A 72,089-nucleotide genomic window follows, 5' to 3' on the forward strand; every position below is an offset into this window, starting at 1 on the left:
TGAGTGAAGATATACTTCAAGCTCTTATGATACGTATAAATGTTACAAGAGACTCCATACAATTAGTGTCGCCACAACTTAAGTGCAAATACCACTGCTGCTAACTCAAGATCGTGAGTCGGATAGTTCGTCTCGTGAACTTTCAACTGACGGGAAGCATAAGCCACCACTTTACCCCCTTGCATCAAGACACAACCCAACCCAAACTTTGACGCATCGCAGAAAACATCGAACTCAACGCCCTCTTCTGGTAGAGTCAACACAGGAGCGGTAGTCAACCTTTTCTTCAACTCCTGAAAGGCAGATTCACAGGCCTCAGTCCAAATGAACTTGGATTCCGTCTTCATTAACTGAGTCATCGGTCTCACGATCTTAGAGAAGTCATGAATAAAAGGACGATAGTACCCAGCTAGTCCAAGAAAACTCCGAACCTCGTTTACATTTTTTGGACTCTCCTAATCGACCACGGCTCGAATCTTCAACGGATCAACCATAACTCCATCGCCAGATATCACACGACCCAAGAAGGTAACTTCCTTTAACCAAAACTCGCACTTTGAGAACTTAGCATACCATTTCTGCTTACGCAGAGTCTTCAATATAACATGAAGATGATTCTCGTGCTCAGCCTCATCTCTCGAGTAAATCAGTATGTCGTCTATGAACACCACGACACACTTATCCAAATACTCGCTGAAAGTGCGGTTCATCTGATCCATGAAAACGGCAGGTGCATTCGTCAACCCGAACGGCATCACCACGAACTCCTAGTGGCCATACCTCGAATGAAAAGCAGTCTTAGGAATATCCTCATTCCTAACTGGTATCTTATAGTAACCTAACCTCAGGTCGATCTTAGAGAACACACTTACACCACGGAGCTGATCAAACAAATCCTCGATCCTCGGCAAATGATACTTATTCTTGATAGTAACCTTGTTCAGCTCACGGTAGTCAATGCACAACCGCATACTACCATCTTTCTTCTTGACGAACAAAACAGGAGCACCCCACGGTGACGCACTCGGTTGGATAAAACCCTTATCGATCATCTCCTCAAGTTGCTTCTTAAGTTCCTGTCACTCAGTTGGTGCCATACGATAAGGAGCTTTCGAAATGGTACCAGTTCCAGGTAGCAACTCAATCAAGAACTCTACATCTCGCTCAGGAGGAATACCAGGTAGATCCTCAGGAAAGACATCGGGAAACTCCCTAACCACAGGGATATCCTCTAACTTAGGCTTAACTGAAACACCCTAAGCACAGCACAGATAGATCTGATAACCCTTTCTACCCAAGCTAACCATCTTCATCGCAGAAACCCACTTAACCGTAGGTGTAACCCTAACACCTTGATAAGAAACCTTTGAACCTGTAGGACTCTTAATAACGATCTTCTGATCTTGACACAGGAACCTGGCGTCATAGCGAGATAACCAATCCATACCCAAAATCAGATCAAACTCTCCTAGTTTGAATTGGACGAGATCGGCAGGAAGGATCGCCCCTGCGATACTGACAGGTACGTCTTTGAAAAGAACGGAGCAAGAAATAATCTCACCCGTAGGGAGGGATATAGAGGTATGAACGGATGATGAGGAAGAGAGTCTGGCATGGACGGAAAAGGATTCGGATACAAAAGACATTGATGCACCCGTATCAAAAGGAACAAAAGCAGATAAAGAGTGAACGAGAAAGGTACCCGTAACCATATCTGGATTAGCATCTGCCTCAGCACGGCTCATAACGAACACACGACCAGTCTTCGGAGCATCAACCCTTGGCTTCTGAGGACAATCAACAGCCTTGTGTCCCGGGGCTCTGCATGTGTAACATGTGATCGAAGTATCAGGAGCACAACTCTTTCCCGGATGGTAAGGCTTCCGGCATTTGTAGCAAGTCATACCCTCCTTCGCTTGACTCTGATCACGCGGTGTATACGGACGAACCTCGAACTTCTGCTTCTTTTGGGAAGCAGTGGGAGCAACATAAGGTCTCTTCACGAACTTACTCTTCGCACTCTCCTCAGCCTCGGTACCAAGACCTGAATCATAAATGCTAAGAGAACGATCATAAGCCTGCTGGAAAGAAGTTGAAGGAATACCAGACATATCAGTCCGGACTTTAGGAGCTAGATTCTTCTCATAGCGACGAGTCCTCGAAACCTCGTCCATAGCCATAGAAGTAACGAAACGTGACAGCTTCACGAACTTGTTGGTGTACTCCTCAACGGTCATGGAACCTTGCTGTAGACGAAGGAACTCGTGCTCCTTCTGCCAACGCATCTCCTCGGGATAGAACCTCTTCTTCAGCGCTTCATAGAAAACAGCTCAACCATATCCTAATGGAACTTCCAGACCAGCTCTAGCAAGAGCCCACCAGTTGTCGGCCTCGTCCTTCAGATAATAGGTGGCGATATCCACCTTCTGATCCTCAGGACAACCAGTAGCAAGGAACAGCTTCTCGATCTCTCGAATCCAAGCCTCCAAAGCAGTAGGATCATTCGCACTATCATAAGTCGGAGGACGGTGACGAGCAAAGTGATCAAACACTGTCGGTTGCGGATGGTTGTTGTTGTTGTTGTTGTTGTTGTTGTTGTTGTTGTTGTTATTGTTGTTGTTGTTGTTGAGGTGATTAGTGAAACCTTCGGCCATAGATGCTGATACGTGCATAATATATAGTCTTTTTAGCCTATTTTAGCACGTATTTCTATGCATTTACATACTATTTTTATGGTATTTTGCCCCGAATTGGCTACTTTGGTTCGTTTTGTCTATTTTGTAGAAATGAACGCGAAAGTAGTGGAATCGTACTCTTTTTCGTCCTTTTTGCATGCATTTAGAGGAGACGGGATTTTCCAGAGTGAGATACTGCATTTGGACGCGTCATGGCACGGATTACGAGGCATTCAGGTGAGGACTTGAGCTGATTTGAAGACAAAGTCCTCGATCGAGCAGTTCTACCACTCGATCGAGTGGTTTTTACGTCCTCTGATGGTCGATCGAGTGGTTTTCCACTCGATCCTTAGCTTGCAGAAAGATGGGTTACTCGATCGAGTAACTTTCTACTCGATCGAGTAGATTTGCTGAGGTGTTTGCTCGATCGAGTGGTTTTAATCCACTCGATCGAGTGGTTTCGCTATTATGGGCTTCTAAACAGCCCGTGTGTTGATTTATTTCGCAAAACTTAAGTACTTTGCTATTTAAACCTACGTGAACTAGGTTATTAGGATCATCTTTTATCTATCTTTCCACAATCTAAACTTTCTACTGTAAACTTTACTGCGTTGCTTATTTCCCTTCACTGTAACTTTGTTCTTGGGATTATTTCACTCGGATTTTGTGTTCTTTACGCCGGATTCGCTTGGATTGTAATTCCTTTCTCTTTCCTTATTAATAATTAATCATTGTTTGCTTTAATTTCTTGTTTACTCTATTTATTTCTTCTGCCCTAATTTACTTTTATGCAATTTATTATTTATTTCATAATGTTTACTGCTGGAAATCTATCTGTTGTTAGTTTAATTAGCGACATGAGTAGCTAAACCCCTTTCATGTTGGGATTAGGGGATCTGCGGTAGGATTGTGACGATGTAGTAAATGAAACAGATGAATTAATTACAAGACTCTGTCACCATAGCAATTTAATTGTATTTATTCGACTTAGTTGAGTGCACGCTTCTGAGTTAACCTTTAATCTGGCTAAAATTAATCCTAGATCGAAAGATTGGACTAAATAGGCCTGCTATGAACAGTAGACTACCCTGACGAGAATGAAAGTTAAGTTAGTGGTATTTTAGGATAGAAAGTGGACCGAAAGGACCTTTCAACATCCGTCTTACATTAATTCGTCTGAGTCATTTACAGCTGAGTCACTGGACTACCGTAGTGAACCGAAATCCTGACATGTCCCTCTCTTTCTGATAGTTTAATTCTATTTTCTTGCCTTACTGCTCTTGCCCTTTATTTCTCTTTTCTTTAAACCTCGTAGTTTAGATAACAATTCAAACAACCCCCCCCCCCCCCCCCCATTTGTGACCAAATAGACGGGCTTCTACAAATATCTTGCCTCCCTGTGGAGATCGACCTGACTTCCCTAGCTATATAGTTAGTTTAGTTAGTTTATTTTTGACAGGTACAAGACAGACGTGTCAAATTTTGGCGCCGTTGCCGGGGAGGCAATTGCCCTATTTGTTTTTGTTCCGTTTATTTTATCCGTCTCAGGGAATTTTTATTCCTTGAGGCAGTTCTTATTCATTTCCTTTCAGTGTTGTTTATGCCCAGGTCAGACAGGTGTGAATTAGTTTCAGCTGATTCAGAGCCGGAAAGATTATTCAGGCATAGACTCCGTCTGCAGAGGAAATCACGAAAGGAAGACTTGAGTACTTTCGAGCCAGAGCTACATCACTCTCTTTTCGAGGAAGATAGTCCGATTTCTACAGTAAAGATGCCTAAACTTTCTAGTCATTCAGTGCCTAAAGCCTCCTCTATTCCAAAAGGTTTCAATCTCCAGACTGAGGATGGGAATACATTCGACATCCGTCCTTCTTATATCAATCTGGTGGAGCGAAATATCTATAGAGGTGTGGCTGGTGAAGACCCGAGGAAGCACATGGAGGTCTTTACAGATTACTGTTCTACTATCCCCGCCACTAAGGGGGTAACTCAAGATAAGATTAAGGAGGTTTTATTTCCTTTCTCTTTAGCTGATTCAGCCAGGGAGTGGTGGATCGACTTGACCGCACAAACCTGGGGTTCTGATTGGGAGTCTCTTGCCCTTGCATTTTACAAAAGATATTTCCCTCCACAGCGCACCAATCTACTGAGGGCCAAGATTACAAGTTTCAGACAGGCTCCCGACGAAAGTTTCTATGAGGCATGGTCGCGATTCAAGAAGTTGGTGAGGTCTATTCCTCACCATGGTTTTGACCCATGGTTTCTAGCTAATCAGTTCTACAATGGGCTGTATGATGACCAAAGGGCTATACTTGATGCGGCATCCAGTGGAAGATTCCAGGAGAATACAGATGATGATAAGGGATGGTCCCTTATTGAAGAGATGGCAAACCATAGTGCTGAGTATGGAAACCCGAGGGATGGGATTAGAACAGTTCATGCAGTCGATAAGCAGGTTTTGGCTCAGCTGGAGACCATGAATGCTAGGTTCGACAAGTTGGAATTACAAGCTGCTGGGGAGCCTCAGACGGTCCATGTTCTTACTAGGGGAGAGACCGTTTCATGTGAGAGATGTGGAGATAATGATGGCCACTCTGCTGTTGGCTGTCTTGTGGAGAAGGAACAAGTCCTTGCCTTTCAGCAATATAGGCAAGGAGGGGGTTCCTATTACAATAATCAAGGGGCAGTCCATCCTAATCTGAGGTGGACTAGTCAAAATGTGCTCAATCCTACTCCTCCTCCGCACCAGCAGCAGCCTTATGTCCCTCCACACAAGAATCAACAAGGCTTTAAAAAGCCTCCTTCCTTTACTCCTCCTAACCATGGTGCATCATCTTCCGGTGGGTGAGTGAAATTGGTGAGCTTAAGTCTATGTTGCAAGCCTTCACGAAGCAGTGGCAATTGAGTGATCAACACAAAGATGCGTCCATAAAGGCACTTGAAACTCAAGTTGCCCAATTAGCCACTAATCAGTCCACAAGAAAGCAGGGTCAATTACCGACTCAAAATGAGAAGAATCCACACGAGACGGTAAATTTCATCAATCTGAGAAGCGGTCGTTCATATGAGGGACCGGAAATAGAAAAATCAAACCTAAGGAGAGATATAACTGATGGTGAACAGTACTCTGGCGAAGAAAACGAGCTGACAGCGAAGAAAGTGCTCGATCGACTGGTTTCAGGTGGTCGATCGAGCAGAATTGGTCAAGAAAGTGGTCGATCGAGTAGTTTTTCTACTCGATCGAGTGAAGAGCAAAATGGAGTTGCTCGATCGAGTGAAAATTTCACTCGATCGAGTGATATTGATGAAGAATCTACTCGATCGAATGGGTATATTGGTCGATCGAGTAGTTTTGATGACGGGAAGCTTATTCGAGAGCCTGCTAGTGCTCGATTAAGCGATAAATCACCGGAAAGACCTCGTTCGAGAGGTAAGAAGCGTCCAAAGGATACAGAACTTGCACCGGAAGATACATTGGAAGAGAGAAACAAGGGACTTGAGATACCTATTATAGTTCCCTTCCCGAGACGTCTGCAGAATACTAAAGCCAATAAACAATTCAGCAAATTTGTCGAACTTCTGAAAAGCTTGGAAGTCACTATGCCATTCACCGAGTTGCTGACAAAGGTACCCTCTTATCTTAAGTTTATAAAAGAAATTTTATCGCGTAAGAGGAATATTAGTGATAGTGAGACCGTAGCTTTGACTGAGGTGGGGTCAGCCCTATTTCAAAATAAGTTACCTCCTAAGCAGTCAGACCCGGGTAGTTTTTCAATTCCGTGTCATATCGGTACCTATTTGATTGATAACGCGCTATGCGATTTAGGCGCAACTGTGAGTGTCTTACCGTTGTCTCTTGCTAAAAGACTTGGTTTGACAAAGCTGAGTTGCACCAACATGACAGTCCAGATGGCCGACCGTAGTGTATCACAGCCACTAGGTATAGTATAAGACGTACTGTCGGATCGGAGATTCTTTATTCCCGTTGATTTCGTTGTCTTAGACATCCCCGAAGATGCACACACCCCTATTATTTTAGGGAGACCATTTTTGTCTCACCGCCCGTGCGAATAGACGTCGGGGAAGACTTTGACCTTTCGGGTAGGGGACGAGGAGCTGATTTTTCATCAGTCTAAGTTCCGGAGGGCTCCCATGCAAGCTCAGCCTTGCAATGCCCTCTCTTCTATTGATCCTATTATTGACACTCCAGATGAAAATTTGGAGTATTGTGCTGCAATTGTTACCCCTCCGCCTCAGACTGAGAGCAAAAAAGAGGAAAGTTCGTCTGTTTTCCTTGCTGCAGGTACAGATGAAAGCAATGAAGGAGCTGTCAAAGGACATGGTGCAATTGCTGTCAATCAAATTGGAAGTAAGGATGCTAAAGATGGTGATAGAGGAGCAAGGACGAAGAAGGTTCGCGCTTATGTGGATGTGAACTACTCCCCTCCTACCGTTTCAAATGATAATTCATGCTCATGGAAGTTGAAGAGGACAATCAACGTTGCTGAGATGACGTCCTCCAGTCAGGAGCCCTTCAAGGGGCTACTGAATTGCATTGGGAATTAAATGGGGAAATGCCCCGTGTAACACTTTGTAATAGATAATTTTTGAACTTTCCGTTGAATTTGTTTTAATGCTTTTTATTAGGACAATTAGTTTATAGACTGTTTTTAGCGTAGATTTAAGACTATAGACTGTTTATATGCGTATTTGGTATGTTGGGATATTTTTGCACGTGTTTTTATGCAGGTTTAGGGAAGTTTTACGCATTCCAAGGGAAGAATTGACGAAATTCAAGAGCTTACGCGAGAAAAGAGCTCGATCGAGTACTTTATGTACTCGATCGAGTGAAAAAATGGTCGATCGAGTGTTTCCTTTAGTCGATCGAGTAAAGCAATAAGTGGGACTTCTCGATCGAGTAGAACTCTACTCGATCGAGCAATCAAGTCATCAAAGTCCTCGATCGAGTGGTTTAAAACCACTCGATCGAGTGAAAATGCACAGGACGCAGGGAGTTTTACTTTAAACTCTATTCTTTTGCTTTCTATTTCATTTTCTCCTAATTTTCGACTAACCCCTTCCCTATTTGCGACAAAAACTCCCCCAAATCCCTTTTTTTCTTGCTCAATCACCAAATCCGCCTCCTACAATCTATTGCTTGCGAATTAATCTTTCAAAACCCCTTAATTTCCCCCTTGATTGTGCTCGTTTTCACGGTTTTAAGGAAGGGCTAGGGTTTGCGATTTTTTCGAACAAAAATCGCCTCTTTTGCTTGTTTATTTGAAGATTATTTGCAATTTGTAGGTTGTATTCATCAAGTAAGTGATTCCTCTACCTTCATTGCATTTTTATTTCATTATTTTTTGCAATTTTTTGAGGAAAATTGGAATTAGGGTTTCGAATTTGTTGGGACAGTCGAATTTTTTTCGACTTTAGTTGTCTTTATTGGCCCTTATTTATCTTGCTTGATGATATAGCCCCTTTCCTCGCCGAATGTAGCATGTTTATTTCGACTATTACACGATTTTCGCGATTAGGCCTGTTTCAGTCGAAATTTTCGACTGTCAGACGGGTTCTTATGCTGCCAAGATTTAATCAACCTCAGCTGTTGTTAATTGCTACTGTTGTTAACTGGTATCCCCGTTCCCTATCGTTGTTTGCCTACTGTAACTCGAAATTTTGGAGGATTGTTGGGAATTATGTGCTGAAAGTCGAAATTTTCGACTGGTAGGGGATTTACATGATGTTTTCTGCTGGTTTTTCCTTCTGTCTAAGCCACTTTTGGACGCTATTTTTCTTATCATGCCCCTTACCCTTGTTACAGGATGGAGTCTAGTTCGTTACCTTCTACCAGCTCCACCTCTAGTCCGTCTCTGTCTGAGACAGTGGCCCCTGCTGCTGCCACTATCTCCACTTTAGTGACTACCGCAGCCCCAGTGTTCCTAGTTTCAGCTGCGGGTACAGTTTTTGCTCCAGCTAGCTCTGCTGCTAGCTTAGTTCAGGCTGCCACTTCCTCTACGGTCACCACCACTGCTAGCACTACTGCTAGTTCCTCTTCAGTGGTGGCCATAGCAGCCACTACTCCTACACCAGCCACTACTTTTACTCCTGTGGTGGACTCGCCAGCAGCCGCAGCTGCTTTTAGAGCAGCCCTGGTCCCTCACACCGTCTCCGGACGGGCTACTACTCGGGTTCCGAGGCCGGGTCGTAGATGGGCCTCGTTCTGTGCCGGCCCCACCACCTCTACTTCTACCGTCGCTTCACTCTCTGCTTCTACTTCGCACATCCACAAATCCGAGGGGACACTTCCCTCGACTCTCACCCAGATTATCCGCATGTTCATTTTGTTAACGCTTTACATCGTACGAAATTTTATAACCTGCTAGGCTGTGTGCATGTTCCTTCCCGTTTTCTAGAGAAAACGGCACTTGTGAGACTCGGCATTTACGAGTCGGTTTGTGACTTACTACGGGCCACGGGGATGGTCGGGCTCATCACTATGAGCGGCCGCACTTTTCTGGAGCTGAGCCTCGAGTTTCTCAGCTCCTTTACCTTCTCCTCAGGGGCACACGATGCTGACCCCGATAGTTCTTCAGTGTCCTTCTGGTTGTTTAACCGGACTTTTCCGATGACCTTAGGGGAGTTTGGTAGGTTACTTGGCCTTACCTCTACGGGCGCGATTGCCGCCCCTAGGAGGGTCTTCCGTCAGCTTTGGAGGGCCCTGGCCCACACCACTTTTCAGGAGCGAAAGCTCCAACAGGTCCACCTCCCCGCTGTCCGTTGTTTTCTTAAATTGATGGGGAGCACTATTTTCGGCCGAAAGAAGCCGAACAACATGATAAACACCGAGCTCTCCATCCTGGGCGGTTACCTGAACATCGACTGTGAGGGTCCCTTTACCCTCAACATAGCTTATTTGACCGCCCAGTACCTTCAGAGCCAGGGGAAGAAGGAGACGGGAACCATTGCCTGCGGTGGCATAGCCACCATTCTTGCCCGTTCCCTCATCCCCGTTTGGCCTCGTGACTTGCAGTACCTCCAAGGAGGGAGGCTACTGAGTCTGGATGCCATGCTTTCTCACCATTGGCTTACCCTAGACTACCAGACATGGAAGATTGACGGCTCCTTGCCTGTTGACTTACCTTGTGAGACTCTCCCCCGTCTAGAGCCCCTTCCTACTGTTGCTAAGGGCGCCCGCCTGCCACCACTGCCTGACCTTCACCTTCCACGCCGACCACCTCCTGATGCACCCGCTGCCAAGAAGCGGCGTCTTGAGACCGGAGAGGGGTCTACACCTTCAGGGAGTGACCAGCCTTCCACGGCTACTCCCATACCGACCCCTACTCCCACTACTACTACCACTCCTACTTCCACTGCCACTGACCAGACACAGACTCAGCCGGACCTACCGGCTACTTTCGTACCACCTCCTCCCTTTGTGGCGCCCGCGGTCCTGGACCAAGGGGGCGCCGTTTACGGTTTGTTGCTTGAGGTTGCAGAGCGTCAGGCTCGTATGGAGAGGGATTTGGCTCTTGCTTTACACCCTCTGTACGAGTACCACTTGCGGCGACACCGTCCGATTCCAGAGGGTTGGCCACACCCTTCCTTCTACAGGTACCCACCTGAGGGGTACCCGGAGTCTGCTGACGAGGAGGAGGACGAGGACCCAGAGGTGGCTGTGGAGAGAGCTCGTACTGAGGAGCAGAGGAGGAGAGAGATCCGGAGTTCGGGGTAGAGGACGTCCGTGACAGCGACGGCGACGACGACGACGAGTAGCTACTGGTCTACTCACTTCCCCAGTTTTCTGGCTGGTTTGGGGAAGCTCTTATTTTGTATGTATCTCTTACTCTTTTATTTTGTCTCCTTTATATTTATTGTTTTTATTTATTATCGGTTGTATATTCTCGTTCCCCTGTATATATCTGCTGGTGTATGCTGGAGGACAACGAGGGCGTTGTCCGTTTTGGTTTGGGGAGGGTATTGCATCCTTTTGAGTCTGCATCTGCATTTGTTTTGCATTCACGTTTATTTATTTCAGCTTGCATTGTTGTTTTATTTTCATTAAAAAAATCAAAAATCCAAAAAATTAGAAAATTTTCGAAAATTCAAAAATTTCACGTTTACTTTTGCATATAGGTTGAGTCGAAACGGTAGATTTTTATGATGACAATGCACTATAACTTGTCATTTTGCTTGAGCCTTGTACTTTTTTTGATAGTTATTAGCTTTGTCATACGCATAATCTACGAGTTTCTGTTCAAATATAGCTGACTGTTTAGACTTGACCTGATAAATTGGCAAACTACTTGATAAATTCTGAGTTTTAGAGCCTTATAGCTGGTGACATTCATGACCAGTTCATTAGGAATTGAGAGTAGTACTCCTTGCATAGCATGTTCATCATTTTTGCACATTCATGACATTCAATTTCTTGTCAAATGCACATATTCGGGTTTGTGGTTGGTGTCACATGCAGGGAGGTGCTTGCAAATTTCCCTTTCCTTATATTTTTCACCCATTTAGCTCCACATAAGCCAAAACTTGCCTTTTTGACCCATTAGCTACATCCCAAACTAAGCCTGCCTAGTCAAGCTAGTTAGTATGTCTTTTGTGGTATGTTTTTCCGGCTGCATTTTGGCCCGTATTTCTTGTTTTGGAGTTGGTGTTGGTATAGAGGAAGGAGGAAAAAGAAAGAAAAGAAAAAAAATTGAAAAAGAAAAAAAAAGGAAAACGTGAAAGTGAAAGAAAAAAAAGAAAAAAAATGAAAAAAATGAAAAAAGAAGGAAGCTGGAAACGTGAGAAAAAAAAAAGTTTGAAAAAAAAAAGTTGATTTGTTTCAGTTAGTTCATTCAGACGGTATTAAAAAGGGAATTTTGTGACCGTCTGACTCCTCCATTCTTATTCCATATTATTGAGGAGATTATGTTTGAGTTTAGTGAGCTTTGTGCCAAATGAAGGGCACTTGTACTTAGTCTTTCAGTCAGTTGAGATTCGGATGGTTTCATTATGGTCCTGTTAGGAACTAGCTTGACGCTTTTACCTCCACATTACCATAACATGTTTTGCCTTTTCTCACCTGAACCTCACTAGTCCCAAATTATTTGTAAGCCCTCGGCTGTGACGGACATTATTGGTTGGAGTGTGTGCATTAGTACTTGAATTGTCTTTCATTTTTGTTGCATGCATGCTATGTAGGTCGCAGTTAGGTGAGTGATTGTCTTTCCTTCTCTCTTTTACATATAACATTCACCCTTTGCTTCATGAGAGAAGAGTGACCACGAGAAAGTCCGATTTTGTTGGTCTTGCAAGGTCGATAGGTTGGCTATATTTCTGAACATCTTATAATTCGTTTGCGTATTCACTACTTAGCTTTAACTGTTAGTTTTTATTGCATTAAATTGGTTCAAGTAGACAAGTTAAGCTAGCTCTGAGTTATCATTTCCGTTCCATTAGTTTAGTTTTGAGTTTACTCGAGGGCGAGTAAAGGTTCGGTTTGGGGAGATTTGATACGTGCATAATATATAGTCTTTTTAGCTTATTTCAGCACGTATTTCTATGCATTTATATACTGTTTTTATGGTATTTTGCCCCGAATTGGCTACTTTGGTTCGTTTTGTCTATTTTGTAGAAATGAAAGTGAAAGTAGTGGAATCGTACTCTTTTTCGTCCTTTTTGCATGCATTTAGAGGAGACGGGATTTTCCAGAGTGAGATACTGCATTTGGAAGCGTCATGGCACGGATTACGAGGCATTCAGGCGAGGACTTGAGCTGATTTGAAGACAAAGTCCTCGATCGAGTAACTTTCTACTCGATCGAGTAGATTTGCTGAGGTGTTTGCTCGATCGAGTGGTTTTAATCCACTCGATCGAGTGGTTTCGCTATTATGGGCTTCTAAACAGCCCGTGTGTTGATTTATTTCACAAAACTTAAGTACTTTGCTATTTAAACCTACGTGAACTAGGTTATTAGGATCATCTTTTATCTATCTTTCCACAATCTAAACTTTCTACTGTAAACTTTACTGTGTTGCTTATTCCCCTTCACTGTAACTTTGTTCTTGGGATTATTTCACTCGGATTTTGTGTTCTTTACGCCGGATTCGCTTGGATTGTAATTCCTTTCTCTTTCCTTATTAATAATTAATCATTGTTTGCTTTAATTTCTTGTTTACTCTATTTATTTCTTCTGCCCTAATTTACTTTTATGCAATTTATTGTTTATTTCATAATGTTTACTGCTGGAAATCTACCTGCTGTTAGTTTAATTAGCGACATGAGTAGCTAAACCCCTTTCGTGTTGGGATTAGGGGATCTGCGGTAGGATTGTGTCGATGTAGTAAATGAAACAGATGAATTAATTACAAGACTCTGTCACCATAGCAATTTAATTGTATTAATTCGACTTAGTTGAGTGCACGCTTCTGAGTTAACCTTTAATCTGGCTAAAATTAATCCTAGATCGAAAGATTGGACTAAATAGGCTTGCTATGAACAGTAGACTAACCTGACGAGAATGAAAGTTAAGTTAGTGGTATCTTAGGATAGAAAGTGGACCGAAAGGACCTTTCAACATCCGTCTTACATTAATTCGTCTGAGTCATTTACAGCTGAGTCACTGGACTACCGTAGTGAACCGAAATCCTGACATGTCCCTCTCTTTCTGATAGTTTAATTCTATTTTCTTGCCTTACTGCTCTTGCCCTTTATTTCTCTTTTCTTTAAACCTCGTAGTTTAGATAACAATTCAAACACCCCCCCCCCCATTTGTGACCAAATAGACGGACTTCTACAAATATCTTTCCTCCCTGTGGAGATCGACCTGACTTCCCTAGCTATATAGTTAGTTTAGTTAGTTTATTTTTGACAGGTACACGACAGACGTGTCAGATGCCTAGGCAGCCTCAAGTCTCCTGATGCGATCAGCATCTGTCTCGCCATTCGCGTGACGCACCATCTGCAAGAACAAAATCTCGTTATAAGTGATAGAACCTAAGTACCACTCCAAACAACTACTCATACACTTTACAAACATAAGAAAACCAACAAATCCTATTGGTTTCTACCCCATTTACTCTCACTCATTAACTAGGTCATTTATTTTAGTCATCAACTAAGCGAGAGTTGGGAGCGTGTTCGCTCTGATACCAACTGTAACAACACGGATTATAAAACAAAGGAAACACATACTATATAAAAGAATTATCAGAGTATAACAATGATAAAAGGGTCAAGGTGGCGGAAACACCTGACCAATCCGGTTCGCTACTAAATCCAAAACCAAACCAATACATTATTCAAAGGTTCTTAAAACATGGAAACAAAGTCCTAATTTATTATTCATCTTGCCTCTTGGTGCATCCCAAACCACATCTTCCAAATAGCGACGAGCATTCAACCTGAGAATGGGGGTCGACAATCAGTCGGGAGTAACTAGATGCTCTCCCAGTCATGTTTACAACAATTGAATATAATTAACAATCATTAACAATTGAAATGTAAAACCAGTAAAAACATGTGAGACCATCTATACTCATGAAAACATAATACAGCTTACCATGACTTAATCAATCTTAAACGGACGAAATCATGTAAACCTAGATCATATGCAACCACTAGACCATGTATACTTACAACCAAGGTTACACACGACCCATAATAACTTAAGGCACAATGCTGGCATTAAAGCATAGCGAACATGGTAACACACAATCCACAGCAACAGAAGGCACAAAGCTAGCAATCAAGCGTAGCGAATAGAGCGAACGCCCGTTAGAGCGTATAACCACTGCCTCTAACTTGCCAGAGGTTGGGACGATAAAGATTAAAGTAGATGATATCTCCTGGTGTTTGTTGATCAGTTACAAATTAGGCATGTCTGATTTGTCTAGTTGTTCATGTTTTGTTTTTTTATTTCGGGCTTGACTTGTGGGCCTCTTATAGTCTGGTTCAAGTAGTTCGGGTTGGCTCCTATGACCACCGCTCTCCTTGATGTATGGTGACGTCTTTTCGATTAATATACTTACATTTTACTGGGAAAAAAAAAAAAAAAAAAAAAAAAAAAAAAAAACTTGCCAGGGCGTATAACCACTGCCTCTAGCTGACGGAGCGTATAACCACTGCCTCCACGGTACTATGTATAGCGTATAACCACTGCCTATATGTCTAAGACCTGGCCAGACTCTCGGTAAACCGAACGACACACGGGACCCAGAGCGTATAACCACTGCCTCTGGCCACCCCCGAACACAGACCAAAATAAATCCTGCATCAACGGGTGGTATTGGTTCATTCCGATAGTATATAACTGATACTACCGTCACCTATTCAACCAGCTAACAAACAAATGCACAGTATAACTGACTACACCAACACGCGTGAACAACATCACAACTCAACTCATAGGATAGTATAACTGACCATCCTACTTATTATATGAACACGAGTAACCAAAGATATATGCAAACACAAGGACATAATACGTTGAACACAACATGTGAAACAAGTATCAACCATTCAACGTTATAGTACTCCAGCTATAACTTTAACATTAACCATTCAATGTTATAGTAACCCTAACCCTAACCATAACATGAACTCTATATGCGAGGTTATAGTAACCTCGACTATAACTTCAACATATATAACATGAAGTTATACTTACCTCAACCATAACCTTGGCACGTAACTCAAAGTTATACTAGTTCCAACTATAACCTTGAGCCATAAATCTCAGGGTATGTTAGTTTCTGCTATAACCTTAACTCGTATCCAATGTTATCAGCTATAACCTGGATTCATATTTCCAAGGTTATACCCGTTTCAGCCATAACTAGAGTAACTATCCAAAGTTGTATTAACTTTAGCTATAACACTTGAATCATCATCAAGGTTATACTAGCTTTAGCTATAACTTTAGAGAGAACTCTTGGCCGCCTATCATGCCGCCACTAGGGTTTGATTCGTAAATCCTAATTGCGCTCATGACACCTATAATAAACATGTAAACAATATACGAGACATAATTAAAACATTAAATCATATACAAACATGCGAAATATAATTAACATGATAATAAACAATCAAAACATGTACTAATCATACAAATCAATCATTAAATCACATTAATTACATCAATTGGCAAAAACACAATTAAAGAAAAACACCAAGTTACCTTATTAAGCAATTAAACCCTAGAGATCATCTTCCACGATATAGATGTCTTCTCCAGGTGCAATTTCCACGCCTTTATTGAAATCATCCACGTGCCAAAGATAACGAATTTAATAAATATACTAATATATATATATATATATATATATATATATATATATATATATATATTTAAACTATAGACTATAAAAACTACGCCAAAAACATAAAACTTACGAAGAAGATAGATAGATCCAAGAAGTAGGATCGATCTAAGCACGAAAGATGATGAAGGAAGGAGGAAAGAGGCGCGGCACAAAACCCTAGAGAGGGTGGAGGCTCACAGCACAAGGGGAGAGAAGAGAGGAAAGAATTAGGTTTAGGGTTTGAGAGAAAAGAAAAGCAAGGGTTTGGCTTCCCTTCTTATTTATAGAAAAGCTCATGGGTTTATATCAAGTCTGAGCCCAAAACCACCCATCCTTCTCCAAACCACACGTGAAAACCCAAGGGGGAGCGGGTCTTCATAGAAATTCGAGCCCAACGAGCCAAATATGCAAAAGACGGATATTTTCCCGAAAATAAAATAAGAAATATGGGAAAATAAAATTATAGAATTATATTACGGAAATTAGGGGTGTTACAATGCTGACATGGGTTTTGGCTTAAAAGGGTGGGTTACACACCAAACGATCAACCCCCGATTTTCGAGAGGGATACCAATCCAAACAAAATGTGTAATGAGGGTGCCCTAGCCTCGTGCTCGAAGGAAATGAAAGCTCTTTGACGAAACAGAGATGTGTAACGTCAACGGTATGCTTGACTCAATCGGGATTCGAAACGCGGGGATGGGAAAACTCACGCCGACGGAACGAGCCAACTGGTCGAAAAAGGTTAGGTTGTGGGCCCCGACAAGGAACCCGACTGATGACCGTAATATCAATTAATGCATTTCAACCAAGACCTCGTTCGAGTCTTACCATCTAGGGATCACAAAGACACAAGTGTCCTAGTTTTCCCCAGCGGAGTCGCCAATCTGTGGACATGCCACCTACACGCCAAGCTAATCTATGGACGTATAGCGGCCTTTTGAAAGACACGCTCGGCGGCGTAAAAATGCTTTTGACCGGATCATTTTAGATCGGTCGGTTTCGTCTCGGCAAGAGTCTCGAAACGATGCAAGAGATGTTCGGAGTCGCCACCAAACATTTGTGGGATGCTTGGAACCCATTCGAATCCACTTTATACCTTGGTCAACTAAGGTAAAAAGCGGTGTTTGACATAGGTACTAAAGATAAGGAGTCAACCTTCTTTAGCATCCTATCTCTAGAATGATTCTCGTTCGCCCTGGATAAGGTCGTCCACTATCCAAAGTTTCTGAGTAAGAGGTGAAGGTACGTATTGGGAAACCCTTTAATTGGACACCCAATCCCGTCTGCGGTAGTGGTCTCTACTGATCGATCTTGGTTGGTTAAATGCAATGGTTGATAAAACGGGTAAATGCATGAATGCGCATCCACAAGTTTAAACCTAACATGTGAGCTTTCTATGTCGGTTGTTTATCTAAATATCAAGTAATTGATGTCAAGTTGGATTTATTGTTGATTTGCATGCAAGACGGAAATTAAACACCAATTTACCGAGTTAGGTTCATGGTGCATAACATGATCCATTTGTCTTAAAAAGGCGTTTTGCAAATACAATGTAAAAGGGGCAGGCTTGCCATCTGATCCGTCCTGTATTCGGGTTAACCGAAGTCGGGATCATCCTAAACAAGTGCTGGAGAAGAAGCACGATCTGCCTCAGGCAGCCTATTGAGGCGCGAGCCATCAAGCGATACAAGTAGGCATGTTCTGGTTTGAAAATTGGAAAACAATTGGCCTGTTTAGGCGCGGGGCAGCTAAAAAAAATTAGTATAAAAATGAAGATAAATATGAGGTGCCATTTTTAATGTTTTTCTACAAACGATCAATAAGTATGAGTTTCATGTGAGTGAGAGTAATACGACGAAAATAAGAGCATGTCAATAAGATGATTAGAATAAGAGCATGCCTCATTTTATAGAGGATGAAGTATGAGTTTCCTATGAGTGAGCTGTTAGATCGAGAGAGCGGCGGGTTAAGGGTCTAAGATTGTGAATGAGTTGTGGATTTTGTATGGAGGCTTAGCTTGTAACACCCCCATACACCAAGGTGCCTTACCAAGACCACCCTAGCACATGGAGATGCTACCATCTCGGTTACCCGAGGTATAGTAATCAAAGGAGACCATAAATAAACATACTTTAAGTTTAAAAGTTAAATGTGCGGACAACTTAAACCAAAACTAGAAATATAAAATAAAACCGTCTCAAACTGGAATCCAAAACTGAAATAAAAATGTCATAAACTATCAGCGGAAGACTAAAAGACTCGGACTAGTGATGACTCCATCCCCAGCTAGATCCCGCGTATACTCCAGATAAATACCTGCTAATCAACTGCTCACCATCCCCGAATGGATCACCACAATTTTCAAAACATTTAAACGAGGTCAGTTAATGAATAATCAAATTAAGCAATACAACAACATCCAAGTACATAAAAACATTCCTCCAATTCTAGTTCATCACCAACCACCTGTCTACACATTAAAGTGCGTAGACCTGCTAGAATACTCATCGCAATAGATATTCCACTCCACCAGTGGGGACCGCAGCCTTGTCACCTAAGCCCCACTTAAACCCGTAGAGCGAATAACCCATGTCCATTAATGTGCACATCCCCCTTGTGACGGGAACCACAAGGGGCGAATCAAGGGCGTGAAGCCATTCCCAAAAATGACTCCACTCAGCCGAGGGCGCACCTCGCGAACAACATAAAATTACAACCAAAAACCACAATATCGATAATCATGCCAATACCAAGGAATACAATTATAATAACAATGATAACCATGTAATTCATCCATCACATTAACTCAAATCAATTATACAGTAACCGAGTATGGAAAACCCTACCTGAGATGGAATCACCAACAACAATAGCAGCAGATCAAAAAGCTTCCTCTACGAAATCACCCCCTATAACAATAATCATATAACTATAATCTACTACAACAATTACTCCCAAAAACCCCCAAATCACCCAATTAGGGTTGAACCAAAATTAACAAATTGACATAAAAACAACACAAGTGACTTACCCAAACGATGACGATCAAAAGGGTATAATGATCTCAGAAATTCGACAACCCTAGCCTTGATTTGATTGCAAAAAGAGGAGAGAATTGAACGTCGTAGAGTTTTCGTGTGAAAAGTTTAGAAAATAAAGGTAACAGTGACAAAGACTGTCGGTTAGAACTTTAAATACCTTTCCACGTTTTACTATCAAACCCGGCCGAAAAGTCCGTAAAACCCGAGCTACTTGATCGAGTAACTAACGTACTCGATCGAGTACCTCCTACTCGATCGAGTACATTCAAAGCAGAATGTACATTAGAATCTGTAAATGACTTACTCGACAGAGTAAATCCTACTCGATAGAGTACCCAACAACTCAAATATTTGAGGTATTACAGTCTTCTCTCTGTATGGGTAAAAATACCTCTCATTCTCATCATGACGTGGCAACTCGCAATTGGGTAAAATGGAGGCACACAGATCAATGACAAGGCAGCAGGCTGCTAGACGCAAGGAAGAATAAGGGGGGATGAACCTAGACATTCTAGTGATACAAAGGCCACGTTTGAATGAGCCACATCAGACAACAGTAATCAACACAATCCCTAAAATGAGCCACATCAGACAACCTGCCATCTCTCCCAATTCTTTCATTAAAATGCAAAACATTATTAAAGTCCCCACAAATGCCCCAAGGACCCTGATAATTATCATGAATAAACTGAAGATGAGCCCATAATTCCTTTCTCTCATCATCATCATTATATCCATAAACCACAGAAAAAAGGAAAACCTCTCCAGTGCCAACCTCAGTAACTTTAGCAGAGATCACCTGAGCATTCTTATGAAGAAGAGTTACCACAAAACTCTGAGCATCCCAAATAAGCCAAACTCTCCCCCCAGGATGATAGTCATTATTATTAATACCCTTCCAATGATGTCCTAGATTATTCAAAACCTTACCAAAATCTTGTTCTTTTATTTTTGTCTCAACTAATCCATACAGACCAATATTATTCTGATAAAGAAATTTTTTGACATCTAATTGTTTATTGGCCCCATTTATTCCCCTAACATTCCAGCAACCTAAATTATCCATTTAAATTGTTACCTGGTGGTTCCTCCAGTCTCCCTTCCTCTTTACCCTCACTAGAAGGACTAGCAGTGAGAGCCTCCACATATGATTTGACAGGAGAAACAGGACTAGGCACAACATGTTCTTGCCTTGAGAGTTGCTGGATCACAGTAATAGGTATTATCAGAGAGGAGTTGTGATAAGTAGGACCACCAAAAGGTATTTCAGTTGAAGTAGCCTGAGTAACCACAGTAGCCTTCTTGATTGGTCTCCAAACCTGTTGGACTTTTGGGGCAGGCTTTGCCACAGGAGCAGACTGTTTTTTCTTGCACATATCATTAGTATGGCCTATACCCCTGCAAGTTCTACATACAGATGGTTTCCATTCATACTCAACCAATATACTCACTTCCTGACCCTTCTCATCTAGGAAAACCAGTTTATCAGGGAAGGTTTGGCCAATTTCAACCTCAACCAGTAACCTAGCATATCCCAACCTAGTTTTATCTTCTGTAGCAGCATCTCTTTTAACAAGTTTACCCACTAGTCCAGCTAACTTACTCAGACTAGATTTACTCCAAAATTTAAGAGGTACACCACACATACGCAACCAGATTGGGACAAATTTGACTCTCTCTTTATGCAGACTGCAGGTTTCAGTCCATTGTTTGACAACAAGTGGTTTATTGTCAAACATGGGGAAACCCTGTTGAAGGACAAGAGACTGACACTCCTTAGTCATGAACCTAACCAGAAAAACTCCATTTGGAAGAAAGGATATCTTATCTATCTTATAGGCAGACCATAACTTTCTAACAAAGCCTTCCAACAATTCCCAAGGCGGATTCCCACCCAGGACATAACACACAACCGCAGTATCCCAAAATTCAAGCTCAGGCTCAATATCTTCCTTAGTAAGTTGTAACATATTCTTAGAACTAGAAGTAATAGGCGAATTCGGAGGAGTTTTGTTGTTCTTACCTCTTACTTCCGTCCACTAAGTTGGATCCTCATCAGAGTGTTGCGACACCACTTCATCATCCTCATGTTGTGACACCACTTCATCGTCCACAATAGTACCCAGTTGAATCACTAGAATCCCCACTAACTCACTGACTTCTCTTGTTTTACGGGCATCAGCAGTAAGCAGAATTCCAGTTGTGACATGACACGAAGAAGGGGTATCCATATCAAGTCGTAAATCCGAACAATTATTAAAAGACAATCGAATTTTAGCTTTAGATCGTAATTTTTTAGTGGAATTAGATTTTTTTTTTATGATTCTCCTTGCCATATGTGCAAGGTAAACCCTAATTTTTTAGAGGAATTAGATTTTTATTATTATTATTATTATTATTATTATTATTATTATTATTATTATTATTATTATTATTATTATTATTATTATTACTATTATTATTACTATTATTATTATTACTATTATTATTATTATTATTATTATTATTATTATTAGGGTAGAGTTCCGGTGAGAACGGGGCTTATCGTGAGAACCGTGAGAACAGCTCTCAACCGTCCATCAAACTATCTGACGGCTGAGATTAGACGCGCGCTTCTTTTATAGTTTCTCGAAAAACAAAAAAATAAGACTGTACATGTGAGCAATATCAAGCCTACGTAACAAAATCAAACCACACGAAACAAAATCAATCGATTTCATCATTAATCCTTCCTTTATTTGTAAATTTTTGTTTTTCAACATCAAATTTAGTGATCTAAAATCGGTTATTCATCATCAATTGCTGTGTTCGAAGCGCAAATCAGAGTCAATTTGTTCAAACTTTTGCATTCATCAGCTATTCAGTTATTTCAAGATCAAAACTTTGTAAGGAAAATCGGAATTGATTTCGTCATTCATCTGGAATTATTGTTTTCTACAGTCAATATTGAGGTATGTTCATTCAATGTTATTTAATTCCTTTCTGAATCGTTGTTGAATTGATTTTATGATGATGTTAAAGTTGAATTTAATCAAATTCAACTTAATTTCGGATTTGATTAAATTTAGTTAACTAGATTTAATGTCCATAACCACAAAAACATTAATTTTATAATGAAAAGTGTTAAATTAGGGTTTATAGTTTGTTCGTTTGATTTTAGGAGGATGATAAATGCAAATGTACTTTGTGGTGAGAAAAAATGTAAAAATAATGAGAAAGGAAAAGTGTGCAATTTGAAGTAACTGAAAAGAAATTTTGCATGTAAAAATAATGTGTTGTGTTGTGCTGTGTTGTACACGTTTCATAAGGAAATGTCCAATCAGTCTTAGTGAAATGTGCATTATATATAATAAGGATGTGCAAGTAATTATTACCTTTTGCAAGTGGTCTTGCAACTGTTCACAATAAGTCACAATAAGTCAAATGACGGTTTGTAACTTGCTTATGTGGTGAAAAGACACAACTATTCACATTAATTTGAATATTACTTCTAAATGTACATTATATTAATTATAAAAAAACATGTTCCATCAAATAAATTGTCCACTATCTATATTCATAATTTGCATTTTCTGATAATTAAGTGCAACTAAAATATCATTAAGCACTGTTTGGAAAATGTACATTATATTATATTTAAAGGTACATTAAATTATTTAAAAAAGAACATGGAACATTATTTGGAAAATAAATGTGCTTTCAGTTTAATTCAAATGTCCATTACGTATTTTCATAATGTGCATATACTGTTTTATGCAAGAGATTTAAGTAACATAGATAACTTCACCCAATTTATTAATTACCATGATTATGTTTGTGGCAGTTGAAAAGACACAACTGTTCACAAAATTTAATCTCTTATACTCAATTAATCCACTATATAAACCCAAGAGTACACAACCACTTTTCCATCTTACCTTCATTTCTAAAACCTTTTCCAATAACCAAAACTTTTAATCTCTCCAGAAAACTACTTAATTTTCTTAAAAAAAAAACAATGTCTTACTCAAAATGCACAATAGTCCAGTACAAGAATGATGCTCACAAACAAAATTTCGTGGATAATTATTGGCAATGGAAAGTAAGCCAGTTTTCTTCAAACTGGTTTGATGGAGAAGAGATTCCTGTGGAGATGGATGTACAATCACACAGTCGTCCTTTACATCCTTTCCTTACTACTCAGGCATTGCTCCGGATTTTTTTTGACCGACTTGGGAGGGAAGAAAGGAAAAACATGGCCGAGGTGTGCAAGGCCTGGTCAAGGTGGTTCCTTATAGGGACCGAGCCAAGGGTAATTGCTAGGGATTATTACCGAAACGCGGTTCGGGGAAATGAAAATGGAATAATCACTGTCACAAAGAATAATCGGGTCCTTGAAAGATACTGCCTTTGCACGACTATGTCTAGTCGTGAAGAAATAATTAGACATCATAAACAATAAGCACGACAATATGAAAGATACAGACAAGAATATGAAATTGAGGAGCAGTCTGGTGATGAGGGTTATTATGACTCCGACTGTTAGATTAGTTTAGAAATATATTAAGTTAGTTTTCTAGTTTATTGTTATTTTGTATTATCTTGTGTTTTATTTTTTTCAGTATAAGCCTTATTAGGCTTTATGCTTTTAAAAGCCTTAAATGGCTTTTGTAAATATTTTTCTAATATTAATGAAATAATATTATGTCTATTTGTTTGTTTACTGTCATTACCATTCAATACATTTTATATATGCTATATCAAAATGGACAACAATATTTCCTATAAACATTACCAGTAAAATAAATGTTCCTTTAAAGGCATGATAATGGACATTGGCAGGAATACATTATATATGAACCTTTATTTGTACGAAATAAATTACCAATCTTTGTAGAGCATATTAGAATTGGATTACTGCATTATTGATGCAATAATATTCAATATACTTACTTACTTAACTACTGTTGAAGCAGACAATGAGTACAAGTGATGCAACTACGTCTTCTTCTACAAATAACAGCTTTAAAACACCAAGAACAAAAATTGAAACATTAAATGCACTCCAGTACATTCCATTCTGTCCAGAGGAAAAGAAACCTAAAGTAGGACAAGTATTCGAAACGCTAGAATCAGCAGAGTTATTCTACAAAGAATATTGTACAATCTGTGGGTTTACGCCAAGACTTGCAACAACAAAAAGGATTAAAGGAAATGAGTTACCAAACAGTTTTGCATTAAGGAATGTTGTCTACAATAGGCAAGGTGTAAAGGAAAGTAGGAAAAGGAAGAGGACTGATACTGATACTGATACTGCTGACAATGATGCACAATCTGATGTGACAGACATAAGCCGTGTGAGGCCGATTACAAGAATTGATTGTCGTGCATTAGTGCAGTTCAAATACCAAGAAAATGGAACTTATATTGTTACCAGATTCGATGAAGCCCATAACCATCCACTTGCTTTGCCTGAATCTACAATATTCTTGAAAGGAAACCGAAAAATGACAGAGGTACAGAAATAATTTGTCACAAAGGTAAAGGTGCTAAAACTAGGTGGGGTGAAAGTCTATAGAGGTTAGAAGGAGTTGTGTGGAGGTTACGACAATATTGGTGCTACTTAGGTTGATTTCAAAAACTTTGTCAGGGACATAAAAACCTACATTGGTAATTTTGATGCGCAAATGTTTGTTGAGAATCTAATTGGGAGAAAAGACACATGTAGTTCATTTTACTTTGATTTTATAGTAGATGAAAACAAGTGTCTGGCTGGAGTATTTTGGGCAGATCCGATCTGCATAAAGAACTACATGCTGTTCGGTGAGGTGTTATCAGCAGATGCTACATATGGAACAAACAAGTACGATATGGTGTTTGTGCCTTTCACATGAGTTGATCACCACAAAAGGTGCATAACCTTTGGAGCTGGGTTGATAGGTGATGAAAGTATTGAGTGTTATACATGGCTGTTCAAGACATTTTTGGAAGCAATGGGCGGGTGCCAGCCGAGAATTATAATTACTGATCAGGACAAATCAATGAAGTCGGTAGTCCCGGAAGTATTTAAGGAGTCAACACACAGACTGTGCATGTGGCACATAATGAAGAAACTAAGAGAAAAAGTCAGTTATCAACTGTTTCAAGATGAAGATTTTAAGACCAGGCTCAATAGATGTGTTTGGAACAACCAACTTGAGCCTGATGAATTAGAAGAACAATGGGGGAAGATAATGACTGATTATCAACTTGTAGAACACGAGTGGTTTTCAAATTTGTACGATCTCAGGGAACAGTGGATCCCTGCCTATTTTAAAGATGTTTCCATGTCTGGCTTGATGAGGGTTACTTCTAGGTCTGAGAGTGAAAAAAGTTTCTTTGACAGGTTCCTCACACCTCATTTGACCCTTGTTGGGTTTTGGGTGTGCTATGAGAGTGCCTTGGAAGCACAAAGACACAAGCAGTCCAAGTTGAACAGTGACAACAAACACTCTGAAATCCTACGGAAAACAAACTCAAACCTTGAAGTCCATGCTTCTGAAATATACTCGCACAATATTTTCAAAGACTTCCAAACAGAATTGGTTGCAGCTTTGTCTGATTGTCGTTTTAAAGATGTGGAGAAGATTGATGAGACAAAAATATATATTCTAACAGACTTGCAGATGCCAAATAAGTCATGGAACGTAGCATATTCACCAGATAACATGGAGATTACTTGTTCATGTTCTATGTTTCGAGAATGGGCTTGTTGTGCGAGGCACCGCCTTTGGATTCTACACAACCAAGATTTTCGAAAAATACCAACAAGACATAATGCAAAGATGGACAAAAGCTGCAATGAGTAAGCCTGTCTTTGATAAAGATGGCAAACTGATAGATGTCTCTCAAAAGTTTTCTGACCGGAAAAGTTTGAGTACTGAGCTATGGCAAGAGGTTTATTCTTGTGTCAGCGTAGCTGAGTGTGATGATAACGACATGAAGCTTTTGATTGAAAAACTGAGAGATATTAGATTGGATATGATTAGTAACAGAAGTGTTCCATCAAAGAAGAAACACAAGATGAAAGAAATAGAAAAGTACGTGGGCTGCAAAATACCTCAGAAGTTGGTGATTCATGTTCCTAAAAAATCTAAAAACAAGGGTAGGACCAAGGGCAAGAGAATTGAATCACAAATGTTAAAAGCCCTAAAGAAGAGAGGAAAAGAGAAGAGGTGCTGCAAAATATGTGGCCGCCAAGGACACAACTCTAGGACTTGCAAAGAAACAAACCATCTGACAGGTATGTATAATTTGGTTTCTTGTTAAAGCATATTATATTAATGTTAAATAATTATTAAATTATACAAGTATAGCGCATAATGTTTACCTTCCAAAATCATGACTCTTATATGGAGGCACATAAGCTCTTTGTGCAATGAACATTATGGTTGTTCTGAAGGCACAGATGAGAATTTCAGCAATGTATATTTGGTTAACATTAAATGTATCTCACTTTAGTTGTTCATTTTTGCCATTTTTTCCTTATAAAATCTAATATTTAATTTACATTTTGTTGCATATTCACCAAATACTACCATGAAGATAACGACGATGAAGGAGATGAATCTAATGACGTGGAGGACGACGATGAAGAAGATGAATCTGATAACGAAGTGGAAGGTGCAAATTTTTGATTCAAGGATAGACATCCATAATATACACTACGAGAACATTCTTAAAGGCTTGTATGTACAATTCAATTTTACTGCCAAAGTACATTACTCTTATAAGGAAAGTATATTACATTTGTATTAAAGGATCATTATTGTTGTTCTGCAAGGAACATTCTTAAAGGCTTGTATGTACAATTCGATTTCACTGCCAAAGTACATTACTCTTATAGCCACAGTATATTACATTTGTATTAAAGGATCATTATTGTTGTTCTGCAAGGAACATTCTTATAGGCTTGTATGTACAATTCGATTTCATGCCAAAGTACATTACTCTTATAGCCAAAGTATATTACATTTGTATTAAAGGATCATTATTGTTGTTCTGCAGGGACATCATCAACTTGATTGGAATTGTTTTCCCAGAGTACAATAATTTTAAGGCGTTTTGCACAATAAACATTATTGTTGTTCTGCAAGAACATAATAAACTTTATTGAAATTTGTTTCCGAAATATAACACTCTCTTGAATTAAAATTTTTTCAAACTACATGTTGTTCGACTCGTAGCTTCCTAAATATATGTTACATTACTCACACACATGTCACAAACGAAACTAAAAAAGTTTTTACAGCTTGAATTCAGCATCTTCCTCATCTTCATCGTCGTATTCTTCCCATGGCAGTGGGTTTGAACGAAAATCCATTACCTTCTTTAGTACAGCATCAAAACATACATTGCCTTCTGTTGAAATCATATATGAAATGTATTTATTCCATAGAATCAGTAGGGGAGCATCCTAGGAAAGTAAAGAAAACAAGGGGTTAGAACATGTACAAATGTGTACTGAATTATGTATTAAAAATAATTGTATTACTTCTGAAACTCACATCGCCTTTTTTAAGCCCACAGGTCCAATTTAGATTACCCTTAAATGTCTCCATATGTCTCATAACGTAAACACCACAATTAGTCTTATTAGTGTTGTTTCTCCACTTCATCTTTGCAAGAATAGGCTGCAGTTTTTTTATGCGATCAACTTTTACCTTTGAAACATCGATGTCTTTCAAGTATTCTGCTAGAACATTACGCTGGCGGAGAAGGGGGGAAAAAACATTAGGACACTAATAATTATGAGCTACAATATCACAAAAATAAGAAAATTAAGACAGACACAAAATTTTTGGGGAAGGTACACTCTATGTAAAGTCATTTTACATTCACACTAATGAATAGAACAGCATGTAGTGCTATTAAGCAAAAGAGAGCATAAAATCTTACAAAAGACAATGGTCTATCGTGGAAAAATTCTGCTGGTTTTCCGTCACGATGCACATTATCAATGATGATGAACTTATACTTGTTGCTGTCAATGACTAGTAAATGGTAATGCCTTTTATATATAACTGGGAAGAAGAACTGTAGATTTTAAAAGATTTAATTAGGCAACAAGCACATTAAATATAACATGCAGAAAGAGTGTATATTGTCGATGCTAACCAAATCAATTCTATCTGAGTTAACCGAGAATTGGGTAAACTTTTCTTTCATTATATCCTTAATCACCATAAAATTTTCAACAGTGTCCAGTTCTCCTTGAAGCATCATCTGTATGCAAGACAAGTAAAGTTTCTGATGTTAATCAAGGGAAAAAACATTACAAAATTTACTTGTTGAAATAAGTTTATATAAATATTTGACTTACACACACAAATTGTGGTGAAAAAAATCGATCCGCTCAAGAGTTTCTTCTAGATTCCTTGGCATTCAAAAGTTTTGCCCAACAATCGATCACATCACTCGTTAAATACTTAGATTGTCGTAGCGTTTCCATTTCTATACGTCGAAGAGAAATGTCACCCACATGCACAAGAAGATCCTTGGTTCAGGACTACCAGTGTTAACTCAAAACAGGATACAGAACATTTTAAATTTAAATATTGTAAATTAGTAGATATATATATATATATATATATATATATATATATATATATATATATATAGTGTCAAGTTCTTATGAGTCCACCAAAATGTTTGAGTCCATAAGTCCTCTCTACATCCCTTAGATCTTCCACTAAGGATGGTTGAGATTGAAAGCAAAAAAGCATACTTAACACTAATGAGTTTCCTATACACTAATTAATCCACTTTCTCTCTCTAGCTTTAATTATACATTCACTAATGGATTAATGATACACAATTAACACCACCATTTATCTTATACTTCAAAGTTTATGGAAATTTTGTTAACACTTTTCCAGTTTCAGTTTTTTTTCGTTTTTTTTTAGACAAGTTTTCGACATTTTAGGATTTTACGAGTGTAATTCTAACGGCAAAAAGTGTAATTTTAAGGAATATTTTCGAGAATTTAGCGTTTTACAAAGTTTAACTTCAATCTTTTCCGAGTGATTTTAACGAATAATATTTTGAATTTTTGTAATTTTATCACAAGTTATTGTAATTTAGCATTTTACGAGTGTTATTTTAATGACAAAAAGTGTTATTTTAGTCCAGGTAAGTGTAATTTCAGTCCAATGAAATTGTTATTTTTAGTCATGGAGAATGTAATTTTAGTCCAGAAAAGTGTAATTTTAGTCCAGAAAAGTGTAATTTTAGTCCGAAAAGTATAATTTCAAATCCAATCGAGAATGCAATTTTAGTCCATTGAGAATGTAACATTAGTCCAATGAGAATATGAGAATATGACCAAGTCCATTGATAGTGTAACATTAGTCCAATAGAAAAAAGTGTAATTTTAACAGAAAAAAGTGTAATTCTAACAGAAAAAAGTGTAATTCTAACAGAAAAAGGTGTAATTCTAATAACAAAAAGTGTAATTCTAATAAAAAGTGTAATTCTAACAAAAAAAAAAAAAAAAGTGTAATTCTAACAGAAAAAAGTGTAATTCTAATAGAAAAAAGTGTAATTTTAACATAAAAGAGTGTAATTTTAATAGAAAAAAGTGTAATTCTAACAGAAAAAAGTGTAATTCTAACAACAAAAAGTGTAATTTTAGCCGAAAAAAGTGTTATTCTAGCAAAAAAAAAGTATAATTTTAACAGAAAAAAGTGTAATTTTAATGAAGAAAAGTGTAATTTTAACAAAAAAAAGTGTAATTCTAACAGAAAAAAGTGTAATTCTAACAACAAAAAGTGTAATTTTAGCCGAAAAAGTGTTATTCTAGCGAGAAAAAGTATAATTTTAACGAGAAAAAGTGTAATTTTAACGAGAAAAAGTGTAATTCTAACGAGAAAAAGTATAATTCTAACAACAAAAAGTGTAATTTTAGCCGAAAAAAGTGTTATTCTAGCAGAAAAAAGTATAATTTTAACAGAAAAAAGTGTAATTTTAATGGAGAAAAGTGTAATTTTAATAGAAATAAGTATAACTTTAACTTTAATAGATATAAATGTAATTTTAATAGAGAAATGTGTAATTTTAATAGAAAAAAATGTAACTTTAATAAAGATAATTATAATTTTAATAGATCTATGTCTAAAAAAAATAACAAGACGATAAAATGAGAACAAAAAATGAGAAGAGCAAAACAAAATTCTGAAAAAACAAAAAAAAGAGTGAAAATGTGAAGAACAAACCACAATAAAATGAGAAGAACAAAAAAAGAGTGAAAATCTGAGATCTCGTTTTTACTAAAATGAGATAAACAACAAAAACAAAAACAAAAAATAAAACAAAACTAAAACAAAAAATAAAACAAAAAAGGTGCGTATGGTGATAAACACAAAACAAAGACAAAAGACACAAAATCTAATAAACACAAAACAAAAACAAAATAAACAAAAAACTTTCAGATTTGAAACAAATAGGTGAAGGAGAGGGAAGTGGTGTTAGGATGACGGACGTGCGTATGGTGATGGTTGGTGTGGCGTCGGATGGTGGTGATGTTGTCGAGGTGGTAGTGGCGGGCGAGCATGGGGAGGGCGTGTGGTGTTGGTTGGTGGTGATAATGTTGTTGTCGGGTGGTGGGAGCGCGAAAATGGAGGTGGCGGTGGTTTTGGTGTAGGGTGAGGGTGTGGTCGTGAGCGGCACGTGTGGTGTTGGTTGGTGGTGATAATGTTGTTGTGGGGTGGTGGGAGCGCGAAAATGGAGGTGGCGGTGGTTTTGGTGTGGGGTGAGGGTGTGGTCGTGAGCGGCAATGGTGGCCATAAGGTGGTGTTGTTGATGTCGTGAGGTGTTGTGGTGGTGTGGCGGTATTTGCGACGGGAGTGGAGTTGGTGTGGGGTAGTTTCAGTGGTTGTGGTGGTGGTGGTGGTGGGTTAGCGGCGGCGGGAAGGGAAACAGTGGCAGCGGGGTGGGAGGTGGTGGTAGCCGGTGGGTTGTTCAGAGAAAAGGGGGGAAATTTTTTGTTTTTTTTGTTTTTGAATTGTTTTGGATTTTGAGAGATGAGAGGTTTGTGAGATAAAATATGAGAGAAATTGTGTGGATGAGAGATAAGTAGGTGGGAGGAAAATGTATATATATTGAATTAGTGATTAATTAGAATTAATTAGTATGGGTAGTGAGAGAGTGGTTTAATTAGCTTTAATCTCCTTTTTTTTGTGTAAATCTCAGCCATCCTTTTCCCTCATCCAAGGGCTCTAAAGAGAACTTATGGACTCACACTTAAGGAGGGACTCATTTGATCCTAATACTATATATATATATATATATATATATATATATATATATATATATATATATATATATATATATATATATATATATATATATATATATATATATATATATATATAGAGAGAGAGAGAGAGAGAGAGAGAGAGAGAGAGAGGTAAGATCTAATGAGTCCAACATGGGTCATTGAGTCCATAAGTCCCTCTAAGGGCCATTGGATGGACTAAATGGAAGGTTGAGATGAATTTGATTAAAGGCCTTTAAAAAGAAAAGGAAAAAAAATGTGGATGGTTGGATTGAGATGGATGGTTGAGATTGAAAATTACCAAAAAAATTACCACTAATCAAATTTCTACACACTAATTATTTTTTCTTTCTCTCTCTAGCCCCTAATTAATCAGTTTTGAGTTTTAGATTTCAGAAGTGTAAATGTAATGTTGTGTGAGTTTTACAAGTGTAAATGTGACGGAAATATAATTTTAACATTTTACAAGTGTAAATGTGATGTTTTACAAGTGTAAATGTAACATTTTAAGAGTGTAAATTTGATTTTTTGTGACGGAAATTTTGAATTTATATAATTTTAACATTTTACAAGTGTAAATGTGATGTTTTACGAGTGTAAATGTAACATTTTAAGAGTGTAAATTTAATTTTTTGTGACGGAAATTTTGAATTTATATAATTTTAACATTTTACAAGTGTAAATGTGATGTTTTACGAGTGTAAATGTAACATTTTAAGAGTGTAAATTTGATTTTTTGTGACGGAAATTTTGAATTTATATAATTTTAACATTTTACAAGTGTAAATGTGAAGTTTTACGAGTGTAAATGTAACATTTTTAGAGTGTAAATTTGATTTTTTGTGACGGAAATTTTGAATTTATATAATTTTAACATTTTACAAGTGTAAATGTGAAGTTTTACGAGTGTAAATGTAACATTTTTAGAGTGTAAATTTAATTTTTTGGTGACGGAAATTTTGAATTTATATAATTTTAACATTTTACAAGTGTAAATGTGAAGTTTTACGAGTGTAAATGTAACATTTTTAGAGTGTAAATTTGATTTTTTGTGACGGAAATTTTGAATTTATATAATTTTAACATTTTACAAGTGTAAATGTGAAGTTTTACGAGTGTAAATGTAACATTTTAAGAGTGTAAATTTGATTTTTTAGTCAATTTAAAGGTTTTAGAGTGTAACTTTAGTCCTTTGAGTGTAAATTTGGTCCTTTATAAGTGTAACTTTGTCCTTTATGAGTAAAACTTTAGTCCGACTACCAAAAAACGCCACCATTATCGTCCTCTCCCACCAACTCATATCCACAAAAAATATGAGTGCAAATTTATATAATTTTAACGAATGTAAATGTAAAGAAATACAAGTGTAAATGTAAAGAAATACGAGTGTAAATGTTAAGATATATGACTGTAAATGTTAAGAAATATGAGTGTAAATTTAAAGAAATACGAGTGTAAATGTGAGGACATACAAGTGTAAATTTAAGAGAAATACGAGTGTAACTGTGAGGAGATATAAGTGTAAATTTAAATAAAAACGAGTGTAAATGTGAGGAAATACAAGTGTAAATGTAAAAAATATGAGTGTAAATGTAAAGAAATATGAGTGTCAATGTAAAGAAATGTGAGTGTAAATCTGAAAAATGCGTGTAAATGTAAAGAAACATGAGTGAAAATGTATAGAAATACGAGTGTAAATGTAAAGAAATTAAATATAAGTGTAAATGTAAAGAAATACAAGTGTAAATGTAAAGAAATATAAGTGTAAATGTAAAGAAATATAAGTGTGAATGTAAAGAAATACGAGTGTAAATGTAAAGAAATATGGGTATAATAAATATATTTATTAGATCTAACAATAAAAATCATGATAATACGATTTTAAATATATAGACGATATTCAAAATCATCAAAAAAAAATTAAAAACAAACAAAATCAGAACTCATTCACGTGAATGTTGACCCTCACCCACCAACCACTTCTCATTTCCAAAAATAAAGAAAATGACAAAAAAAAAAAAAAAAAAAAAAAAAAAAACAAACACTACACATTCACGTGATGTTGAACCCCACCCACCAAACACTTTCTCATTTCCAAAAAATAAAGAAAATGATAAAAAAAAAAAAAAAACAAACAAACACTACACATTCCCACGTGAATGTTGAACCAAAACCACAAACTACTTCTTATTTCAAAATCACAGAGAAAAAAAAAAGAGGAAAAGAGGAGGAGAGGCAGTGGTGGCCGTGAGTGGTGAGTGGAGGAGCGGCAGTGGTGGCCTGAGATCCGGTTTAATGGAGGAAGAGAGGCAGATCTGGTGGTGGTGTTATGGTCGTCGGGAGAAGGTGTCGTGAGTTGTGGGTCGTGGGGTTGTCGTGGTGGTTGTCGGTCGCGGGGTTGTCGTGGTGGTTGTCGTGGGGTGGTTGTCGTGGATCTGGAAAGAGGAGGGCTGCAGTTTTTTTTTGGGTGGTGGTGGTGGCGGCGGTGGGTCGGGTTTTGAAATATGAGGTGACGGTTGTTGTGGTAATGTGGGTTGTTGTTGTGGGCTAATATGGTGTCGGGTCGAGGTGGTGTTGTGGGCGGTTGTTGGAGAGGAAGAAGGCGGTGGCTAGTGAGGTGGTGGCGGTCGTAGAGTTGGTTTGGGGTGGAGCAATGTCGCCGGAGTGGTAGAGGGGCTGTGTGGTGGGCGTGGGTAGGTGGCGGTGGAGGTGGACGTGGGGTCGGGTAGGTGAGGAAGAGGGGGAAAATTTTTTTGAATTATTTGGTTTTTGAATTTTGGTGGATTTTTGAGAGGATTTGAGATTTTTTTGGTTTTTAGAGAGATGAGGGGGAGGATAATTGTGAGATGAGAGAGAAGTGGGTGGAAAAAGAAGGGTTTTATAGTGAAATTAGGGTTTGATTAGTGAAGGTAGTGAGGGAAAGTGATTAATTAGGATTGATCCCCTAATTTTAGCACTAATCCCTCCCTTTTCCCTTCCAATCTCAACCCCTCATCTCATCTTTTCAATGGCCCTAAAGAGGACTTAGGGACTCAATGAAATTGGGTGGACTCACTTGATCTCTTCTCTACATATATATATATATATATATATATATATATATATATATATATATATATATATATATATATATATATATATATATATATATATATATATATATATATATATATACCAGCTAAATCGGTATATTTTCCTCTACTATACGACACATAATCAGCAATGTAATTCTGAAAGTCAGTAAGAGGAGTAATAATGCATGTATTTGTGCTTAGCAAATTACGATTTGTAAGGATGCTCAGAGACTCTGGTTGACTTGTTTCATGTTCATGAACATTTTCATTGTTGATGACTTTGCCCTTGGTAGTGTCAGCACTGTCAAGCAGATTATGCTCATTTGTACTCTTGTCTTTTATCCTAGGTATGTTGTTTGTATTACTCACATCTGTCATGCTGCCATTGTTCTCACAAGCATCATTAGCATCTGGTGTATTCCCTTCTGTACAACCTACCTCCATTGTTCTCTTCTTAACCCTAACAGTCTCATTATTGTCAGGGACACCAATATCATCGGTACTCTTCTCTTTCTTTCCAACTACCTCCTCTCCTATCTTCTCATCCCCAACAGTCTCATCACCCTCGTAGAATTCTTCATCAGACGAATCCAGTTTCTTTGGGAAGGGCTTCTCTTGATACTGCTTCACCTTTGTTAAAACGTCATCACAAACAATGTTGCACTTGGATGAAACCAAAGTGCAAAGATATTTGATTCTCGATATTCAAAGTCCATCCATCTATAAAAGTTAGAATATCTTGAGGATAGGTAACTTATAAACAAGAATGTGCTTTTAATACTTTAAGAAAGATCATTTAATTAAACCAAAAGTACATTTACAATTATTGGATATAAATTGTTTAGAAACTTACGTTGTTTTTTGTCAACCCACAAGACCAATGAAAGGCAACTGAACAATTACCATATTCCAAGGTTTGTTTCCATAATGAGTTTTTGGGGTTTCATCATGCTGTTGATTATCAAGAATGACAAACTTGTTCTTCTCCATATTGAATACGAACACGTAAAAATGCTTGTCGGATATTATTAGAAAAAAAAACTGTTTTATATAAGAAAAGATTAGAAGATACAACAGACATAAAATTTATTACGAGAGTAAATTAGCAGCAGAAAACACTATGTATTGACTATATATATTATTTGAGCTAACCATATCAACTTTTGTCACATCAATAATTCCAGCATGATTTAACTCATTTCTAAGATGGTTCTTGAATACTTCCAATTGTCTTTCAAATTTGAATTCTCTCCTTTGCCCTTGAAATGCTTGCTGCACACACAGAACATAATATTCTTCTATTAATATACACTTGTAGAACATAAAATTATTGTAATATAGAATGAAATAAAATTTTACTTACAAATACGAGGGTTGAAGCAAAGAATCGACGTGGTGCTGAAGATTTTCTTTCAAGTTCGTTGAAATTCAAGTAAGCTGACCAACAATCAACCACAGCATCTGCTATATACCGAGGTGGTTTTAGAGATGCAAAAAGATATCGGGTACCCACGACATTCTTAAACTCAATGAGCTTTTCACTGGTTCAGACGTTACACAAAATAAGTCAGTTAATTACACATATGTACATTATCTTTATTAATAATGCACATAATACCCAAACAAAATGTACAGAATGATTAAATAAAATAAACATAATGAGTAGAATAAAATATACCTAGCAAGAACAGTGCCTTTTCCCTTAGTGTAGTAGACGTAGTCAGCAATACAGTGCTGAAACTCAGATGACTCTGTACATGGGTCAGTGTCTCCTCTTAGTAAATCAAGTTCAGTACTAATATCTAAACTTCTAAACTTGGGTTGGGATTGGTTGCCTTGGGTTCTTCACTATAATATTCAAATAACATGCTACATACAAGGGTATTTATAAGATTATCCGTATTGGCTTCTTCCTCATTCTCCCTGTCACTATCAACATAAAGATGGTTCGAATCATTTCGTACATTCTTGTCATCATCAGACGTTTTGTTTTTGTCACACTTCCCTTCGGACACCTCTTCCTTGTTGTCTTCATTCCCATTTTCAACTGTTTCAACTTTGTTTTCCTCAAACTCCCCTTCCAACACGTCTTCCTTGTTATCTTCATTCCCATTTTGAACTGATTCAACTTTGTCTTCCTCTGACTCCCCTTTTGACATCTCTTCCTTCTTGTGTTCATTTCCATTTTCAACTGCTTCAACTTTGTTTTCCTCTGACTCTCCTTTTGACACCTCTTCCTTGTTATGTTCATTCACATTGTCAACTAATTCACCTTCTTTTCTCAATGCACAAGGCTTCTGGAGTAGTTGAAATGTATCAAATTAAAGAACAATACACTTAAGCACCAAGTTAACATAATATAACAAAAAATATGATCAACATATTTACCTTTTTGTATGTATAAAAAATCGGCCTCTTCAATGAAATGTGATGCGTGTCTTTTATATGATGTTTTACACCTCATTTTACACGCATTTCAGAGCTCATTTATGTAGTTTATGCTACTATTCTCCCTATTTCTGTCTACTTTCGTGTTTTTGTACATTATTGCAGAAATGTGAAGAATCCAGCGAAAATCGAGCTAAATCCGTCCCCGAGTACCTTGCATTGCATTTGACGTGAAGTATTTACTCAAGGAACGAGCTTGGTGCGCATTTCGAGGCCTGAAAGATAATTTTATGAAGAATTAGAAGTGGACTATCAGCTAAAGCAGTCGATCGACTGGCCTTCATGGTCGATTGACCAACGCACGACTTACAGGAGCTACTGTTCAGCATAGTTCAGTCGATCGACCGGCTGCTATGGTCGATCGACCATACCGTTAATTCTGACGTGAATTAATAGAACGATAATTCCAAAGCCCATTGTATATTAGGTTTAGGAATAAGTGTTACGCGATATTCTATATAACGTAACCTAGGTTATTCAGAATAATCATCAAGCTTTAATTCAGTTTTATCATCAAGTTCTACACGTACATTAGTTTACATTCTTTCATTAATAAAGTTCTGTTTGCAATCGGTTTTGATCTTTCTTCTGCGATTCCCTTCATGGTACTCTTCTGTTCTTATATTCAGTTTCATTGCTTTAATTTGCTGATAGTTTAGGGTTGCTAGGTTAGATCTCCCGAAGCCAAATTATTGTTTTATGTTAATTGTTCGTTTAATTAATTTAAGCATGAATTCAAATGTTTTAATTGTTAAGTTTATTGCTGTTATTATTTCTAGTATGAGTAGCTAAATCCCTTATGCTAGGATGTAGGGAATCTGTAGCGTAGGTGGCATTAGAATAGTAGACCTGGAAACGCGCCACGGTCGATCGACCACACACCCTGGTCGATCGACTGGCCACGTGAGTTTTACCTTCGTTTTAATTAATTTTATTGCCATGTTTGACGAATCGAGTGCACGCGACTAGTTTAATGTTTAGGAATTGACCGACCCAATAAAGATCGAAAGATAGGGAAGGGAGATAGCCTACCTAATTAAGATGACTAGATTAATGAGATCGAAAGATGAGTTAATTTAGCCTTTTCAGTCACTTTTCAGGACGAGAGTCAGTACTAGTGATATTAGGGACCCGTAGCTAGATCGAAAGATGCTACCTGTTAAGAACGGACCGAGAGGACTTCTTATTTTCCCGTCTCACGTGATTGTTTTAGACTTACTTAGTACGCTGCCGCCGAAACTATAGTGAACCGACCATCTTAGCACCCTTTTAATATTTGATTTCATATACCTCTTTAGTTTACTTTTCATTATTGCTCCTTAGTTATAGACCAATTCAAAATCAAACCCCCCCCCCCCCCATACATTTGTTACTTAGACTAAAATCAGACAACTAATAATTACATATGCCTCTCTGTGGTTCGACCTTGCTACCGCTATCTATAGTTGTAGTTGGAATTATAAATATTATTTTTGACACTTTACGACGGGTATCAAATTTTGGCGCCGTTGCCGGGGAGGCAATTGTTTAAATTTTTAGTTGCTTTTTATTTTAGTCTTTTCTTAGTTTAAGGGACATCTGTTCCTTAAACTATTCTCATATTCTTCTTGTAGTTTCCTCTTATGCGCAGGTCACAGGGTGGTGAATTACTACCGTTCAATCCTGAGATTGAGAAGACTTTGCGTGAGTTGAGACGGTCATCTAGAGTATTGCCGACAGAGGAAGAGCTGAGTACTCTGTCCAGTTACTACGAGAACGAGTTGTTTGAGGAAGATCCACCTTCATCACCTATTTCTACCTCCTCAGCTGAGACCGTCACATCTCCAGACATGGCTGAAGAAGCGAGTATAGCCAGTCACTCGGAGCCGACAGCTGCGAATCTTTATAAGGTATTCGTATTACCGGGGACGGACAGAAAATTCGAGCCGAAACCGTCTTATATCAACTTGGTTGAGAGAAACCAATTCGGGGGAGCTGCAAATGAAGATGCAGCTAAGCACATGAAGACATTCATTGATTACTGCTGTTCCATACCTCCACCAACCGGTGTGACCCAGGACCAGATGAAGGAAACTATGTTTATATTCTCACTCCGTGATGCTGCAAAGGAGTGGTACAGAGACCTGGACCGAGATGCTAATGGGATCACTGACTGGAATTCTTTGGCCCTAGCATTCTATAAGAAGTATTTCTCTGCCTCAAAGACTAATGCAATTAGAGCTCAGATCACGAGCTTTAAACAGGGTCCTGATGAGAATTTTCATGAGGCGTGGGTCCGTTTCAAGAAGCTGGTGCGAACCATTCCGCACCATGGGTTCGAAAAATGGAGCCTATGCAATCAATTTTATAATGGGCTCTATGACGATGAAAGGGCTATCTTGGATGCGGCAGCTAGTGGCAGATTCCAGGAAAATATGGGAGAGACTAAGGGGTGGAAAATTATTGATGATTTGGCCACCCATAAAGCTGAGTATGGAAATTCCAGGGGAAATCAAAGGAGGAGTGATGAATCCCCTTCTGTAGCTGCATTAGAGGCTCTTACGGCGAGATTTGGTAAGTATGAGTTGGGAGGAGCTTCAAAAGGAGGGATCTATCATGTGAATGCTGTTTTAGACGGTCCTTTTGTCTGCAAAAGATGTGGAGGAGAAGGACATGTTTCAGACAACTGCAGCATTCCTTATGAGTCTTGTGCTGCTTTTCAACATTATAGGCAGGCAAACACCTATTTTGAGCCAAATGTCCATCCGAATTTGAGGTGGAGTAGCCAAAATGTCTTAACTCCACCTCCACAGCAGCAGCAGCAGCAAAGTTATGTGCCCCCTCATAAGCAGCAGCAGCCATATCAAAAGCCTCCGTATGTCCCTCAGCAGCAGTCCCAAGGCTCTGATTTTGCCGAATTGAAAAATTTGTTGCTGAAGGAGTCTCAAGCTAGAGAGGCCGGGATGAAAATGTTGGAGAGCCAAATTGCTCAATTGGCTAGCAAGAATACAACTCGAGCTTCGGGACATTTACCAACGCAAACGGATCAAAAGGAGACCTTTAATGCAATTACTTTGAGGAGTGGGTCTACCCTTGATGGGCCCGCTATGGTCGAGGAAGCTACCAGAAAAGATGAGGCGGAACCAAGCAAAAAGAAAGCTGGAACGAACAATGGCAGGAAAAAGACGTCTACCAGGTATGTCAGTCGATCGACTGACATACCCAGTCGATCGACCGGTCCACGAGATACAGTAGCTTCTGGTCCAGTAGAAGTCAGTCGATCGACTGACATGCATGGTCGATCGACTGACAGCGCTGCTGATCATGAACCTTTTCGTCCTCCGATGCCTAATAACTTGAGGGACCACTTGTTTCGGGGTACGACTACTCCGAAAATATTGAGGCAATACCCAAATGTTGATGGGTCAGTACCGGTTCCAAAGTATGACCCGATGACGATTAATGGATCATTTTTTAGACGGTCTGAAGAAGGGTCGAGCTACAACCAGGAGAAGGTAGTGGATTTTCAGCCTAAATCCATTGATGCCGGCATGAGAGACCTATAGGAGAGGGCTAAGTTGCTTCTTACAGCCCCTTATCCGGAAAGATTGGTGCCGACAAAGGAACAGGTATCATTTAATAAGTTTGAAAATGTTATTCGTAGCTTAAACGTACAAGTTCCTTTTCTTGAGTTAGTTAATCAAGTGCCTGCTTACACGAAATTTATGAAGCAACTTTTATCTAAAAAGAAGTCACTTGAAACTGTGCATTCTGTCGCACTAACTGAGGAGTCGTGTTCTTATTTGACCCATACTGCACCTCATAAGCTAGAAGACCCAGGTACCTTTTCCGTTCCTTGTAATATTGGTACCTTTTCTATTGAGAAGACTTTGTGTGACCTAGGAGCCAGTATTAGTGTAATGCCTTTGAGTCTTGCTAGGAAGTTAAAATTGACTAGGTTTGCAGTTACCAACATGACAGTACAGATGGCCGATCGATCTGCGGTCCAGCCCATAGGAGTCTTAGAGGACATTCCTGTGCAAATAGGAAAGTTCTTTTTCCCTGTTGACGTCGTTGTACTAGATATGCCCGAGGATGCCCACATTCCTATCATATTGGATAGACCGTTTCTGCACACTGCTGGTTCAGTTATAGATGTTGGCTCAGGGACTCTGACCTTCAAAGTAGGGAAGCATTCCATTGTCTTTGCCCAGACAGCTAAGAAGAAAGACCCCATGTGGCCGGTCACTTGTAATACGGTTTCTGAAAAGAAATCCTATTTTATGCTTTCTGACATGCCTGCCTCTATGCCTGTTTCTTCCATAACACCTCCGCCCCAGATTGGGAGCAAATTGGAGGAAGATTCTTCTGTTTTGGATATTGCGGGAGCTGGTTTGGAGAAGGAAGAGCCGCATGTTGCTCCAGCTGTGAGGGAGCCAATCGTTCAAAGAGGCGGCTTAGGATGTCTTAGCTATGGCACTGATGAGGAGCCTGATGAGGAGCCAGTCAAAGTGACAGAGTCCGACTTGGACTTTGATGAGCCAGATGAAGTCATTGCTTGGGAAGATGTTGAAGTCGTTGATCCGTTGAGTTCTGCGGATGTTGGAGTCAAGAAGAGTGCAGCTGAGAAGATGAGCACTGTAGAGGCTACTTCTTGTAGCCAGAAGCCGAGCCAGTGGGCCATTCCGTGGCCGTTCTTGATCAATTATTAGTTGATTAAGACTTTTTCAAAAAACCATTCATTTTATTTGCTTTCGTTGAACTCTCTTTTTATTGCTTTTGTGTGCGCGAGACTTCGCTCTTTTAAGTTTGCTTAGGATTTTAAACACTTTAGTTTGTTACTTTCGATTTTGCACAGTTTTGGGCGCGTTATTGTGTGTATTTGCAGGTTCATAGACCTTGATAGCTCAATTTATTGAGCCAATTCGAAGAAATCAGAACTTACAGTGGGTTTTCCAGTCGATCGACTGGCCAGTATGGTCGATCGACTGAGCTGCGATTTCCAGGAGCTTCTGTTCCTGTTCACCCTGGTCGATCGACTGGGTGATGTGGTCGATCGACCGTCCTGCGCTGCTGTACCTGTTTTCGATCATTCCCTTGCTGTGTTTGATCGATTTGCGGAGTTGAGGGAGTCTTTTCTCCACTTTATTTTCCGACTCATTTCTGTTTTCTTCCGTTTCTTTATTTTACACATAATGTTGCATTTCAATAATTGCTTTCTCGGATTTATGCGCGGTACTTTTGTTTGTCTTTTCAGGTACTTATTGGTAGCACTGCTGCCTACTAAAACCTCCTAGCTCACGCTGGTTTGGGGAGGTTTCCTTTTTGCTGCGCTTAAAGTCTTGTGAGTTTCCGAGTTCTTACTTAATGCTTTGTTTAGTTAATTTAACGCAAATTCCCGTTTTCCTTTATTTCATTACATGATTTTGCACAATGAGGACATTGTGTGATTTGGTTTGGGGAAGGGTTTTGCGTTGCATTTCATCTGCTTGCATTCACGTTTACATTTTTGTCTTGCATTGTTTATTTCATTTTTCTTATATATACAAAAAATCCAAAAAAATTGAAAAATTTCAAAAATTTCAAAAAATTGCATGTTTATTTTAGCATATAGGTCGAGTCGGAGCGGTAGTATTTCAATGATGACATTTCATATGCAGTTGTTTATGCCTAAGCCTTACTAATTGACATGTTATTAGTAGAATCACATATGCATAGTCTACGAGTTTTCGTTAATTCTTGCTGGACTTGAAACTTGACTTTGATTTTTGGCAAACTACATCATTTTCTGAGGTTTAGAGCTTATAACTGGTGTCATCTATGACCAGTTTATCTAAGATGTGAGTAGTACTCCTTGTAATACATGTTACATTAATTTGCATAAATATGAACTTAATCTGCTTAATACCTGTATGCATTCGGTTTGTGGTTTGTTGACACATGTGGAAGAGGTCACCCCTTTATTTATTTTTCCCATAAGCTTCACACTGCCAAAAATATCCTTTTTGTCCCGTTACTACATCCTACAATTAGCCTGCCCTTGTCAAGCTAGTAGTTTAGTTTTTGGGATTGTTACTACATTTTTGGTGGCATATGCTCATTTTGAGATGTTGTTGGGAAGATGAAAAAGGAAGGAAGGAAAGAAAGAAAAAAAGAAAAAAAAAGAACGCATGTGTACTGTAGAGGACGGTCGATCGACTGGACTCATTGGTCGATCGACTGAAATCCGAGAAAGAGAATCAAATCGCATAATTCAAAGTCTTTATTAAATGGCGATTTTTGCTCCCATGCTGTATTTGTATCTTATGGGGAGTTGATCAATTATATCGGAGATTGTGAGTTTTGTGCTTGCTATTAGCACCCGTTTTATTGTTAAACTTGAGCAAGAAGTTGGATGTTGTTATAATTTGGTTCCCTTAGTTACTAGCTTGGCTTTTAACTCTGTTTTTATCCAAATTTATCTTAGCCTCTTCTTACCCATTGCCTCACATATCCATATTTACCTCGGCATGTGTCATGGTTATTCGATTGGTTGGAATGCATATGTACGGTTGTAGAGATTATTTTCATATTAGACTGCAGGCATGTTCTTATAGGTCATAGTTAGGTGAGTGTCATTACAAAATGAATTCTTTCTATCTTGTACATTATTCACCTTGTACTTATTTGAGTGATTTGAGCGACCCGTGAGAGTCCAATTTGATAAGTCTCTAAAGTTGACGGTTCGGCAGTTTTTAACGACTACATAACTCGTTTGAATGATTCGTAATGCTAATTGATTGTTAGTTGTAGCATTAAATTGGTTTAGGCTATTCAGTTTGCATTTCGCTCTGAGATTGAACTCGTTCCATTAGGTTTTAGGATCGAGTCTAGTTCTTGCTTGGGGACAAGCAAGGGTTTGGTTTGGGGAAGTTTGATGCGTGTCTTTTATATGATGTTTTACACCACATTTTACACGCATTTCAGAGCTCATTTATGTAGTTTATGCTACTATTCTCCCTATTTCTGTCTACTTTCGTGTTTTTGTACATTATTGCAGAAATGTGAAGAATCCAGCGGAAATCGAGCTAAATCCGTCCCCGAGTACCTTGCATTGCATTTGACGTGAAGTATTTACTCAAGGAACGAGCTTGGTGCGCATTTCGAGGCCTGAAAGATAATTTTATGAAGAATTAGAAGCGGACTATCAGCTAAAGCAGTCGATCGACTGGCCTTCATGGTCGATCGACCAACGCACGACTTACAGGAGCTATTGTTCAGCATAGTTCAGTCGATCGACCGGCTGCTATGGTCGATCGACCATACCCGTTAATTCTGACGTGAATTAATAGAACGAGAATTCCAAAGCCCATTGTATATTAGGTTTAGGAATAAGTGTTACGCGATATTCTATATAACGTAACTTAGGTTATTCAGAATAATCATCAAGCTTTAATTCAGTTTTATCATCAAGTTCTACACGTACATTAGTTTACATTCTTTCATTAATAAAGTTATGTTTGCAATCGGTTTTGATCTTTCTTCTGCGATTCCCTTCACGGTACTCTTCTGTTCTTATATTCAGTTTCATTGCTTTAATTTGCTGATAGTTTAGGGTTGCTAGGTTAGATCTCCCGAAGCCAAATTATTGTTTTATGTTAATTGTTCGTTTAATTAATTTAAGCATGAATTCGAATGTTTTAATTGTTAAGTTTATTGCTGTTATTATTTCTAGTATGAGTAGCTAAATCCCTTGTGCTAGGATGTAGGGAATCTGTAGCATAGGCGGCATTAGAATAGTAGACCTGGAAACGCGCCACGGTCGATCGACCGCACACCCTGGTCGATCGACTGGCCACGTGAGTTTTACCTTCATTTTAATTAATTTTATTGCCATGTTTGACGAATCGAGTGCACACGACTAGTTTAATGTTTAGGAATTGACCGACCCAATAAAGATCGAAAGATAGGGAAGGGAGATAGCCTACCTAATTAAGACGACTAGATTAATGAGATCGAAAGATGAGTTAATTTAGCCTTTTCAGTCACTTTTCAGGACGAGAGTCAGTACTAGTGACATTAGGGACCCGTAGCTAGATCGAAAGATGCTACCTGTTAAGAACGGACCGAGAGGACTTCTTATTTTCCCGTCTCACGTGATTGTTTTAGACTTACTTAGTACGCTGCCGCCGAAACTATAGTGAACCGACCATCTTAGCACCCTTTAAATATTTGATTTCATATACCTCTTTAGTTTACTTTTCATTATTGCTCCTTAGTTATAGACCAATTCAAAATCAAACCCCCCCTCCCCCCCTCCCCCCCATACATTTGTTACTTAGACTAAAATCAGACAACTAATAATTGCATCTGCCTCTCTGTGGTTCGACCCTGTTACCGCTATCTATAGTTGTAGTTGGAATTATAAATATTATTTTTGACACCTTACGACGGGTATCAAAATGCTTTCAACCTGAATACTATTTTTTAAAGTTATGTTTACATTATTCAAAGCTTCAAGAACCAAAGGATGATTACTAACATCATTCTCAGCAGCAGGAACAGCATCTGGAATATCTGCAACATTAGTACCAAAAGAACCTTCACTATCAGCGGAGCTGTGCTCATTTGACAAATTGAGTAAACTAAATGCATGATCACAGAGCTTCTTAGCAGTCTTGTTCTCCTTAATTATTGATGCTCCTTTTTCTAACTTAGCCTTAACAGATGATATGTTCTGAGCTAAACTAGTTATACATTTAGCAAGATCAAGAATATACTCCTCGGTGTAGTCCTTTGTTTCATAGACAGATTCGACACCTATATTGTCAACCACCTCCTCCATTGGTGCTTCCAACTTACCATTTCCAAACATACCGCTTTTCATCTCATCCTTCTCTCTGGATGATAACAAGCTACTAGTCCAACCTACCAACGTATAATAATCTCTTTCAACTTTTCGTTCCACATGAACAACGCGATCAACATAGATGAGCTGCAAAAAAATAAAAAATAAAAAATAAAAATTAATTAGAAGATAATGAAAACGTACCTTGCAATGTTAAATTAATTTATGAACTTCAAATATATTTTTTGAGACTTCTTACCTCCAAACACAACAGTGGCCCGCCGAAGTGAGTCTCCTTTTCCACCCACTCAACCTTGCTTTCTTGGAGAGTTTTTAACAAAAAGGAACACCAATTGTAATCTTTGATTTCATCAACATTCATCAACGATTTCAAAACATGATGATTAACCAAAGGCTTTTGGGCGTTTCTCATTAGCAAAGAAACAGCAAACACAACAAAGTTAACCTTGAATTCATCACCACCATGATCATGATTTATCAACCAATTCTCAAGCGTTTTGAGTGGAACTTGTCCATCTTTTATACCAAATTGTTGTTTCCATTTGCCATAAAACTCTTGAAAGTCTTCTGATTCAGTATGAGTTTTGGATAATTCAACTGTTTTAGGGCCTATTGGAAATCCAAATGTTGATCTTACATCAGAAACCTTCAAGAACATCTTCTCACCATCAAGAAGATCAATACAGTTTTGGTATGGGTTATACTTTGCTTAATTAACCAAGACCCAAGCTTTAAAGGAATGGAACGAATTCTTAACCAAAACAGCCCACTAAATCCAATCTCTTCTAGCGCACCACTGTTCGTATGACAAACGTTCAACTACCTCAACTACTCCTGTAGGAGACATTCTCGTATATGCACTTTTAAACGAAGAGAAATCAAACTTCTGCTTACACTTGGAACCCAATACCATCTTATTACTTACTTTACCCTTTTGAGGACTTTGTTTCTTTGCAGTAACAATTTGTTTATTGACAGAAACAATTTGTTTCTTAACTGCAAGATCATCGTCACTTTCTTCATTTATCTTCTTTGCGAAAGATTGTATAGACTTAGATTTACTGTTAATAGTAGCTCATTTACGCTTTCTTGTAAATGGAGCACACTCATTTTTACCATCAGTGCAACTTTCAGTTGGTGAACAAATAAAAGTAACTTTTCTTCGCTTTTGAGATTTTTTTATCTTCCTGCTCCATAATCTGTAATTATAAAATGAAATTACAAAACAAGTAGAGATAATCAGCAGTTACCTAATTTTAGGAAATGTACATTAATCACAAATATAATATTCTTTTAGATGATTCAGAACAATTTCTATATTAATAACAAACGACACATTAATTTAAGCTGAATGTACATTATATTATTACCTTCAATTAAAAATCCAAAAATTAACAAGTAGAGATAATCAACAGTTACCTAATTTTAAGAAATGTACATTAATCACAAATATAATGTTCTTTACAGGTTTCAGAACAGTTTCTATATTAAAAACAAACGGCACATTAATTTAAGTTGAATGTATTATATTATTACGTTCAATTGAAAATACAAAATTGACAAGTAGAGATAATCACCAGTTACCTAATTTTAGGAAATGTACATTAGTCACAAAGATAATGTACTTTTAGATGATTCAGAACAATTTCTATATTAAAAACAATACGCACATTAATTTAAAGCTGTATGAACAATATATATTATTACCTTCAATTAAAAATCCAAAATTAACAGAAACTAGAAAGTAAATGTTGAAAGAATACTTCAGAGATATAAAATTGGGGAAGAACAATGCGAATGTATTTCTAAATGTAGAAAAAATAATTCATGCACATTAATCCGAATGAATTTTTAACAAGAAAGCAAAGATAAATATCTCAAATCAAAACATCAAAATTATACTTTCGTTGAACAATTAAGTGATCCAAATTAAACATTATATTAGAGTTATGATAGAGAAGAAACGAAATTGAAAAGAAAATACCTTAGTATAACGGAGGAAATTGGGCGTAACGTCAAAATTATACTGCTGTTGAACAATTCTCCTATGACAACGTTTATACTGGTAATGTAAAACGACTGAGCTAAAAACTGGTTACTACTTTTATTTTTTTACTCCGTTTCTTTTTTCTTGTAGGTAGTTAGTTACTAGTGTACTGTAACTGTTAAAAAATAAGGGAAATGATAAATACATTTAATACCCTAAAATATTTGGCATTAGTTTAGAAATTAGAAAGTAAATTACACATAAATCAATACAATTAATGCATATATTAACTATTTATTTCCTCTTTTAGTTGTTACTTGCTTTTTAATGTTTGTTTTCGTTTTTCTTTTTTTTTAAGCCTTAAATATTTCTCATTTGAAGGCGGCAAGACAAAAACGAGACGGGAAAGGTTTTAGGGTTTGATTAGGCGGACCGCTATCGCGGATCCGCCTAATCCAACCCTAAACCCTTTCCCTTGCTTCTCATTTGAAGGCGGCAAGATAAAAAGACACCCTAGAGGGGCCGAGTGAAGCCTTTTTGGGGGGCCGGGTATCCTAAAACGGGACGGGAAATGGTTTAGGGTTTGATTAGGCGGACCGCTACCGCGGATCCGCCTAATCCAACCCTAAACCCTTTCCCTTGCTTCTCATTTGAAGGCGGCAAGACAAAAAGACACCCTAGAGGGGTCGAGTGAACCCTTTTTTGGGGGGGCCGGGTATCCTAAAACGGGACGGGAAAGGGTTTAGGGTTTGATTAGGCGGACCGCTACCGCGGATCCGCCTAATACAACCCTAAACTCTTTCCCTTGCTTCTCATTCGAAGGCGGCAAGACAAAAAGACACCCTAGAGGGGCCGAGTGAACCCTTTTGGGGGACGAGATTAAAACTAGGGGGCTGAGTATCCTAAAACGGGACGGGGAAGGATCTATGGTTGGATTAGGCAGACCGCGGTCTGCCTAATCCAACCTTAAACCCATTCCTTTATTTTAAGAGGATAATCTTTGAAAGAAATGCGGGTTTAAAGCTTTGGTACATCGTTACATAATAATATGGACATTTGTAAAATGTTGAAGGTACATTATAGTTGATCACTCTTGTAACTGGCTTTAAATTAGAAAGGGTCAATTCTAAACAGTTAAAGCTTAGGTACATGATAATAATTTAGATTCAAATAAACATTCATAATAAACTGCAAATATGTTCTGACAATAATACTTAATGAAAACGCATATGTTTCTAAACTTAACCGCGGATTATAATTATACATAAATTAACATCAAAGTTCTTAACCCTTTCCGGGTTTACTGCAAACAGAAGGATGAACACTGCTCTCACCCTCCAGCAAGTCCTCCCTTAGACGTTTCTTATAACCGTCTATTAATTCCATAGCCTTCACGACTGCTGGCCAAGGTATAATATTTTCACGATCAAGAAGAGCATATGATTCTCGTGACAATTGTGACACCGGTGAGAAACCGACGGTCCATGTCGGCCTCGTATCTTGTTTTTGTCTATTAGCTTCAAGTTGACGGGCTATCTTTGTCTCTTTCACCGTGACAAACTTCATCTCAAGCGCTTGAAAAATGTCCACCTTTGTTGTAGTGACTTTGCATTCACTTCACTATGTCCAGTTTCTCGTCATGACTCTTCCTGATGTTCTTCTAATACTTCGTTTTTATCAAGCACCTCAATAAGATATTGATCCGGTGAATCTCTTTCGCGTTTCATTTCAGCGAGATCATACTCAACGTCAGCGAGTTTTTGCTCGATATCCGACATTATTTCCACATTGGTAACGGAATTCATATTCTGGTTCAGGCAAAAAATAAACGTAATTTAAAAAGAGTGACAATAAACTTAAGGCATTATGGGAAGTACCAACTTCAACCATATTTAAGGCCATACTATAGGGTAAAACAAATTAACGTGGGCTTTGACATTGTATAATCATGCAAAGAGCAAACAATGTTATTGTGAAAACAGATTACAGCAAAAGGTAAAATAATCTTCTCCTGCAAATATTAAGCACGTTGCCAGATTGAAATATCTACTATACATAATTTTGGCAAAACGTTCCAGCCACAAATGTAGTTTGAAGCAACTTTTAATTCGTCTGGGGACTAAAGTATATATTTCTTTTCACAAGATAAAAAAAACATACTGATTAATCAAATAATACTTATAAATAAAATAATCTGAATGTTATACAGGCTACTATTTACATAAAGATATGCATTTCTTTTGCAGGGATAAAATAATAAGAACAAAAAAAACCACAAACCAGAGCACCTTTTTAAGGGAGTGAAGACGTTTTATATATGATTATTTCATAGATTTTGTAATTAGCACACTAGTTTAGACAAGTATTTATAGTGAGTTTTATATTTAAACTGATTATGAAACAGTCTTGAATGGCTTTTGTAAGTATTTCTAATATTAATTAAATAGTATTATGTCGTTTACTGTCATTAACATTCAATACATTTTTTATATATGCTATATCAAAATGCACAACAATATTTCCTATGAACATTATCAATAAAATAAATGTTCCTTTAAAGGCATGACAATGAACATTGACATGAATACATTATATATGAACCTTTATTTGAATGAAATAAATTACCAGAGCATATTAGAATTCCATTACGGCATTATTCTTGCAATAATATTCAATATACTTATTTACATAAAGATATGCATTTCTTTTGCAGGGAAAAAATAATAAGAACAGAAAAAAAAAACAGAAATTAGAGTACCTTTTTAAGGGAGTGAAGACGATTTGTATGATTATTCCTTAGATTTTGTAATTAACACACTAGTTTAGATAAGTATTTATAGTGAGTTTTATATATAAACTGCTTTGGATAAGAATAGGAAAAGTTACAATTTATGAGTGTAGTATTATTTGTCTTTTCACATGCATTAGTTTACAACTGCCATTTGACACATGTCTCATTTAATCAAATAATCATGAATAGTGGTGTCTTTTCACCTGAATTATTTTACAACTTGCATCTGAGAGTGTAATTATTAGATGCATTAATTTATATTATTTAATTTAAATGGTACATTGTTAATGCACGTAATGGACATTGTAAATACAGTGATGGGACAATTCTTTTCATGATGTATCAAAAATCCAAAAATTACAAAAGGTACTACGTCAATATAATGAAATATCATTAACAAATAAGAGAATGTACTTATATTCTTATATTCTGAATGGACATTGAAAATCAACAGTAGGTACAAGGGGTATGCGGTAAATATAAAACTTCTACTCAAATGTACCTCAACTGTTTATATGTAGTATTACTCGGTTTGATTTAATAGAATAAAAGCAAGTTCGACCGCTGGTCGGGAAATTGATGTCGGGATAGAGTCAAAATCTTCTTCTTCACTGTCTACAACAACAAGATTTCCTAAATCGGGTGCCAAATGATATTGAAACAGGTGCAATGTCCTCCTTGTTAAGAGATTGTCTGTCAAGTAACAAAGACACCTTCGGAAAACCACTACATTATCCCTGGTAGTCGTTCTAACTCCAAATGAAATGTTTGTCTGTAATCTCCCTTCATATTCCTCTCTTAAACGAGCTTCCTCATTGTGTAAGATAAACATCTTAGCCCAACACTTGCATACTGCTTCCATGTTATGTTTGTCAGCTTGATTAACTTTTTGAAAGATTTGTAACATGTAAGTTTCATCTTGTAGTACTATGTTTTTTGCATAGTTGTCCTCCACCCCTGCAATTATGGCGTCCTTCCCATTAAATAGCCATCCTAGCATTGTCTTCTTTGCGTCAAGATGATGTTCAATGAATTGTTTTCTGTCTTCCTCTTCAGAATTTGTTACCAATCTCAAGCAAAATAATGATATGATTTCCTCTGTAGACAGATTAAGAATGGTTATTCCAAAATGTTCATTGAACGATAGCATTTAGAACAGCATACTGTAAACTTTAAAAACACTATTAATTGAATGATGAACACTGTGAGCAATATTCGAAATTGAGTAAATTGTACAATTAGTATTTTAATTTACCTATTACTCCTATTTCATATGTTGTACACAATTTTCCTGCTTGCCCCAATTACCCCAACACACGTAAATCTCACACAATTGTAATCAATAAATAACAAATCTAAACGAACATCCCATTAAACTTGACATGAACATCCCATTAAACTGAAAACGACGAAAATGTAACCAACAAAAGAGGCGGGATTTTCAGGTGATTTTGTCAATGATTTAAATCAACCAAGTATAATTACCTAAGAAATACACGAAAAGAATGGACGAAATTCAGGACAAGTTAATAAATGAACGTGATTACCTGGAAATGAAGAAGTATTGAAAACGAAAGTGGAGTATAATCAAAATTTATGGAGAAGTTACCTAATACTCCGTAGTTGAAAGAAGTATTTTCTTTGGAAAGATTGTTTGAAAGAAGTATTCCTTTTATCTATTTTAGATTTACACCTAATTGTGTGTTTTATAATTAAACATAAATTGACTATACTTCCACAATATGTATTATTAGGTCCACCCTAGATTTACGTGTGTTGGGGTTATTTGGGCAAGTAGGAAAATTGTGTGCAACATATGATATAGAAGTAATAGTTAAATTAAAATACTAATTGTACATATTTACTCAATTTCGAATATTGCTATTTCCCTTCTCTTTTCTGCCCTCTTCTCATATGATTTGTTTAAATATTAATGTATACAGAGTATATTTTTTTGTTTTCCTTAAAATGAACATTCTCGTATTAAAATGACCACGCACGATATAAATTAATTGTATCAATTGTGAGATCCTAAAGCAAGAAAGTTACACAGGATGTAAATTTGTTTTCCTTAAAATGAACATTCTCGTATTAAAGCAAGAACATCATTGATTTTGGTGAACATTTGTTTTCCTTAAAATGGATAATTGATCATTATAGAATGTACATTATAACAAGTAGCTTGGGATGAATGCACATCCAGTACAACTTTGGTGTACATACGCCAAAGATCAGAAGTACATTATCAATACAGCAAACCCAATAGACATCAACTAACGCCAGGTATGTCGACAACACAAAAGAAAACTAATAAATCATATTCAGGAACTATTTGTGAGTGTCGTGACACGCTAATGCATGTCTAATAATGCTGTTACGATGTTTATTGTGTTCAAATGTTAGTAGCGTTCATAGGTACTTGAATCTCAGCATTGTCAACGATCTCATCTACAAAAAAAAAATGAAATTAGAATTTAATAACCAACAAGATAACACTGATTTGGTCTAAATAAGTTACAATTGAAATGTAAAACTCACATCAATTTTGGACAGTCCACAGTCCCAAGTGGCTATTCCCATAAATGTTTCCATGTGCCTCATGGTGTAAATACCACAGTCAAAAATATTTTTGTTACTTCTCCATGGAAGCATTGCTATTGTAGGATCCATGCCCATTACTATATTACTTTTCTCCATAGTTGATTGATTTTCACCCAAAAACCGTGCAAAAGCATCACCCTGTAACACAATAATAAAAATTAGACGAAATGAACCATAATGTACATGAATTTACCAATGCAAGTGAACGATAATAATTCATAGTTGAGGAGAATGTAAATTTACCAGTTCAAGTACACTATCACCATACTCTTCTAAGACACTCCCCCTTCTAATGCGATTGTCAAGAATCATGAGACATTTCCTTGGCAGGTCGAAAACGTACAACACAAAATGATTCTCAAGTGCAATAGGGAAGAAGAACTAGCATCAGGGAAAGAAACAATTGTAAGGTTACTGACAGGTAAAGGTTAATTTCATGTTAAGTAATAGCACATTTTGAAAACTTTGACAGTACATTCACTGACTTCTAGACTACTACAGTAATACTGAATTTAATTTCAATTACTAAATGAAGTGAGGGACTGACTAGTTCAATGGATGGTAGATCAATCTACTCAAACTCATTTAATTCTACTTCGATGCGACGCTTGAAAGGTTTGTAACGATGATCATCAATAGAAGCACATGTGTTCTTCATTAATAACAACTGCACAATGAAGATAAAATTTTAGTAATGTGAAAATGTTGGAAATAGTAAACTGAAATACATGAAAACAATGACCAAACTTACATATGTAAGTGTACTAAAAAAGAATCGTGATGGATTGGTTGGATTTCCATCCTTTTCTTTGTAGTTTAGATATGCCGACCAAGAATCTATGACAAAGCTTGAGATATAGTGATATGGTTTTAATGACAACAGTTGATCCCAACCAAGGACATTATTTTTGAACTCAAATAACGTATTACTGCACAAAAAACAAGAATAGCATTATGATTAGCGAATGGATATGTAAAGATGAACTATGTAAATGAATATAAAATATTAAATCTTCTGTATGTAATTACCAACTGTTATCCACAGAGCCCTGGCCAGTGAACACATAATTTGAAATCTGATATTGCATTGATGTCAAAGGTATGAAGGGATTTGTGTCATCAATAGCATCAAGGAGAGGTTCACAGGAAGGACTCCTACTAAAATGATATTGATTCCCTATTTTCGGATATAAAGGTGGACGATCAGCAGACAGTTTCTTTCTTTTTTTACCCCGCTCTGGTGCTGCATAAACAGAAGAGTCCTCATCTTCCGGGAAGACACCTAAACTGAATGACACAGCAGCGTTTGTAGGCGCATCCTTATTCCTCTCAGCAATCAATTTTTTCACTTTACGAAGAGCCGCTATGTGTTTGCTAGCAGAAGTGGGTTGTTTGTAGAAAACCTGGTCTGTTTGATATGACGTTTGAATAGGTGTTTTAGTTAAATGAGCAAGAATTTCTATCGGTGGCACTTCTGCACAGCTTGTGGCCCTAACAATGTTATGTTTGTCCCTCACAATCTGTTTAATGCGTGGCCAGTTACAAGATGAATCAACAATCCCATCTTCAATAGGGCTATCAGGAACATCAATCAACAAAGGATAAGAGGAGTTTTTTAAGATGCTACACGAAGTGTGGCGAACTCTAGGTCTATTAACAATCTCTTCTATTGTAGGGTTGTCGGGAACATCAATTATCGCAACAGAAGAAGCGTTTTTGTCAACTGTATGTAAAGTATGACAAATGCTAGGATGATGTACTACTCCTATTGTAGGACTGTCAGAAACTTCAATTATCACAGCAGAAGAAGAGTCTTTGGTGAATCTCGATGGAGGTTGACAAACAGTAGGTGAATCAGGACTGATTTACACAACCATAGTGACATCTGTGTTCTTCAGTTTTAAATGTTTTTAAAAAAAACATATAAAACAGAAACATAAAGCCATTAAAAATACAGATATCCAGAAAGCACATGCTAAACATTAAGAAAGTACATGAAGAAAATACATCCTAAATATTAAGCCATAGCAAAGAACATCAAAATTATTAGGAAATAATGCGTACAAATTCCGACATATTGATATGAAACACAGGTATCCAGAAAGTAAATGCTAAACATTAACAAACTACATCAAAATCATTAGCAAACAATGCGTATAAATTCCGACATATTGATATGAAGGACACGTATCCAGAAAGTAAATGCTAAACATTAAAAAAGTACATGAAGGAAATACATCCTAAACATTTAAAAATATTAAGCCATAGCAAAGTACATCAAAATTATTAGGAAACAATGCTTATAAATTCCGACATATTGATGCACCTGAGAAATAATATTAAGACTGATTTATAATGAACATCTTCGAACATTAATAGCTAAGGAAACTATGTAAAATTCGAAGCAGATGAAAAGTAAACACAGTTGTTTTTAGCAAATAATTAAAGGCAAAGAGTATAACCTTCATTCCGATAGAGAGCGATAAAGAGTAAGTGAACGATCTGAGAATGAGAAAACGTGCAGCTACAATTTAATTGACAGGTTTATCAAAAAGTAGTAAGATGTTGCTTTCAAAAAAAAAGTAGTAAGATGTTAAAGAGAAGAAGTTTCAAGTGGCGGTATTTTTTTAAAAAATTGGGTCATACTATAATGCTATAAGTCCATTCTTTTTTTTTTCTTTTTTTTGTTTATTTCAACTGCTAGAACCGTTTGAACCTCTACTTTTATATACCCATTTTATACTTAAAAACTTCAGATTAGGTCAAATTATGATATATGGCCATTTAACACAATGGTAATGTAATGTTATAATTTGTCAATGTATTTTCTAAAAGTTCTAAATGTACTTTTTCGACATTCATAATGTACAAATTAGCTCAAGTTGTTAGATTACGAACGGCCACAAGATCGAAAGACACCCTAGAGGGGACGAGTGAACGCTTTTTGGGGACGAAATTAAAACTAGGGGGCCAAGTATCCTAAAACGGCATGGGAAAGGGTTTAGGGTTGGATTATGAACGGCCGCAAGACCAAAAGACACCCTAGAGGGGGCGACTGAACCCTTTTTGGGGACGGGATTAAAACTAGAGGGTCGGGTATCCTAAAACGGGACGGGAAAGGGTTTAGGGTTGGATTAGGCAGACCGCTACCGCGAATCCGCCTAATCCAACTTTAAACCCTTTCCCTTATGTGTGGTTTGTACGGCCGCAAGACCAAAAGACACCCAACAAGGGGCGAGTGAACCTTTTTTTTTGGGAAGGGATTAAAAATAGATCTTTGACAGTTTATTAAACAGGTTTTCCTGTTTACACTGTATATTATGTAATTTATGTAAACAGTTTAATTAAAATGTCCATTATCTATATTCATAATGTGCATGTTCTGATAATTAGGTGCAACTAAAATATCATTAAGCACTGTTTGGATTAAATTATTTTAAAAAGAACATGAAACATTAATTAAATTGTAATGCATGTGATCGTTTAATAAGATAGAAAACTTCAAAAGTTTATTCATATACTTAGATTATGATGTCGCTATAGATAGATCTTTGACGTGATTTTAGACCTATTTTCCTGTTTTTAATGTATAATAGAAATAAATGTGCTTTCAATTTAATTCAAATGTCCATTATGTATGTTCATAATGTGCATGTACTGTTTTACAAAATAGATTTAAAAGCATACCTGAAATGTACATTATATTATTTTGCTAATTCAGTACATCATAAGTCGCTATTCAAGGAGATAATAACGTTCAAGTAAATAGCACGCTAAAAATAGATAAAGAAGTACTTTAATTAAGTGCAACTAAACATTGGTTCACAAATTGAACATTTTGCTTATGCAATTGCAAATCATTACACATACTAACGTACACTAGAATTTAAAACATCATACTACATGAACAGGGGTGTCATCAGACAAATTCTAACGTACTGCGTAGATAATATTTGAACATTAAATGTAATCACTAGCTTTAGAGAAATGACCCTTCTTCGCATGATCAGCGACAGTTTCACTGCAATCGTTGTGGTCGAACATTAGTAATGTGCATAGATATTTGTATCGTAACACTTTAAGCACGCTCCGCTGCAAAACAGAAGCCACAATTAACGAGATAGGCAAAATACAATGAATATGAATTTCTTTAAAATAAGAACCAACACTCACATCATTTTTCATCAGGCCACATTTCCAAGAGATTAATCCCATAAATGTTTCCATGTGTCTCATTGTGTATATACCACAGTCATCAACATTGTAGTTATTTCTCCAACTAAGCTTTGCAACAATGGGATCCATAGCCAACACAACGTTCCTAGAGTCAGAAGTTTTTGGGTTCTCACCCAAAAACCTTCCAAGAGCATCAATCTATGACAAAACATTTTAAACCAGTGTTAAGCGCGACTAATAGTCCCAATTCAATAGAACAACAAGAATGTGTCAAATTCAAATATATCATTAATGGGTGGAGATACACCATATTTCTTGATGGCGTCTTCATCTGAGAGTGAGTTGTCAAGAATGACGAAACGCTTCCTCACCAGGTCAACCATGTATAAGAAGAAGTGTTTCTCGTGTACAATTGGGAAAAAAAAACTGAAATTACAAAACAAATGACGTACAACCATAAGTACAGTCAAACTCTTGGAAGGGTACATTTTAACTAATCGTGAGGCACATGTAAAAAATGAGAACGGTACATTGCAATATAAAGTGACCTCATTTAATACAAACGCAAAGAAAATTCCCTTTGACTCAAGCAGTTGAAATAAACCAAAAGCAGAATGCAGACATGGAATGATAGTATGACTCATGGTCTATGTTCCCAACGTGTGCATATAGTTGCAACTGCTCTTATGCATATTAGATATTCCCCACATTGAGAAATTACAACATTAACATTGTAAATGTTTAAAAAGTACATTTAGTACGTTTAGAAAGTAAATTGAGAAATTATAGCATTAACATTGTGTTAAATGGCCATTTATCCTAATTTGGCCTAATCTGAACTTTTTTAATATAAAATGGGTATATACAAGTTGAGGTTCAAATGGGTTTAGTAGTTGGAATTAAACAAAAAAAGAAAGGACTTATGGGATAATAGTATGACTCAATTTTTAAAAATGCAATACAACAATGGCAAAGAAAATTGCAAAGTATTTCAAGCAAACAATAACAACTTACGAGTGCGATTGAAGTTATGTCTATTCTCGGGAAAAGCTGCAACTCCATTTTTACACGAGCCTCGAATAATTCATAAATAGTTTCATCACTTAAACCTGGGCTGGGTTTCGCTAATACAGACTGCATGGGAAAGTAACGAAAGAGGGAAGTACAATATTTCAAAATACATATTACACATAGCATTTAAGAGTGTATGTAAATGTACTTACATGCACAAGCGTGGTAAAAAAGAACCGCTTCGGAGTACCAAGATTATTTTCTTCCTCTTTACAATTCAAATGTGATGACCAGCAATCAATTACAACACTCAAAACATGTTCAGACGGCTTTAATGACCACAAATGCATTCGCGTTGCAAAATAAGTCTTGTACGAATATAAGTGCTCACTAGAGGAAAAAATATATCAAATTACTTGTCAGGTGTGAAACAGTGAAAATGACATCACAAAATGGTAATTTAGCAAGTACACATTTTAGATTACCTGGAACGATGATTGTTAGTGCCCCGGTCACTGAAAACATATTCAGCCACTTGAAGGTGCACCGCATTAAGAGGTGTTAACACATTGGTGTCATCTTGGATAGCAGAAAACAGCGGATCAAAACGAGATGACTGTTGCTTGTTGCTGGATAGAGGTATATAGGAAGGACTTGCCATGAAATGAACCCTTTTGGCGGTGAAGAAGATTCACCAAAGTGATGGGCGATCCCGTTTAACCCCTTTAGTCGCGGCTAACATTGCCTCACTCTCAGGAAAGTCTTTCTCCAACCCTAAATCGAACGAAAATTCACCAAAGGATGTGTACGGATGAATTTCTCCACTTAGCACATTGTTCTCTGTGTTTAGCACGAGCAAGTTTCAATTTGCACGCTTTCTCACCGCATTTTCTACGAAAATAAACTGTTCATCCTCATCCAGGTGTCTTTGATTCCCACGACGGTGCACACGACACATCTTCGGTACCACCACCATATGTCAAATATACAAATTCGATTCTTTGAATGGGCCTGTTTGACACACTCTTCACCTGGGAAACATTGCAAACCAACCGCGTATTTCTCATCTAACACAACCATATCTTCCATGACTCTCTTTGCTGAAGCAGTGTAGTCATCTGCAAACTCCTAGACAAGGGACAGTATGAAGGTACATCTTTAGTACTATGAAGGTACATTTTTAGTACTATGAAGGTACAAAGAAAATATTTCAAAGTGAATCTTGAAAAGGAATAGTGAATACTTCGAGAATCAATGGATATACCTCCGGAGACGAGTACGAAATTGGAGATTTTGTATCAGTACTAACATCCCTCGACACTCTCCGCACTTTTTCAACCACTTGTCTACATGGATGAGAAAATCTAATTCTTTCCACCGGTCGACCTTTTACACGACCAAGACCAAACTGACCAGCTTCCATCTCCTGCTTTTTCCTTGAGAAAAATGCAGCAGATGTCCAATTCAAAATAGTATAATAATCTCTTTCTACGAATCGTTTTTCATGGACAACACGGTCAACATAAACAAGCTGCAAGTAAAAACAGGATTATGACTGGAAAATGGCAGGTTTTAAAACCATAATAACTAACAATAGATGTAACTCAGAAGATTTGTACCATTAGAAACAGGAGAGGTCCACCAAAGTGATTCTTCTTCCCCTTCTTGACCCAATCCTTTGTGTTATACCGCAAACTCTCCATGACAAATTGACACCAATCAAGATGACCAATGGCAGACACATTCCTCAGCGATTTTAGTACATGGTGATTGACGAGCGGCTTCTGATTGTTGCGCATTAACAAAGAGACAGCAAGCACCACAAAATTAATCTTAAATTGATCACTGTAATCATCGTGACAAATAATATGCTCTGTAAGGGTCTTGATATCCACTTGACCATCAACATGAAATTGAGCTTTCCAATGCGCGTAAAACGCATCACATTCTGCATCTTCGTCACTACAGCATGAAAGTAAAACAGGTTTTCCTCCAATTGGGAGGCCAACAAAGATCATGAATACAAGAAGCGAAAACACGAAAGCGTTGTTTATCAGGTAGAATGATGAAATCCGAATACGGGTTGTAGTTCTCAATTAACCAATAACCAAGGCGTAAAGGAAGCCTTGTAACCCTTAGCCAGAACAATGAAGAAAAACCAATCTCTTCCAGAGCACACCATTGATTGTAATCAAGGTGTCGAAGGACATCAACAAAACTTTTAGGTGACATCCGGGTGGTAATACGGGAGAACGTTGGAGTAGGATCATCAACGTGGGGACCGAGGTTGTTCAACCTCGGAGAAATACGGCGTGTAACAGTTCCAGGATCGCCTTTGCGCTTCAATAACTGAAAGTAGTTTTGCATGTAGTATTAATGAGTTGTGTTGTGTTGTACACGTTTCACGAAGAAATGTCCTATCAGTTTTATTGAAATGTGCATGATCTACAACAATAATGTGCACGCAATTATGACCTTTTGCATGTGGTCTTAAATTGATGCTACTTACGTTAAAAGTACTTTAAATTCAATAAAAATCCAAAAAAGCACAAATTAGATCAAACTAAAAAACAACAAACAAATCGAAATGTATAAGCAAGTTACAAAATCAACAAACAATGCGACAAATACAAATTCCGATAGCATGCAAATAAAAACGCAAATTTCGATTTTAACAACAATACTGAACTCAAAATTCATCAATAAATGAATAATCCGGCAAAATGAACATAAGAAACATTAATTTAGGTTACAGTAGAGTTACATAAAACGGACTAAATAAATTAAGGACGAAATCGAAAAAAGCTTGAAGCTAAACAGTATATACCTTCATGACGAAATAGGTAAGAGAAAATCCAACAGAAAGACGAAAATGCAACTCTACAGAGAATAAGGAGAGAGAAATAGTTGAAAGCTTAACAAAGAAGGTCGGAATCCATGGTTGAAAGCTTAACGAAGAAGCGCGAGGTAAATTTCAGGAAAAAAGAAAGACAAAGCCCTCAAGTTTTGGTAAAGGAGCGCGCGTTATAGGCCCTTAGATTAGCCGCGTCAGACAAGATCCAACGACTGACGCGCGTTCTCACCGTTCTCACGCTTGTGCCATTCTCATATGATCCAAAATCTTATTATTATTAGGGTAAATTGATAACTTATACCTATTATAACACACATTTTCAAATTTTATACCTAAGATAAATTTTCTTAAAAACTTATACCTAAAATATTCATTTATTCCAAACTTACTACCAAGTTGAAATTCCGGCCGAAAAAAAGATAAAGTGACCGATTTACCCTTACCCTTACCCTTTAACCCATCAACACCCATTTTGCCTATCAGCTATTTCCCCACTAGATAATCCAATCAAACATCCACCACTATCACCACATACACCCCCTTCATCGGTGCTAGTTTTCTGCCAGATCGTCATCGGCGCCCTCTTTCTCGCTCAAACACCCACCTCAACAACCTTAACCCCACCATATTCCCCACCCACCACAATCACCACCCTATCCACGTCACCCCTTGTCCATCCCCGAAAACAGGACACCAACCCACCATTAACAACCTTAAGAACCACAAAACACACGTGCTCCTCAAAGCCAAACTTTCAGGCGCCCTTAAAATTCACTGTCTTTCCACGAAATCGAGATCTGTGCGTGCTTCGAAGAGGACGGGTTGGGTTCGGCGGCGACATAAGTAAAATGAAGAGAGAAAGGTGAGAAATTGTTAAAGGCAGTGAGATCCGAGTGGTCGGCGACGGCGGATAAGGGTGGTGGTCTGATGGATGAGGATGAGGCGGGTTATGGTTTGAGTGTGAATATAATGTGTGTTGGGTGGTAGTTTGAGAAGGGAGGGTTTGGGAAAACTAGAGTTGAATTGGTGGGGAAGAGAGACCGTCGGAGACATCGAAGGTAGCTGCGGATGTCGTCAAGTGTGGGTGGTGGCTGTGGTGGGGATTAGGCTTGGTGGGTGATTATTGGGTTTATGATTTTATGTTGGACAAATTAAAGTAAGGGCAAAATTGTCCAATAATAACATTTTTTATTATAAACAATAGAATTTAAATGGAATTCAGTCATTTTAGTCGCCGGAATTGAGATTTGGTATTAAGTTTGTGAAAAATAAGGATGTTAGGTATAAGTTTTGAAAAAAAATTATCTTAGGTATAAAATTTGAAAAAGTGTGTTATACAAGGTATAATTTATCAATTTACCCTTATTATTATTATTATTATAGAAGGATGCGCGCAGCTTTCATTAAAAGAAAAATAAAAGTTTACATGAAATTGGTGGGGAGCCGAGAGACAATCTAGGCTCCCACACCCTTAGCAATAGCAAAGCTAAGTCTAGTAAAAATGTAAGCGGCCACCCGAGCCCCCGCATCCTGAGATACCGAGAATTTCTGGATCCGCTTGAGCAAGGCAACAACATCCGAACCCAGCTCCCCAAGTGAAGAGAAAGAGAAAGGAAGGAAACCATAACCCCGCTACACGCACAAATCCCCATACTTAGCACACTTTCGCTGAAAGACAAAGATCGGCCGACAACCCGCCAGCACAAAATCCGTCATCCCGCTTTGAGTCAAAGGAGAAGAACCTGTCAAGTCAACGCACACATCACGCCCCATGTCCCAAGAATAAAGCAATAAATCCGCAGGACGAAGAGAGCCACCATGTCCATCAACCAAACCGATATCAACCTCCTTTCCCGCAGTAATACCAGATCTATAGCAGATGTCGAAAAGAGTGTTATTATTATTATTGTTATTATTGTTATTATTGTTATTATTATTATTATTATTATTATTATTATTATTATTATTATTATTATTATTATTATTATTATTATTATTATTATTATTGTTGTTGTTATTGTTATTGTTATTGTTGTTGTTATTATTATTATTATTATTATTATTATTATTATTATTATTATTATTATTATTATTATTATTATTATTATTATTATTATTATTATTACTATTGTTACTATTGTTATTGTTATTGTTATTGTTATTATTATGGCCCAACGCACAATCCCGACACATTCATTATTTTATTATATTATTCCGTCTTATTGCAATCATTAAATATTAACCTTTTAATTAATTATTCAAATTACATAAATTATTCTTATAAACGCTTACGAAATTACGGGGTATTACAGTTAGCATGTTCATCATGATAATGAGTGAGTAGTTCCTTAATTAGGGTTAATGGGAGGATTAGGGGAGTTAATCATAGGGTAGATCTTTACTTAATAAGTTCATATGAATGCTTGCTTGTTGTACTTTCAACTTATGCACATGTTATGCTAGATGAAATGCTTGATTTACAACCTAGCATGAATCTCTTATCCTTTCAACAAGACTTGTAAGATATAAACTAACTCAAGGCTTGTTAGACCATGCATATAGTTGAATAGAGAGAATTAAGTCGTTGTAGGTGTTGTAAAGTCTTGATCGACTCGGCTCCGAGACCCAAAACTTCCTAGGAATTGTAAGATATAAACTAACTCGATTCCACTACAACAATAAATTGCTTGCATCTATGAAACTTATTTATGTGATCTCATCATGATTCCCCTATGAATCCATGACACCCTAGTGGCTTTAGTCAATTGTTTACACCTTCTTTTACTTACTTTGCTTTGCTTTTCACTTGTTTACATTTTCTTTGTTAAGTAGTTTAGATTGCAACTCTCGACCTCAACCCAATTTGTGACACCAAAGACATAGCTTTCTACAACCGATAAATCAATACAATACCCGTCCCTTGGGATCCGACCTTTACTTACTGCTCTACTAAGAATAGCTTGTTGAGATTATAAATAGAGTTTGATTAGGGAGAATAGACGACATTTCGACCCTCATCAAACACGTATTCAAAATACAATTCTAAAAGAATAAAAAAAGAAAACAAAAGAAAATGGTACTAATTTACAACACAATCGATCTTGTTGGCCAGTGATGGTCTATACTACTTTGAGACCGAGTTCTGTTAGTACGGTTGGTCCACATATGTGAGATTTCTAATTAAACTTATGGAAATTAAATGAATTTAGAGAGTACTGTATTAATTAAACAATATAAACGGACAACCGAAAGATGTTACGATCAACGGGGTTAAAAAAACACCATGAAACTCGGTTAGAGGAACTTCAAAATAAGTTAAGCCATTAAGAAACTTGAATATTGCAGATTCAAAAGGGACTTAGAAAGCTTTTGCCGCAAGCATCTCTATGTCGATAACTCGATATAACCTGACTGGTTACGAAAATCTTCGGAAGCTACGAAGCATCTCACATAACCTGATTTTCTGCTTTGACAGGAGAGCAAAGTAGGCATTCAACATCATTGACCGAGAGACAGTCAAGATGCTGACAACTCCTCACGACATCGACCGAGAAACGGGTCAAGACGCCAACATCCACTTACTCCACATCAACAAAAATCTAGAGAATCACACAATTGAGAACATTAACCCAAAATATCAGTCTACAAACAAAAGCATCTTGTCTTCATTAGTAAACTTGTTATATAGTGAGTGTTATACCATAATTTAGGAAGATGCTAGGGAGGCTTAGTTCTAAGAAAAGGAGAAAAGAAGCTGGGGAGATTGAAGGAAGGTAGATTGTGAAGAAGAGAAACGCGCAAAAAAAATGTACTAATTGTGGAACACTTGGTCACAACAAGAAAGGATGCAAAAATCCAGTAAGAGTTGTGCAATCTCAGATGAGTAGACACCTCAGAAGACTTGCAACTTTCAGAGTGAACCAAGACGAGGTGCAGCTAACATAAGGTCATCCACAACCTACCCAAACTGATCAGGTAGCTACTGTGGATAATGCTGATGCTTCTTCTTCACGCACAATGCCATAATTTGGGTGTAGAATTTGTTGTTGGTAATCAGTTTCTTATGTATTAGGATTTCAAACAATGGTTCTTTTTTGCTAACTTTTAGTTGTATTTTGGTGAAACAATTAAAAGTTTGTACTTGAAGTTCAATGCACTTAATATAAAACTAGTTTTGTGTCACCCAATTGTTCATCTAACTTCTTTTAATAGCTTGTCATCCAACATTAAGAATGATTTTATTTTTGTCAAAACATTCTGGAATAGAATGTGCAGTTATGGCTAATTGTTTTCGCGTAAATGAAGAATTTGCAGTTGTTTCCTATATTGTTTGGGTCTAACATAAATAAATGAAGAAAACATAATAAGAACATGCTGCTACTCAAACTATTACACACAAACAAAATGTAACTGAAAAAGCTAGTCAGTTTACTTAGTAAATTTCATTCAGTATTTCTAAATGAAATACATTACATAATTATTGCTTCTCAAGGTAGTGACTTTGAGATACAATTAAGCCATAAACTAACCCATCTTTCCATACAGTACAAAGATTACAAGAAACATTAAACCTAACATGAATTTGTTCCTCTTTGTCTCTTTCTTTAGCATCTCCAACTCAAAAGCCAGCTTCCTTGCATCATCTACCTCTTTATTTTGTTTCTTAAATTCATTTTTAAGACTCCTTTGTTCATTCAACAAATCATTAATATCACTTATTTGCCAACAAGTCATGTCTTCATCAATCTAATTGAAGAACCTGCAACCACGCATATCCGTCTCTGGATTGTAGAACTTGCACGCAATGAACTTTCGACTGGGATTTTGGAAGGTCCATGAAGTTTTCACAGCAGCGGGAATGCCGCACCAACAGTTGGCAACAACCTTTGACGAATTTCTTGTCGAGTTTGAGGTAGACATGTTTGTTAAGATTGATATTTAGAGAGATGAAAGAAGATGGATGTAAAAAAAGTAATGGGGGATGAAAGGGAATCTGATAAATTGAGGGAAAAAATTGGAGGGAAAAAATAGGAGGGAAAAAATTAGGGGTTTTCAAGTGAAGACATGAAGTGATAAGAAGGATATTCCGTCAGTCAACTAACGGCTATTGGCTTTTTTTAACGGAAATGGTCATTTGGTACAACAAGACATAGACATAGTAAATATTAGGTATGTTTGGGCAAAAAAAAAATGTTAGATACCTTGGTACAAATGAGCGTAAATGTTAGGTACATTCTGACGAAAAACCCTTTATTTTATTTAAAAGATATTTTAATCATTTTTAAACAAATAATTAGAGATAAGATATAACATTAACTAAGTTAATTATCTCGTCGTAACGCACGAGTGTCAAACTAATCCACGTATCACACGGTCATTGTCCTCGTCATATTGCCACATAAAATAGATCTCAAAAAAAGAAAATAAAAATCCACGCAACAATGTCTCGCCACGGCGACGAAAATTGACTCATCTTTTCCCTTCCTAACAGAAAAAAACTGAAACCCTAATTTCATCCAATTCAATTCATCAAACTCCAATTCTTTGATTTCATCTTACACAATTCTTCAATTCCTTTTCCCTTTGCTAAATTCATCTAATTTCGCTGCTGAACCCTCATTTTTTTGCCCCAAATCCCTCCATCTCACGTTGATTTTGCTTAATTCACTTAATTTCAATAGTTTAGGTTTCAATCAACCAGGTCGTTTGATTCCTTAATTTTGCGGTAAAGTTTATATCTTCAGTTGTTTAGTTTTGTTGGGTTTCAGTTTAATTTGTTAATTATGGTGTTAATTGTGGTAATTTTTGTGTTTTATAGGATGAACTTGTAGAGCTAGAATTTGGAATTTGAATTATGGGTAATGGTGAAACGGATAAAGCAGCTAAGGAGCCGAAGACGCCACCTGCAACGAGCGCCGCAGTATGATTTTTTTGCTTAATTTTGATATTTTTGCTGTGAATGTTTTGGTCTTGTAATTTAGAATGTTTTATTGTAGTAAATTATGCTTATTAATTTGCTGAATGTGCTGTTTAGGAGCAGCTTTTGGCCACAAGCACGGCGACTGTTAACCCTGAGTGGTCTGGTTTTCAGGTTTGTGCAAGAATTGGAGTGTAATTCTTCTTTTAAATTAGCATTAAATATCCGAATGCGTGAATTCGGCTGATTTTAGGGTTAGATGTGAAGCTGTTTAGAGTGTCCAAGTGCCATCTTATTTGGTGTGGTGAAGGGCCGACGTGGAGAGTGGATAGTTTGAGTAGCACTTACTTTGTTTGGATGGAAGGATTTGGTGAAACATAATACCTAATTCTCTTGGGATTATAGTAATTTGTAGAGATTTGGTATAAGGAGTGTTGATGTATTTTCGGTTGTTAAACAGGCATACTCACCTATTCCTCCACATGGCTTCTTAGCTTCTAGTCCACAAGCTCACCCCTACATGTGGGGTGTTCAGGTACGTTGGCAACATATGTGATTTTATCAGTCGTACTCCGCATTGATTTTAGTTCGACCGTCATCTTTTTTTTTTCTTATTTTGTGATCATCCATGCTTTAGCCTCTTTTGGTTTGGTAGTATAGATTGAATGGAAAGTTATCTTTGGCATTTTTGGAGTGTCTTGTTTCCATTTCTATTAAAACTGATAACTGGTCTTGAGCTCTATTAGAAATGTATCTTTCGGCACTTATCACAAGCTTCTTGGAAACATTTATATCATCTTTTGATTATTGTGCAGCATATGATGCCTCCATATGGTACTCCACCTCATCCATATGTAGCCATGTATCCTCACGGTGGTTTATATGCACACCCATCTCTTCCTCCGGTAAGAATGGTAAAACTAGCTTAGCTTCACATTTTATTCTTTTTATATGGGATTTGGTTTTAATTGTGTGGATGCAAATTATACATGGACAGGGTTCTTATCCTTATGCTCCATTTGCAATGCCGTCTCCAAATGGCATGGCTGAGGCTTCAGTGAGTTATTAGCTATCCTTCGCTCTCATCTATTTGAAAATATAATATTGAGAAGCTCATTAAAGTAAATTGTCGTGTTTTTTTTTGTAGGGAAATACTCCTGGAAGTGCGGATACAGACAGTAAGCAGCCTGAGGGGAAAGGGAAATTGCCTGTAAAAAGAATGAGAGGGAGTCTAGGTAGTTTGAATATGATTACTGGGACAACTAACGAAGAAGGTAAAACAACAGGGACATCAGCTAATGGTGCCTGCTCCAAAAGGTATATTGAAACTCAATCTTGGATGTTATCAACAGATTTGTGTTGCTAATTTTATGGTATAAATACCAAATAACCAAATGGAAGGCTTTTTTGGCTGATTTTTTATTTATTCTCGTGGGCCTTTCTTTCTTCTCTGATCATGGGCAAAAAGCTTTAGAACACAAGTAGATATTATGATAAACTAGTTATTGAATAACTATGATATCGACAAAATATATCAATACTCCCTCCATTTTTTATCACTTCATTTGCTTTTACGCAGTCTCTAAGACGGTACTTTGACCGCAAATTTTGACATGTATATAGAATTTTATTATTGAAAATAATATTTTGTGAAACATCTTTTGATAATAAATGGAAATATTTTAGTTTTATTTATTAACAATTTTTGTTTTTCGACTTATTTACGGTCAAAGTTTTCTAAGTTTGACCCTATAAAAGGAAATGGGAAGATAAAAAAATGGAGGGAGTAAATAAATAAATACATGAAAAAGGAAGAATTTTTTTAAAAAAATCGCTATAATCGCTATGTGCAAATGATAGATACTTTTGGAGAATTTTACTTGTTTTGTATCTTATCTCCATCTCTTGGATTTATCCCTATCTATATAGGAAAATCGAGTCCAGCTTGCAATATAAAATGATATTTTGCTCATGAAATGTGTTATAATTGCAGCGCTGAGAGTGGAAGTGACGGCTCAAGTGAAGGAAGTGATGCAAATTCTCAGAATGTAAAACTTTCTGAACATTCTATTTCACTGTGCTGAATGTTTTATATATTATTTTTTTCCCTGGTTGGTAAACGTACTTTCTGCTTATTAAAAGGAAAGTTTAAAGCTGAAAAAAGAAATCTACAGAAACAACGATTTTATATCTTAAAACCCATTAATTTTAAATTCCGCTGCTAAATATTCTCCCTTTTATCTCCAACTTTTGCATTAGGAGTTTATCAGTCAGAGATTTAAGTACTGAAGAATAGCATTAGGAAATGAAGTGGGAGATTTTAGAAAAGTAATTAAGGGGTAAAGTAATGACTTTAGTTGTCACTGTTAACCAGTTATCCTAATATTTGCTGCTCCCCCCTTTCCCCCCACTCATTTATTCATTAGTGTAGGCGTAAAATTGGAAGGATTAACAAATTGAAAGAAAAAAAAATTGTGGTGGGTAATAGGTGTTTGCCTCACTCTAAGCACCGTTACCTTAGGAAGTCATCAACTTATCGCGCCTTGTAAAACTGAACATTATAGCTTATATTACTTGGAAGTTGGATTCGGGGAACAATGACATATTGTCAGATATGACTACATAACTACATATCGAAGTGTGAGGACTCATTATGACTCAATATTGATACACAAGGACTATATCTTGTAATGAGGATGTGGGTATGGGGCATGGACCACTACGGGGGGCCTGCCCCAAAACAGAAATGTAGGTATAAGTTTTGAAAAACACATTTCTGTAAATGATTATTGAGAGATGTTTGAGACAAAAGGCATTGAAATCGTCCAAAATCATGCTCTATATCATTCATTCACATTCTCTTACTCTTATTATATTTGCAAGCCTCCCTTTCTTTATCAACAGTGGGTAGTGTTAGATTAGCAAGGGTCTGGTACATACCGATATTCTTGCTTGTTTTATAGATACGGGTATGACCCCAGAAGTAAAGAGTCAAAGTAACATAGATATAAGCTGACAATTAGCGGCCCAACTTGGTGCATTTCTCATATGCGATTGAAAGCCCGAGTGTACTGTCATTTGGCTCCCCTGTTAGCTGTCAAAGTGAGAGAAAACTTAAGTAGGTAACTTTGACTCCTCTGTTCCCCTCCCATTTTTCTTACTGTAATTGGAACTTTTTGAAACTGATGTATAATATAAAATCCTACCGAAGTTGTGGGTTATTGTTGAATTTATTATAAAGATGTCACAATGAAGTTAAAAACTGCTCCTTATTCTCTAGCCATCAGTTACTGTAGTCCATTTTACTTTAAATTTTAAAATGCTATTTCAGCCTTCACAATGAGTGATACACGCTGGGAATTAAAATGGCAAACACAAATAGTAGTATTAACTTATGTTGCTCGGACTCGGTTAGAAGTATCCCACACGGGTACGTGTCCAAGTGTCGGATACGGCTATTTTATGACAAAAATTCATGTTTTTGGTCCAAAATGAAGTGTCCGAGTGTCCTACCCATGTCCAAGTGTCGAGTGTCCGACACGGGTACACGAAGTATATTGAAGAGTCCGAGTAACATAGCCACTACTATTAACAGTAATAAGAGTCTTCTGGAAAAAAAAGGTATTAAGTATGATGCATAGAGGGGTGTGTGTGTGTGTGTGTGGTTGGGGCCCTTGGGGGTGAGGTGGGGTGGGGGAGGGCCGAAGGGGGAGGGGAATACTTCAATCATCAGTTTATTTTTTAAGTAACATTAACAGTTAATGAGAGTTCATCTTCTGAATTAACGTCCTTCAGAAATGACGTTTTACGAGAGTTATGACCAGGTAAAATCACTGGGAAGAACTTGGGAGCGATGACAAATGGAGGTCTTTGAGTTATAGATGTGAGAACATTGATGGTTTTGATAAATTTTTTGGTCTTCTTTGCTAAGGTCTTCCTCTGTTACGTGTTCTATTATGTATTGACAATGTGTCGATGCTTTATAGGAATCAGTATCTTAAGCATTTACGCCTTGTTTTACTTTCCAATGATCGCCTCACCCCAAAACCTTAAAAACACTATATTCCACTTTTGCGGCCTATCATTGTAGATGTATATCTTAGCTTATTTGGTTTCTTGCTTAATGTTTGCTTTCAAGTATTATGTGTGGATTTTCAAGTAATTTCAACACATCTGTATTTTCAAGTAAACTTCCACAATCCACTTTGTTTATTTTCTGCATTTAGGATAATTTCAATATATTTCTCTTGGATGACTTGGGATCTGAGATTGATTTTTGTCCAAGGCTTAACGAAATTAAAGACTTGTATCTTTAGTTCCCCCTACTTGTGATCTTGACAATCTGTTGAAATGCACCTTTGTTAGTGTCTTTGATACCGCCGCTCATGACATGGGTGATTTTTTACAGGACTCGTCAATGAAATCTGAAGGAAGACCAGAAGTGACAGAAGGTTGCATATATGCGCCTTTTCTTATTCTGACACCACCTTTACTGTTCTACTATTTTCATTTCTAAAGTATATGTAAAATATGCTTTACAATATTGTAGGTGATGCATCTCAAAATGGAAATTCCACCCATATGAACGGCGTAGTAAATGCACCTCACCCGATGGTGAATCATGCAATGGGTGTCATGCCAATGACTGGACCAGGTGCTATGACACCTGTTAGTGGGCCTGCGACCAATTTGAATATTGGTATGGAGTACTGGGGTGCTCCTGCGACATCATCCATCCCACCTATGCGGGGACAAGTTACTGCAGCAGTAGCTGCCGGAATGGTTTCAGCTGGATCACGAGATAACTTGCAGTCACAGCTTTGGTTACAGGTTTATTATCGCAATTACTTATTTGTTATATAACTATTTCATGTACTTTTGTTAATATTTCGTATTATTAATCAGAGCAATTGCTAATGGTCAATGTTGCCAAAAAAAAACTAGAAATTTTACATCCAATTGGTCTTTGAGTTCACCTTAACATAAATAGCCTAAACCCCGTAATCTAAGCATAAAAGATGTGTCCCTACAAAATTTGTGATATAAAAGAATTTAATGTGTATTGACTTGGGAAAGGCAAACTTCAAAGTTCGCTGG

General features: G+C 37.3%; 4 protein-coding genes and 1 non-coding gene across 7 annotated transcripts in view; 3 read left to right on the forward strand and 2 right to left on the reverse strand.

The window, feature by feature from the left end:
* Window positions 1-4,818: 4,818 nt before the first annotated feature.
* Window positions 4,819-4,925, reverse strand: LOC141620596 (small nucleolar RNA R71). The gene has a single exon (XR_012532001.1). It is a non-coding gene; the product is annotated as a small nucleolar RNA R71 (small nucleolar RNA).
* A 14,600-nt stretch (window positions 4,926-19,525) lies between these two features.
* Window positions 19,526-20,984, reverse strand: LOC141651302 (uncharacterized). The gene is made up of 2 exons (XM_074459022.1): window positions 20,093-20,984; window positions 19,526-19,974 (listed from the first exon to the last, which is right to left on the reverse strand). Exons 1-2 carry the CDS (start codon window positions 20,982-20,984, stop codon window positions 19,526-19,528), a joined length of 1,341 nt encoding a protein of 446 aa, XP_074315123.1.
* Window positions 20,985-23,972: 2,988 nt separating this feature from the next.
* On the forward strand, window positions 23,973-24,887 carry LOC141651307 (protein FAR1-RELATED SEQUENCE 5-like). The gene is made up of 2 exons (XM_074459029.1): window positions 23,973-24,509; window positions 24,621-24,887. The coding sequence occupies exons 1-2, from the start codon at window positions 23,973-23,975 to the stop codon at window positions 24,885-24,887; spliced, it is 804 nt and encodes a 267-aa protein (XP_074315130.1).
* Window positions 24,888-24,986: 99 nt separating this feature from the next.
* LOC141651314 (protein FAR-RED IMPAIRED RESPONSE 1-like) lies at window positions 24,987-25,841 on the forward strand. The gene has a single exon (XM_074459034.1). It carries the CDS (start codon window positions 24,987-24,989, stop codon window positions 25,839-25,841), a length of 855 nt encoding a protein of 284 aa, XP_074315135.1.
* Window positions 25,842-66,491: 40,650 nt separating this feature from the next.
* LOC141607989 (bZIP transcription factor 16-like) overlaps window positions 66,492-72,089 on the forward strand; it is an 8,220-nt gene continuing 2,622 nt past the window's right edge. The window contains exons 1-10 of one of the 3 annotated variants that reach the window (XM_074427341.1): window positions 66,492-66,800; window positions 66,894-66,995; window positions 67,110-67,166; window positions 67,453-67,527; window positions 67,808-67,897; window positions 67,990-68,049; window positions 68,140-68,309; window positions 68,986-69,040; window positions 71,401-71,443; window positions 71,542-71,822. In XM_074427341.1, coding sequence (XP_074283442.1) covers window positions 66,930-66,995; window positions 67,110-67,166; window positions 67,453-67,527; window positions 67,808-67,897; window positions 67,990-68,049; window positions 68,140-68,309; window positions 68,986-69,040; window positions 71,401-71,443; window positions 71,542-71,822 — 897 coding nt within the window. In that variant the 5' untranslated portion in view covers window positions 66,492-66,800; window positions 66,894-66,929. The remainder of the gene's footprint in view (window positions 66,801-66,893; window positions 66,996-67,109; window positions 67,167-67,452; window positions 67,528-67,807; window positions 67,898-67,989; window positions 68,050-68,139; window positions 68,310-68,985; window positions 69,041-71,400; window positions 71,444-71,541; window positions 71,823-72,089) is intronic. The other 2 variants (XM_074427352.1, XM_074427347.1) reach the window with 2 other exon arrangements.

Source organism: Silene latifolia, chromosome 1 (genome assembly GCF_048544455.1).
Source record: "Silene latifolia isolate original U9 population chromosome 1, ASM4854445v1, whole genome shotgun sequence".
NCBI lineage: Eukaryota > Viridiplantae > Streptophyta > Magnoliopsida > Caryophyllales > Caryophyllaceae > Silene > Silene latifolia.

What these genes read in the sequence shown, in the direction of transcription:
- LOC141651302 (XM_074459022.1), bottom strand. Translation starts at nt 20,984, where the DNA reads ATGTTACAACTTACTAAGGAAGATATTGAGCCTGAGCTTGAATTTTGG. An exon ending in GAGACTGGAGGAACCACCAG is followed by an intron (nt 19,975 to 20,092) that starts GTAACAATTTAA and finishes TGTATGGATTAG; the next exon opens with TTGAGACAAAAATAAAAGAA.
- LOC141651307 (XM_074459029.1), top strand. Translation starts at nt 23,973, where the DNA reads ATGAGTACAAGTGATGCAACTACGTCTTCTTCTACAAATAACAGCTTT. An exon ending in GAAACCGAAAAATGACAGAG is followed by an intron (nt 24,510 to 24,620) that starts GTACAGAAATAA and finishes GGTGCTACTTAG; the next exon opens with GTTGATTTCAAAAACTTTGT.
- LOC141651314 (XM_074459034.1), top strand. Translation starts at nt 24,987, where the DNA reads ATGGGCGGGTGCCAGCCGAGAATTATAATTACTGATCAGGACAAATCA.